At 46.6% G+C, this 70,320-nt stretch overlaps 4 protein-coding genes across 13 annotated transcripts in view; 2 read left to right on the plus strand and 2 right to left on the minus strand.

The window, feature by feature from the left end:
- Positions 1-5,716: 5,716 nt before the first annotated feature.
- INO80E (INO80 complex subunit E) lies at positions 5,717-18,071 on the minus strand. Its single transcript, XM_077447357.1, has 8 exons — positions 17,875-18,071; positions 17,524-17,623; positions 16,958-17,028; positions 15,549-15,601; positions 15,370-15,445; positions 15,197-15,290; positions 7,351-7,479; positions 5,717-7,177 (listed from the first exon to the last, which is right to left on the minus strand). The coding sequence occupies exons 1-8, from the start codon at positions 18,054-18,056 to the stop codon at positions 6,956-6,958; spliced, it is 927 nt and encodes a 308-aa protein (XP_077303483.1). The 5' UTR covers positions 18,057-18,071; the 3' UTR covers positions 5,717-6,955.
- A 47-nt stretch (positions 18,072-18,118) lies between these two features.
- Positions 18,119-38,187, plus strand: HIRIP3 (HIRA interacting protein 3). 2 transcript variants are annotated; one of them, XM_077447355.1, is made up of 7 exons: positions 18,119-18,281; positions 19,955-20,075; positions 21,309-21,432; positions 25,773-27,496; positions 29,099-29,258; positions 32,424-32,522; positions 35,011-38,187. In XM_077447355.1, exons 1-7 carry the CDS (start codon positions 18,211-18,213, stop codon positions 35,199-35,201), a joined length of 2,490 nt encoding a protein of 829 aa, XP_077303481.1. In that variant the 5' UTR covers positions 18,119-18,210; the 3' UTR covers positions 35,202-38,187. The 2 variants fall into 2 exon arrangements, with proteins under 2 accessions (XP_077303481.1, XP_077303482.1); XM_077447356.1 differs by lacking the exon at positions 18,119-18,281 and adding an exon at positions 18,403-18,645.
- A 104-nt stretch (positions 38,188-38,291) lies between these two features.
- DUSP14 (dual specificity phosphatase 14) lies at positions 38,292-57,144 on the minus strand. Of its 7 annotated transcripts, none has more exons than XM_077447361.1 (3): positions 57,124-57,142; positions 52,257-52,338; positions 38,292-41,699 (listed from the first exon to the last, which is right to left on the minus strand). In XM_077447361.1, the coding sequence occupies exon 3, from the start codon at positions 41,612-41,614 to the stop codon at positions 40,955-40,957; it is 660 nt and encodes a 219-aa protein (XP_077303487.1). In that variant the 5' UTR covers positions 41,615-41,699; positions 52,257-52,338; positions 57,124-57,142; the 3' UTR covers positions 38,292-40,954. The 7 variants fall into 7 exon arrangements, with proteins under 7 accessions (XP_077303487.1, XP_077303486.1, XP_077303484.1 ...); XM_077447360.1 differs by lacking the exon at positions 57,124-57,142 and adding an exon at positions 56,965-56,983; XM_077447358.1 differs by lacking the exon at positions 57,124-57,142 and adding an exon at positions 54,793-56,948.
- A 6,049-nt stretch (positions 57,145-63,193) lies between these two features.
- LOC143925385 (uncharacterized) overlaps positions 63,194-70,320 on the plus strand; it is an 18,185-nt gene continuing 11,058 nt past the window's right edge. For all 3 annotated transcript variants that reach the window (XR_013261955.1, XR_013261956.1, XM_077449953.1), the window contains exons 1-4: positions 63,194-63,214; positions 66,186-66,328; positions 66,412-66,471; positions 67,952-68,012. Coding sequence is in view for 1 of the 3 variants with exons in the window: in XM_077449953.1 (XP_077306079.1) it covers positions 66,203-66,328; positions 66,412-66,471; positions 67,952-68,012 (247 nt within the window). In the remaining 2 variants the exon portion in view is untranslated. The remainder of the gene's footprint in view (positions 63,215-66,185; positions 66,329-66,411; positions 66,472-67,951; positions 68,013-70,320) is intronic.

Consider the following 70,320-nt stretch of genomic DNA (forward strand, 5'->3'; position numbering starts at 1 on the left):
GGAACCCCTCATAATGGTAACATGAGTTGTGCAGACCCAGGAGACCTCACAAAGAGTCTTTAAAATATATAAAGTCAATGTACTAGATTATAGAAACCAATGCTGAATGAAATATGGGATTTCCACTTTTTTTAAGCCCTTCTGAAAAAGCCAAATGACTAAATAAGTAACCTGGCTCTGGCATGAGAAAGCAAAGCCCCGCTTTTCTACCAACATGGCTGCTTCCATTCAGATATTGTGCATAACAAGACAAGGTAAGTTAGTAATAGGTAAAGGATCAGCTGCAGGGGGGGCTCCTGGGTGTATCATATGCATGGCCTGACCCTGGATGCTGGGGAACCATAGTGCACACAGGAAGACCCGACACAACCAGACGTGTATTGGATGCTCATCTCTTCAATTCTTGTCTATGCAAACAGAACTTTTTATTTATTATTTAATAGCAACAAGGTTGCTTTAAATATTGAGTACATGTTTATTATGTATTCCTATCAATTAGGACAATCACCGGCTCGGTCACGAAGAAACTTGATGGATACAATCATAAAAAGACATGGCAGACATTACATTTGCAAATTCAATTTATTCAGCATGCAGTACAAACAAACTTCCATAAGATGGTGCTACATATATAAAAACAAAACATAACAGCACACACATATTACCTTCATGCTAGACACTGGCTCATATTATATATATATATATATATTTTTTTTACACTGATGCAGAGGTGCAAGGCATGGCTCCGCTGGAAACCAATTAGGTTTTAGCGATCAAATTTTATTGCAAATTAAAGATTGAAAACAATAAAATAAAAACCCTCAGATGCCCACTGCCCTCACTTTGATCAATGTGCACCATTTACTATGCCGTCCGTGACTGTCTACAGACAATAGAGCGGAGCAGACATACACAGGAAATGTAATCAGACTCAGACAACACAATTCAAATAAATAGATTAGAAGTGAGTCATGGTTGCAGGGAAGTATAAAAAAAAAAAACCCTGACAGGTTATTTTATTTGCTGTCTGTGTACCAATGGGGGATATTTCCCCTTACTTCCTGTCCTAGAGACACAAGTGGAAGTGAGAGGAGTTCCACACTTAGCTGCCCCCCCCCCCCCCCCCCGGGAACATTCGCCTTGATTTTTTTTGTTCTGGGGACAACGCTAAAAGTTTGGATTGACCTTCTCCGTCTTTCTTGGTGACCAGAATGGCCACCAGAACAAACAAAGAGGTCAATCTGCCCAATGCATATAGACAGTATTAAAAATAAAAAATAAAATGAAATAAAAGGGGATTGACAGAGTGTCCAACCTCTCCCACCTCAGGCAGGGGAAAAAAAAAAGAAAAAGCTCATCTCTAGGTAAGACCCTCAACTTAAATCTTATTGACTTCTGTTAAAAAAAGTATGCAGGTCCTGCTGGGAACTGGCTTCAAAGTCACGCTACTTTGAAGCCGCAGCTGAATGTCAGAGGGCTTGCGGCTGCCGGAGCGTAGGGTATAAGAGGCTGTAGGGATCGGCCTAGCAGCGGGGGGCGGGGTGGAGGCTCCTAGTCGCCTAGACCTAAACGAACATATAACCTTTGCTATACAGGAGTTCCCCTCTGCAAAAGGAGGATATTCACTTTGCCTGGAGTTCAGCTCTGAAAGGGGATTGTAAAGGCTCGATTTTTTTTTTCCCTAAACAAACATGTTATATTTACCTGCTCTGTGTAAGGGTTTTGCACAGAGCAGCCCGAATCCCACTCTTCTGGGGTCTCCCAGCAGTGCTCCTCTCCTTCAATCGCATGCCCCCACAGAGAGACGCTTTCCCTGGGGGGCACCCGTGCAGGTGTGCTCCCAAGTCCCGCTACTGCGTCCATTGACAGGCAGTGGGACTCAGCCCCGCCCCCTGGATTTGATTGACAGCAGTGGGAGCCAATGGCTCCCTCTGCCATCAGTCTATCCCAGTGTTTCTCAACTCCAATCCTCAAGGCGCCCCAACAGGTCATGTTTTCCATTATTGTGCACAGGTGATTTGATCAGTTTCACTGCCTGAGTAATTACCACAGCTGAGGGAAATCCTGAAAACATGACCTGTTGGGGCGCCTTGAGGACTGGAGTTGAGAAACCCTGGTCTATCCAATGAGGATGGAGACAGCGGCTAGTGCACATCGCTGGAACGGATGGGCTTAGGTAAGAAAAAAATGGGGGGGGGCTCTGGGGGCAGCTGCAGCACAGATGGTTTTTCACCTTAAGGCTGGGTTCACACTGCTGCGGGGGGAGATCCGGATGTGATTCGCACCGCAAATCACATCTGATCTCCGTAGCGATGCGAGTTCAGCCATACAGATAGTATGGCTGAATTCGCATCGCTCCCGCAGCAAACTCGCACGGGACCCTTTTTTTGGTCCGCAACAGAATCGGATCGCATGGGGGTTCACACCATGCGATCCGATTCCTGTGCGAGTCGGCAGATCGCACTGCGATATGCGGACGGATCTGGGGGTGTCATTAACATTTCATTGACACTCCCAGCCGTCCGCATAGGGCAGTGTGAACTGCCGGCGGGAGTAATGCGATGCGGGAAAACGCCGCGGATTCGCGGCGTTCCCGCATCGCAGCGGTGTGAACACGGCCTAAAGGGGTTTGTAAACCCTCATGTTTTTTCACTTTAATCCCTCCTATGCATTAAGGTGAAAAAACAGCTGTCAGTCACCAGTCCGCCCCTATTTAACTTACCTGAGTCCCCTTCATCTCGTCGGCGGGGACGTGCTGTCCCTCTCTCCACGGGGTCCCGGCTCTTGATTGGATAGATTGATAGCAGTGCAGCCATTGGCTCCCGCTGCTGTCAATCAAATTCAATGATGGGGGGCGGGGCAGAGGCCGGCATACATGTCTGTGGATGCAAATGCTGGACTCCGGAGCACGCCCACAAGGTAACCCCCTCAGGAGAGTGCTTCTCCTAGGGGGGTTATCTGGGAGGAGTCACCAGGGGACCGCAGAAGAGCACGATCGGGGCCATTCTATGCAAAATAAGCTGCACAGTGGAGGTAATTGTATATATATATATATATATATATATATTTATTTTTTTAAATAAAAAACATAACGATCCTTTACAATCACTTTAAGGCTGGGTTCACACTAGTGCGAATGGGAATACGGGTTTCACACAGCAGGAGATTGTGACCGGCTCTCTATGGAGCCGGTTCACATATTTCCGTAGCAGCTACGGTGCGATTTGCACAGGCACCCTGGGAGTCTTTTGGTCCATTTCAGGTCCGAAAAATGATGCCGATATCAGACCTGAAAACAGGGGACTGAGGACGCACTGGACTCCTGCTGTGAGCCGCCACCGCCTGCTCATATGTGAACCCAGCTTCATGCATAGAATGTACCAAGTTGAAAAACATGGAGATTTTACAATCCCTTTACCCAAGTTCCTTCCAACCAGCAGGGATGTATGAAGTGTACGGCGCCCTGAACTTTCACTACAGTCCCTCTAAATCAACCCTGTCCTCAGGGCCCACTAACAGGGCAGGTTTGCAAGATAACCGAAATACATCACAGGTGAGATCATTTGCTGCTCAGAGATTGCAGTATTCTAGTCTGCATCTCCCCTAAGGTAATACATAAAACCTGGCCATTGGCTCCTGCTACTGTCAATCAAATCCAGTGATGGCAGCTCCGGGGGGGCAGGGCTGAGTCCTGCATTTGGCCTCTATGTAGCCGAATGCTGGACTCGGGAGAGTGCCCCCGCAAGGTAACCCCCTTTGGGGCAGCACTTCTCCAAGGGGGTTATCAGATGTGGGGAGGAGCTGCGAGGGACCCCAGAAGAGCAGGTTCGGGGCCACTCTGTGCAAAACTAGCTGCACAGTGGAGGCAAATATATGTTGTTATTTTACCTTTATAATTACTTTACTATGCAGGTGCCTGGTGTTCCCCCAACCAGATTAACTATTTCCTTAACATAACTTTGTGGCCTCTGTGTCCCCTGTAATAGCGTAAGCTACATACAGTACACCGTGCTGTGTTTTGGCTAAATACAGTCAACCTGAATGCATTTCCGTCGTCCAGGAGAAGCCTTGTATTTAAAATCAATTCATACAGGCTTCCCCTGATTGGACGAGGTAGAAACGACTTCATACGCCCACCTCCCAGCCTAAGCCACTCGGACAGAGCCTCATATTTATAAAAAAAAATAAAATACAAAGCTTCTTCTGAATGGTGGTGAGGCCGTCCAGCCAACTATCTACTTCCGGCAGCTGTGTGGGTGACTTATCAAAGAACACAGTGCCGCTTACTGTATGTAGCCAATGCTACAATAGTATAATACAGCACATACACTGGCTGCATAGTTATGTAAAGTATATAGTTTGTTTGGGTCAGCTAACTATTTAAAGTAATAGTAAAGCTGGAATTCTGCTTTTAGTGGCAAAGTCTTGCTGAAAACTTCCCCAATCTGTTACCACAAGGGCGGAGGAGTAAAAATATCGGTGTATCCTGTATTATTAAAGCTCAACTCCATGTTTAATGTCTCTTAACCACTTAAGGACCGCCTCACGTCGATGTACGTCGGCAGAATGGCACGGCTGGGCACAAGCACGTACCTGTACGTTGCTTTTTAAGTGCCCAGTCGTGGGTCAGGAGCGCGCCGCCCTCCCGACCCAGTCCTGTGCTCTGTGACCGTGGGACCAGCGGACCCGATCGGGTCACAGAGCTGAAGAACGAGGAGAGGTCTGTGTAAACAAACCTCTCCCCGTGCTTCCCTGTGTGGCTGTCACCGATCGTCTCTTCCCTTTTATAGGGAAGAACGATCCGTGACGTCACATGCCAGGCCACGCCCCTCTACAATAGAAAAAAAAAAAAACATAACGTCATACATAACACCTACACTGCCCCCTAGTAGTTAACTCCTTCACTGCCAGTGTCATTTACACAGGAATCAGGGCATTTAAATAGCACTGATTGCTGTATAAATGACAATGGTTCCAAAAATGTGTCAAAAATGTCTGACGTGTCCGCCATTACTAGTAAAAAAAATAAAAAAAATAAAAAAAGTATTAATAAAAATGCTATAAAACTATCCCCTATTTTGTAAACACTATAACTTTTGCACAAACCAATCAATAATCGCTAATTGCGATTTTTTTTTTTTTACCAAAAATATGTAGAAGAATACGTATCGGCCTAAACTGAGGATAAAAATTTTTTTTATATATTTTTGGGGGATATTTATTATAGCAAAAAGTAAAAAATATTAAATTTTTTTCAAAATTATCGCTATATTTTTGTTTATAGTGCAATTGTCAGTTAAATCGTCGCAGTGCCGAATCGCAAAAAGGGGCCTGGTCCTTTGGCTGCAAATTGGTCCGGGGCTTGAGTGGTAAAAAAAATAAAAAAATTAAATAATGACTTTGTATTGGATGTGTGCAATAATAAAATTGACTTTTGCCTTCTATATACTCTACATGTGGTTCTGCCTTTAAAGTCCATGAAGGGTTTTCTTCTGCACATTGTGCATACCTTTATCCAATGTTCCTAGTTCTCTAGCTATGCTGGGAGCTCAGCCTGCTCTCCTCCAATGGTCAGACTTGTTCGGACATCGCCCCCTGCATAGGTATTCGCTGGGAAGATCAGTGTACTGCCGTTTCACCACCCCCAGCTCTTATGCAGCTGAGAACAGAGGGAATGTGATCACGTATAATAAAAAAATAAAAAATAAAAAGAAAGGAGGGAAAAAGATGTTTTTTTTTTTTTATCTTTACACAAATTTTTTGCCTTTCATTTCCATTTTAAACTGAATTGGTTGTTTTACAAGATGACGGTTTACAATCACTTTAAGTACATTTAGGTGCATGCCACCCACGGGACTTATCTCTATATATGCAACAGTTTTTTTGTACTCCAGCTGTGAGAGGAACAAAGCACACAGAGAAACTATACCCACCCCTCCCATCTGCTGCCAATTCACAGAAGCCTTTGTATTATGTAAACTCATTCACAAAATACAAAGGCTTGTGCAAATGGGCAGAAGGAAGGGAGCTGTGGGCATAGCAGATCCAGGGACTCTGCTCTTGATGGAACTGAGACCACAGCATGCAGCGCTGGTGCTCCAGAAGTTACCCGAAGTTCACCTGTCAAATGTGAGTAATAGGAGGCAAGTCTAGGAGGCGACAGGCACCTCGGTGGCAGGCCTGCAGTTTTTACAAAGTAGCTGAATTCCTGGAGTTCAGCTTTAATACAGCATGCCAAGCAAGCGCACCTGTTAGTGCAGAAAACAGTTTGTTTGGGTCAGCTTGGCCCAAAGTAACTTCTTAAAAAAAAAAAAAAAAAAAAAGGGGGACGTTAAGCCAAGCGCTACACACAAATGCGATTTGTCATGTGATTTGACAGTTCACATCACACCTTATTTTTGGCAATGGAACCGTCTCAAGCCACTGCGACTTTGAAAAATGTTCCTGCGCTACTTTTCTGCGATTTCATTGCAACTTGCATTGACTTCTGGTAAATGAAGTCACAGGTCGCAATGAAATCGGAGATCCAAATTGCACTGATCCGTGGCTTTGAAATCACGCTGAAGTAGTGCGATTTCAAAGTCGCACTGGTTTGAAGGGCTGGATGTGAAATTAAGTTTTTACCAGTGCTCCTCACTAGAAAAACTCCATCATTGGGAGGGGTGCCCACAATGTAGGTGTGACATTCAGGTGTCAAATCTTTAGCCATCCACATAGTGTAAATCTCCACCGAACGATCATTGAAAGGAAGTGGATTGTGCAGACTTCTGGATCTCCATCTTGTTTCCGTTTCCTTGAAGGAGTCAGAGATTGAAACGTTGACCTGGAAATTGAATGAGGAAATCTGCAGCAAAGTGTTTTTTTATGTAACCATAGAGATAAACGGGGTCCTTGTAAACGGTTACAAACCACGGGCAAGCCCAAAATGTGAATACATCCAGATGCCCCCCCCACTTTACTCAGGAATGTCTATGACCAAGTCGTCCTCCTCGTCTCCATCCAGGGGACCCTCGTCTCCGCTGCCCTCGCCGCCGTCGCTGAACATCTGCTGCGGGACGGTGCTGAGGATGGTGGGAGGCGGCGCGTGCTTGCTGGAAGACGAAAGGGACGAGAGACCTGAAGAGCGGGGGCTGAACGGAAGAACTCCGCCGCAGCTAGAGGAGGGACTCAGCGGAATCTGGAGAGTTTAATCGATAGGAGAGAGAGGAATCGGAGTGGACAGAAAAAAAAAAAAAAAAAAGGAAGAGGAAAAAAAAAAAAAATTCCATATTAAAGGGCAACATCCCCATTATAAGTGTTCACATGATCACGCACTCAAGTACTCACGCCACGACTCGCACACACAGGTACCTTGGGCTTCTTGGGGTTAACGCCGCGGTTCTTTCTGTCTCTCTTGGGTCGGTCGGTTTTGGGGGGCGTGGAGTTGGGGATGGGAGCCAGATATTCCGAGGGAAACGGGGTGTAGGGGGGTGAGCTCATCTGATGGAGGGGAGAGGTTGGGGGAGGGGGAGAGAACACAAGTCATGAGATGGGATGATGAAAGGCAGGAGGGAGAAAAAAAATATAAAAAAATTCAGGGGGGAAACAGGAGAAGAACAAAGGACCACCCTGAAGACAGGCTCACTAACATCAGATATATTTCCATACATTAAAGCTGAACTCCAGGCAAACCGCTAAACTCACAAATGCAATACATATATAGGAGGGGGTTTTACCTGTCAAAGGATTTATTTGTCCATTCAGCCTTGAGATTTATACAGCTCTGCTACACAGCACAGCCCTGTCTGGCAGGGGAGGAGATCTAATTTCTCTGCTGCAGCTCAGTCATATTACAGGTCTCCTCTCTCTCACAGCTTGTGACTGGACAGTGAATGGAGAAGCAGCAGATGCTCTATCCCAGGGATATGCAATTAGCGGACTTCCGGCTATTGCAGAACTACAAGTCCCATGAGGCAGAGCAAGACTGACAGCCGCAAGCATGACACCCAGAGGCAGCGCATGATGGGACTTGTAGTTTTGCAACAGCTGGAGGTCCACTAATTGCATGTCCCTGCTCTATCCTATCCGCTTGCTCTTTTATAAGCACATGAACCGATTGGCACCAATGTGCTGCTTCTCCCCTGAGCTCTGCTGTATGGGAGGGGGGCAAAAAATGGGCTATAGCAAATCAAAGTCAGGTACACACAATGCTTGTATTAAAAAGGATAAGTTTAACTTTCTGAACATGTTACATCAGTATTTAGGGTATAACATGTAGCATGTTCTGCATGTACCCCCTCGCCTCCAGATTTCCCCCCCCCCCCACCCTGCGACAGTGGGCTGGGGATCCTCTCCCCACACCTGCTGTTACAATTTCAAATCAGTGTAGCCATGTCATTTAATTTACAGTTTCCTGTGCACGAACAGACCACAAGCACTGTCAGCCATTGTGGCTGATGGCTTTGTAGCCCTCAATGATATGTGAGGGTGCTGAAGAGCGCTCTCCTAGTTCATTGATCTTTCTGCTCGCAAACAACTGCCAGCCTGTATCGGAGATTTGGTCAAACCGCTACTAGTCTGCAAGAGCCTGGAGTTGCACCTGCGATCTGCTGATCATGGGCGCAAGAATTGCCGGCAAAATAAAACTAATAAATAAGGGGAAACAAAACGGCCTGAGGTCTGGTATGAAGAAAGAAAGACAGAAAGAAAGACAGAAAGAAAGAAAGACAGAAAGAAAGAAAGATCCTTATTTGACCATGCAGCCCTGCAGGTCAGGAAAGGGAGGGGACAAGCAAGTAAGCTCCCCCTCCTGAACCATACTAGCCCACATACCCTCGACAAAAACGCAAAATGCATGAAAACTGCATGCAAAAACACAGTTTAAAAAACGCAAATCGTGCCTGAAAAACGCATAGATGTGAACCTGGACTCAACAATGAATACAGAGCTGCACTGATTTGCGCCTTACGTGCCTGGAGTTCAGCTTTAAGTGGACCTGCTTTATGTAAAAAAATTATCACACTTCGAGAAAGCACAAAAATCTACAAGACAAAAACATCCAATACTTACCGGTCACAACCCCTCCAGAAATGGGTAAAGTGAAGCTAAAGCTCAATTACTTGGTGGCCATTTTAGATCTCTTGGGGGATGATGAGTAACGCTAACACCCCCCCACCCCTAAGCACCGACATCTATACCTACTCACCTCGATACGGTCTCAGTACTCTCATTGCAATCACTTTAAATGAAATAATGGGGCTGATTTATTTAAAACTGGAGAGTGCAAAATCCGGTGCAGCTCTGCATAGAAACCAATCAGCTTCCGGGTTTTATTGTCAAAGCTTTACTGAACAAATTGAAGCTAGAAGCCGATTGGATACCATGTAGAGCTGCATCAGACTATGGGCACTCTAGTTTTTGTAAACCAACCCCAATGAATCCGGAGGGACGGCGTTGCCTTTTGTCGAGTCATTATCTACTTCCTGGACTGAAGGGAGGACACCATCATGTAAGCCTAGGTTCCCATCTATGCGGGTGTAGGGATGTAAATAATCCGCATTCCCGCACCTGGCTGCACACAGAACCTGGTGCTTTAATGAAAATGATCAGGGGTGTCATTCACTCTTCACAGCAGCCTCACGCACTTAAAGCGCTGCAGTTTCCCACACGTGCAAAAAGCACCAAATGTGATTTCCATGTGGCTGCGTTTTTTTTTTTTTTCCTAAAAAAAGGACCTTTTCCCCAACAGGAATCGCAGGTATTGCAACCCATGAAAATAAACGGGCTACCCATGAAAAAACGCAGCACACAGAGCTACATAGATGTGAACTGGGCCTAAATCCTGGTGCCTGTGCGGTTCTTGGTTATCCACTTCCACCTGGCAGCACTGGGATTGTCGGTTCGAATCCCAACCACGGCACTACCTGCCTGGACTTTGCATGTTCTCCCTATGCCTGCGTGGGTTTCCTCTGGTTACCTCACACACGGCAAAGACATGCTGGTAGTAGTGGTGCACCAAAATGAAAATTCCGGTGCCAAAACAGAATATTCAGGATTAACAATTTTTATTTTGTTTTTTTTTTAAATGTTTAATTTAATTAGCAGCTGGCGTATTTGCATTGAAGCCAATGGAACGCAATGTTGCATTGAAGTCACTTTTTTTTTTTTTTTTTTAAATTGGCAAAGCACCAATAACCCTATTTTCAGCCAATAATTTTCAGCAGCCGATATAGAAGTGCATCCCTAGCTGGTGGGTTAAGCGTCTCCTGTTTAAATTGGCCCTAGTATGTATATGTATGGATGTGAGAGTTAGGGACTTAAAGTGGTTGTAAACCCTTACAAACCACTCTGACCTACAGGCAAGCCTAGATTAAGGCTTACCTGTAGGTCCAAGAAATATCTCCTAAACCTACACGGTTTAGGAGATATTTGCAAAAAGACAGGCACCGCTATCTACGGCGTATGTGCCTAAGACAGCGGCGCGCAGACGCACTGTGCATGCCGCTGCTAACCGAGAAATGCCGTTAGAGGCGGCTCCCGTGTGCATGAGTGACATCATTGCGGCTCCGGCCAATCACAGCGCCGGAGCCACAATACCCGGAAAGAAGAGAGACACTCCGTGGAAGAGGGGACAGCGGTGAAATCGGTGGCTCCTGTGTCAGGTAAGTGACACATAATGGGCTACTATGTGATACATACTAGCCCATTATGCTTTACCTTTGCAGGGAAACAAAGAGGAAGTAAACCCATCAGGGTTTACTTCCTCTTTAAGACCCCCATACACACTATTAGATTTTCTGCAGATTTTGGTCTTCAGATTTACAAAAAAAAACAAAAAAACAAAAACAAAAAAAAAAAAAAAAAAAAAAACACATGTAGTGCAAGGGCCTGCCTGATTGTATAGAAACTGAAACTCTTATATTATATGGTTTTGGTAGATTTGAAAACAAAAATCTGAAGAAAATCTAATAGTGTGTATAAGGCTTTAGAGCACAAGCTCTTTGACATGATCGTACAATGCACGGTGCATCCAGAAAGTATTCACAGCACTTCACTTTTTCCACATCTTGTTACGTTACAGCCTTATTCCAAAATGGATTAAATTCATTATTTTTATCAAAATTCTACAAACAATTCCCCATAATGAAGGCAAAGAAGTTTGTTTGCAATCTTTGCGACCTTATTTAAAAAAAAAAAAAAAAAAAAAAAAAAAATCCCATGTACACAAGTATTCCCAGCCTTTGCTGAATACTTTGGTGAAGCCCCTTTGGCACCAATTACAGCCTCAAGTCTTTTTTGAGTATGAGGCTACAAGCTCAGCACACCTATTTTTGGGCAGTTTCTCCCATTCTTCTTTGTAGGACCTCTCAAGATCCTTCAGGTTCACAGAAATTTTCAGATCTCTCCAGAGATGTTCATTCAGGTTCAGGTCTGGGCACTCCTTTGTTATCTTGGCTGTGAGCTTAGGGTCGTTGTCCTGTTGGAAGATGAAACTTCCCCTCAGTCTGAGGTCCAGAGCGTTCTGGAGCAGGTTTTCATCAAGGATATCGCTGTACATTGCTGCATTCATCTTTCCCTTGATCCTGACTAGTCTCTCAGTTCCTGCCACTGACATATCACCACAGCATGATGCTGCCACCACCACCATGCTTCACTGTAGGGATGGTATTGGCCAGGTGTTGAGCGGTGCCTGGTTTCCTCCAGACATTACACTTGCCATTCGGGCCAAAGAGTTCAATCTTTGTTTCATCAGACCAGAGAATTTTGTTTCTCATGGTCTGAGAGTCCTTCAGGTGTCTTTTGGCAAACTCCAGGCGGGCTGTCATGTGCCTTTTACTGAGAAGTGGCTTCTGTCTGACCACTCTACCATACAGGCCTGATTGGTGGAGTGCTGCAGAGATGGTTGTTCTTCTGGAAGGTTCTCCTCTCTCCACAGAGAAACACTGGAGCTCTGTCAGACTGACCATCGGGTTCTTGGTCACCTCCCTGACTAAGGCCCTTCTCCCCCTATCACTCAGTTTGTCCGGGCGGCCCGCTCTAGGAAGAGTCCTGGTGGTTAGACACTTCTTCCATTTACAAATGATAGAGGCCACTGTGCTCACTGGGACCTTCAATGCTGCAGACATTTTTCTGTACCCTTCCGCAGATCTCTACCTCCATACAATCCTGCCTTGGGGGTCTACCGACAGTTCCTTGGACTTCATGGCTTGGTTTGTGCTCTGACATGCACTATTAACTGTGGGACCTTATATAGACAGGTGTGCGCCTTTCCAAATCATGTCCAATCAACTGAATGTACCACAGGTGGACTCCAATCAAGTTGTAGAAACATATCAAGGATGACCAGTGGAAACAGGATGGATACACAGTCACGGCAAAGGCTGTGAATACTTATGTAGATGGGATTCAACCCCCCCATTATGGGGTATCGTTTGTAGAATTTTTAAAGAAAAACAATTAATTTATCCCATTTTGGAATAAGGCTGTAACGTAGCAAAATGTGGAAAAAGTGAGGTGCTGTGAATACTTCCCGGATGCACTGTATATATGTAAAGTGCTGCTGAAATGAATAAAGCACCTGTAATAAATAATAATAATAATCTGACACAGATCAGTGCCTGCAGCAACCTTTTCACCTTGTGATTTGTTACAATGTACAGTCTGATCATTGGGGGATGCTTCCTCCCGCTTGCGGTAGAGCAGTGGTTCTCAACTCCAGTCCTCAGGACCCACTAAGGCCCCATACACACTATTACATTTTCTGCAGATTTTAAAGAATCAGCTCGGGCGAGGAGAACGCTGGATTCCCTGGACACAGGTAAGCGTCCTTATATTAATACAAGTCTGCAGGTACAGAATTTGTAGCTGCTGGCTTTTAGTTATTTTCTGGGGAAGACTGGAGCTCCTCTTTAAAGATAAACCAGACTGGCCCTTTACAACCTCCATCTGGTGATTGATTACTTAAATTGTGAAAGTCCCAGGGGCGACGCTCCGATTCCACCTTCACTACAAAGTTTGCCCTGCCAACCCTCTCTCCCTACTTATACAAGTATGCTGGACTGCAAGCACTTCAGACTTCACAGGCCGCATGCTTGTTCCAGGTTAGTAACTCACTAGGTCGTGAAGCCAAAACGAGGACTACAGATCCCAAGCTTACAGTAGCAACAATATTTATGATCAACAAGTTCACTTTAAAATAAATCTGATTTACCCATCCGGGTAAAAGCACCAGGTTTACTTTAAAATGTCCACCATAAAGTTATAGGCTAGAGTGGTGAAATCATAACTTTTCCATAATATGGACTTCCTGTGTGAAAACACTGATTGGTCCAGAACTTCCACATACACCTCCAGCCTTTGCCTCCTGAAGCTGAAGGAAGCAGCAGGGGGTTGGGGAAGGGGTAGGTAGATGCTGCTTGGGATGGAGGGGACTGAAGTAAGCAGGTTTGCCTTAAAGATGTCCAAGTTTCCTGTCACCAAGCTGGTCCAAATTAACTAACTATTTGTTTCACTAAGTGCTGCAGTGTCTCAAAGCGCTATATGTACTGCATGTAACTTCTGCTCCATATAGTACACACTGCTGGGATCTGGATGCGAGAGAGACTTCCCATCTCACACCAGGGGAAAAAAAAAAAAAAAAACAGTCTGGCTGAGAGACACTCAGCCATTCATAGGCAGCTTTGCATTTTGTATAAGAATACAAAGGCTTGCTCGGATTGGCCAAGTCCGAGAGCATGACATCATCAGCCCACCCCTCCCACTCAGCCAATCAGAGGAATCTTGATACTCCTTCATAGAATACAAAGCTTGAAAATAAGAAGAAAAGACCTCACATCCTGAGGTTCCAATTGCCCTTATTGAGCCACCATGACAACAGACACCAGCAACGTAGAAGTGTTTCAAAAATACATCTTGTGTTTAAAGCGGTGTTCCACCCACAAATTGAACTTCCGCCGATCAGATTCCTCCCCCCACTCCGGTGTCACATTTGCTACCTTGGGGAGGGGGGGGGGGGGGGGTAGCAGATACCTGTCTAATCCAGGTATTTACTTCCAATGCCAGGCATAGAATGCTGCAAGCTCCACGGTAGATAAGCCATGTCCAGCCCCTCCATACCCCCCCCCCCCCCCCCCAACCGTCTTCTGGGAGACACACAGGTCCCAGAAGACAGCAGGGACCTGAGGACTCGCACATGCTTAGTAGGAAACCAGGCTGTGATGCCGCGAGGCTTCACTTCCTGACTCCCTTACTGAAGATGGCGGTGCCTCCACCCAACGGACAGATTGGCTTCGGGTGAGGACATCGCAGGTGCCCTGAACAGGTAAGTGTCCATATTTTAAAAGTCAGCAGTTGCAGTATTTGTAGGTACTGACTTTATAAAAAAAAAAAAAAACATTTTAATCATCTTCTGCTTAATCATCACAGAATACAAAGCTGCCTATGAATGGCTGAGCGGTGCTTAGCTAGACTCGGTTTTGTTCCAGGTGTGTCACAGCCAGAAACAAGCACTGTGTACTGTATGTAGCTGAAGTTACATGCAGTACATACAGCACTTAAAAAGGGGTTGTAAACCCTCAAGGTTTTTCACCTTAATGCATTCTGTGCTTTTAGGTGAAAAACCTCCAGTGATGCAGCAGAGCCCCCCTTTTTACTTACCCTAACCCGGTTTTTCCAGCAACAGGGACGGGCACACCAGCTAAAGCAGGTGTCTCTGGGTCCTGATTGGATAGACTGATAGCAGCGCAGCCATTGGCTCCAGCTGCTGGCAAACAGATCCATTGGACACACAAGCAGGACATGGGAGTGCCCCGAGGGAGAGCAGCTCTCCAACAGGGCACTTGAGAAAAGGGAGGAGCCAGGAGTTCCGCTGAGGGACCATAGAAGAGGAGGATCGGGGCCACTATGTGCAAAAACAACTGCATAGAGGAGGTAAGTATGACATGTTTGTTTTATTTTATTTTTATTGAACCTTTACATATCTTTTAAAGACACTGCAGCACTGAGTGAAGAAAATAGTTTTCTTGGACCAGCTTGGTCCAAACAAACTAAAGTGACAGCAAACTTGGACATCAGCTTTAAACCTTGGAGCAGAAATTCTATTGGACGAAGCAGAGACAGGTTCTGCAAACGAATAGCTGCTCAGCTGAACATCAGCAAGCAGGAGGCAAGGACATGAGAGGATTAGAGGCTAGCTATGATAGGAGAGGGTGACACTTACTGCACTCAGGTAAGAGCCTCCAGCGGCATGCAAGGATAAGGCCGACGATGAGGAGGGCGGTGGGGAGGCAGGACCAGCCGAGGGACTTCGCTTCCTGTAGAAGGTATAAGAAGAGATTACAGAGGACTTCTGCTCACACTGCTAACCGCACACAGAAGATGAGCTGACCGTACCTCCTAGCCGTGGGCGTGCTGGTGTCCCGGCCTCCCTCGGTGTCGCTGTTGTCAGATGAAGCCGTCATATCGGAATCTGAGCAAAAATAAATAAAAAAAACACAGGCAGGAGGGTGTTACTTTAAATTACCCACAATTCTCCCTACTAGCCCACCCAGGTTCTTGCATCATCATCGTACCTGAGGAGTCGTCCTCCACGTTCTCATACTGCAGGATTCTGTCCAATAGGAAGCTGAGAAGATGGAGCACAGCAGTCAGTAGGTGACCCTCTGCTTTCTGATTACACAGCAATAACAGGAATCTGTACTACAGCCAACACCTTTTCTTTTAGGCTTCATTCACATGTGCGGCTGGAAAAAAACTGGTGATTGAGCCTTGGTTTTATCGCCCCCAAACCACCTGTCTGGGCACCAACATGGCTGTACACAAAACATGAAACGGCATGTGGTTTTCAGCAGGCAACGCCGCCGGCGAAATTGACTAATGCAAAACAGAGGATTTTCCTGTGAAATTTCTTGAAATGAAGGGTTATCACCATAGCAGACTCTATCCAAAACAAAATCCAACCATTCAGGGCAGAATTCATGACTTAAAGTGTATGTAAACCCCAACAATCAACTTCTCTTATTTGTTCCCTTTTGGATACATGTTGATCCTGCCAAAAATCTTGTGAGCAGTAAGCTTCCTGAAGATGAGGATGAGGAGGGGAAGGGGGTTATGAAGATGAAGATGAGGAGGGGAAGGGGGTTATGAGGAGGTTAGGAGGAGGAGGTTAGGATGATGAGGAGGTTAGGAGAGGGAGGAGGAGGAGGTTAGGAGAGGGAGGAGGAGGAGGTTAGGAGAGGGAGGAGGAGGAGGTTAGGAGAGGGAGGAGGAGGAGGTTAGGAGAGGGAGGAGGAGGAGGTTAGGAGAGGGAGGAGGAGGAGGTTAGGAAAGGGAGGAGGAGGAGGAGGAGGTTAGGAAAGGGAGGAGGAGGAGGAGGAGGTTAGGAGAGGGAGGAGGAGGAGGAGGAGGTTAGGAGAGGGAGGAGGAGGAGGAGGAGGTTAGGAGAGGGAGGAGGAGGAGGAGGAGAGGGAGGAGGAGAGGGAGGAGGGGGAGGAGGGGGAGGAGGAGGTTAGGAGGAGGAGGTTAGGAGGAGGAGGTTAGGAGGAGGTGGAGGAGGATATGAAGAGGAGGAGGATATGAAGAGGAGGAGGATATGAAGAGGAGGAGGAAGGGTTATGAAGATGAGGAGGAAGGGTTATGAAGATGAGGAGGAAGGGTTATGAAGATGAGGAGGAAGGGTTATGAAGATGAGGAGGAAGGGTTATGAAGATGAGGAGGAAGGGTTATGGGGTCTGAGTTTTTTCTAACACATCAGAAATTAAGTAAGCAGGGCTGACACCACATGCCTAGGAATTAATAGAGGAAGGAACAAATTCTATTTCTGGCACATTCAAGGTTCTCTTTTCCTGTACTGGTAAATGTATACTGTAGAGATGTACTAAGTATGCTTTTATTTTGCCTTGTGAAGAGCTTTGAATGCAGACCTGTACCTGGGGACATGGTTATATGAATAGCTCCCGGTGCTACCAAATTCCCGATTTACCTTTTGTCCCGGGAGACTTTCAGCAGCTTCCTCTGAGCTCTTCTCAGCTCTTCCTGGAAACATTCCTGCTCCTGGGGGGAGAGAGAGAGGTGGGAAATGAGGAGGGGGAGGAAAGGAAGGAGACAGTAGAAAAAAAATAAGAGGGGGAGGAAAAAAAGAAATCGAGGGGGGGGGGGGGAAGGAGGAAGAGAAAAAGAGAAAGGGGGGGGGAGAGAGAAGAAGTAGAATGGTGTCAGAAGTGAGAAGGACAACGTTTCAGGTTTGGATGGGCTCTGGTCGGATTGGACTGATCCTGGAGATCTCAGTGAGTGTCGGCTCGGATTCTACCCTCTGAGTGGGGGATGGGAGGAGTTGTCGGTGGAATTGGCCCGGGTCATGTTAGAGAAATCCCCTTTTCTGAGAAGGGTGGGGGATGGAAAGGTGGATGAAGTCAGGTGATCACCGGCCACAGCAGGCATGGTATATGTCAGGTGATTGGTTGCGGCTGTATAAGACCCCCACCCCCGGCACCCCTTGCAGGCTGTCTGTGATTTGGACTCGTGCTCTGAGCCGGGTCGGTGACTTACATAGATGAGAAACTTCAGTTTGCGTTTGAGATTCTTGTACTTCCTCTTGTAGTCCACCTCACCGTCCGCCTGTCCGTTCATCCTTGGCTCACACCGCTCCCTGTGGAGGAAAGGGACAGAGGTAGGTGGATGGATGGATGGTCACTCTGGAGTAGAGAGCAGCCCACCAGAGACAGAGATGGCTGCAGTGTCTCTGGAGATGTTTGGGAATACTGAGCTCATGCAGAGCAGAGCAGTGACTGTTCAGGCCCCTCCCCCACACATCACCATGACAGGCAGAAGGCTCTGCAGGCCCAGCATGTCCTCAGGTCGGGGTCTCCAATGACCATATTAATACATTGGGCCTCTCACCTCACATCCAGCTCTCTTCTCCCCCAGGAAGATGAGTCTACTCGGTTCCTGAGGTTACATGACCTCACTTCCGGTCCTAACCCCGTCCTCCAGCGGGAGGAGAGTGTCGGCCATGTTTCTGTAGACCTGCAGCTTTTACATAAGAAAAGACGATACCAAGATGGCGCCGGGGGCGGGGACATCTCGCAGAGCGCTGAGGGCGGAGCCTCCGTTGAACAGGAGGGGAGCTAGGCGGAGCCTTTACCTGATGGAGAAAGCATTGGGCGTGTACTAGCGCGCCTCGCCAATACACGCAGGGGGGGCGGAGCGCGGGACCCCGGGTCTGAAGGTTTAAACATGGCGGGAGTGATCGGGCGGGAGATGCGGCTCTTCGTCCGCAAGCTCTTCCAAAGCAGTCCGGATCTCAGGTGCGACACCGAGCGGACACGTGACTGGGCGGACCGGGGCCTGCGGGGAGGTGACGTCAGGGATTAGGGGACCCCTGAATGACGGATAATATTAAGCTTGATGACGTCAGGGTGATGCATTGCGGGGAGAAGGGAACCTGCTGCCTGATCATCAATTATGCTGAGTTACCATAGCTCGGTGTACAGGACTGGGGAGGTCATGTGACAGGAGAGTTACCATAGCAACTGCCCACCCTCCTTGTTTCATTGGTTGTTTTTAGGTCCCCAATGAATACAAGGGGGGTGATGACATCAGTGCAGGCTGTCAGGGTGGGCGCTGATGTAGGCTGTTGGTGTGGGCGATGACATCAGAGTGGGCGGTGATGTGAGTGGACTGTTGGGGTGGGCAATGATGGGAGAGTTGGCTGTCGGGGTGGGCGGTGTCATCAGAGCGGGCTGTCGTGTGGTTGATGACATCAGAGCGGGCTGTCAGGGTGGGCGGTGATGGGAGAGTTGGCTGTTGGGTTGCGTGATGACATCAGAGTGGGCTTTTGGGGTGGGCGGTGACATCAGAGCGGGCTGTCGGGGTTGGGGAGCGGTGACATGGGAGCGGGCTGTCGGGGTGGGCGGTGACAGAGCAGGCTGTTGGGTTGAGCGGTGACACCAGAGCAGGCAGTCGTGTGGGCGGTAACAGAGAGTGGTGGTGACATCATAGTAGGCTGTCACGGTGGGAGTAGACTGTCGGGGTGGTCGGTGACATCAGAGCAGGGTGGGCAGTGACTGAGTTGACTGTCGGGGTGGGCAGTGATGTGGGAGTGGGCTGTCGGGGGTGGGAGATTGAAATCAGATCAAGGTGGGCGGTGACCTGGGAGCAGGCTATCGGGTGGGAGTTGGCTGTCGGGGTCTGCAGTGACGTGGGAGTTGGCTGCCGGGGTGGGTGATGACACCAGGGTGGGAGGTGGGCGGTGACGGGAGAGGTGGCTGTCGGGGGTGGGCGGTGACGGGAGAGGTGGCTGTCGGGGGTGGGCGGTGACGGGAGAGGTGGCTGTCGGGGGTGGGCGGAGACGTGGGAGGGGGCTGTCGGGGGTGGGCGGTGACTTGGAAGGGGGCTGTCGGGGGTGGGCGGTGACTTGGAAGGGGGTGGGCGGTGACGTGGGAGCGGGCTGTCGGGTGGGCGGTGCCATCAGAGCGGGAGGGAAGGGACTGAGTTGGCTGTAGGGGTGGGCGATGACATCAGATCGGGGTGGGAGCGGGCTGTCGGCGTGGGCGGTGACCTGGGAGTGGACTGTTGGGGTGGGCGGTGATGGGAGGGGTGGCTGTTGGGGTGGGTGTTGACATCAGAGAGAACTGTCGGGGTGGGCAGTGATGTGGAGCGGGCTGTCGGGGTGGGCGATGACATCAAAGTGGGAGTGGACTGTCGGGGTGGGCAGTGACGTGGGAGTTGTCTGTTGGGTTGAGCGGTGACATCAGAGTGGGCTAGGGGTAGAGAACTCAGTACAGGAGCAGGGGGTCGGGATCCAATGTACTTGCCTCAGGATGGGTGGAGAAGTAGGAGAGATGAGTATACGGGGATCCGGGTGGGTATTAGAGGCCCTCAATGGGCAAGGCAATGATGCCTTTTTTTTCTTGTTTTTCTGAACTATTAACGACTGTTGATGGTTGGTAAGGAGTATTCTCTTCTCCCCCCTCTGCAGTGTCCTGTCCCAGTCCCTGGTGCGCTCCAAGTTCCTGGATCATTGTAAGCGATCGTCTCTGACTGCAGAGGAGCGCCAGACACTCAAGAAGATTGTGGAGGAAGAGCTGCTGAGGATGCAGGTACCGAACCCTTCCCCCTCCCCGCTTCTTATGAGAAGGATTTTACATTTGCTCTTCTTTTTTTTATTTTATTCCCCCCCCCCCCCCCCGACTCCGTAGTAACGCCTGGCTCTGCTGATGTTCCCCCCCCCCCCCCCCCCGGCTCAGTAGTAACGCCCAGTTCTGCTGATCCTTTGCCACTCAGCCCTCTCTCTGCTCCCCACTCGCCTCCTATAGGGTTCCCACGTTGCACGCCACATGTGCCATTTTATATTCTTCTATTGTGAATGGACTGATTTGTTTTGCAAACACAGGCAATGTTTACATTTGTGCTCGCTGTGATTGGTTCACAAAGTACAGCTTCACCCTGATTGGCTCCTTCCAATTTAGCCTGTTATCAGCATCATCTAATGAAGGCACGATCACAGGCATTGTCTGTATAAAAGCTCGCTGTTTGTAAATGGCTCTTCAGAGAAGACGCCACCTACGGTGGTACTAAGGTGGTGGGAGAGCCCAGATTTGCTTTAAGTGGTGTTCCGACCTTTTCCTCCTTCTTCGTCCTTCCCTCCCCCTTTTTATTTTTTTGTATGAATGAGTTGTAGAGCCGAGATAAACGCCAGTCATGGGAATCTCCCCGGGCACAGTTGGCTTGGTTACATCTCTCTATCTTTTTTTTGATCGCCGTCTACTTAGATGATTGTTTCTATAAATAAACTTCAGGAGGGCACATAGCCAGAGGTGGCACGCTCGCCCGTCCTCTTCGCATAGTCAGCATTCATCAGACTCTCCCGCTGCCCCTGAGCATGGAACTTGTCAATTCTCTATTATATTCTCTCTTGAGTTGCCCTTCTGCACGGCTCGCTCGCTGAACTCTGCCTAGTACTGCCCGGATAACACCCGGCATGTACCCGCACAAGACAGTGTGTGTGTGTTAAACAAGCAGGACAAAACTCTGGATAGCCGCACACTGGAAAAATACTTGAAATCCCATCTTTTGCTGTGGATTTTTTGTTTTGATGTGACCCACGTTGTTTCAATTAAAGATGGGATTTCAAGTCTTTCTCCCCCACCCCATTCCTGTGATCCTGGACATCGTGGATTCAGGATTATGTTTATCATAAGAGTTGCTTTGAACTGACTGCATGTGAGGCATTAGAAGTGCGAAATGTGGTCCTGAATACACCCCCGGCGCACTGTAGGCCTTGTTGCATCCTATGATGACATTCTGCCTCTGCTTTTTACATCCCCCCACAGGACGAGGATGCCAGCGATGAGGAGCCTTTGATTAAATTGCAGAAGAGGGCACGGCATGAGAGCGGAGATGACATAAAGGAGAGCGCCGAGCCACCTGGGAAAAGGAGGAAACCGCTAGTAGATGGTAAGTGTAATCAGCTTCTGTCATAGGGACAGGTGGTAGAGTAAGACCCACCTTAAAAGCTGTCCTTCAGTGCTGTGCTCTAGTCCTTTTGGCTAAGGTGGTGCCATCGGTCTACTGCAAGCAAGAGGCAGCATTGCCTCAGTCTCCTCTCCCCCAGTGATCAGACTGTACATTGTTAATTTTACCAATTCCTATCTGATGCTAGGTTGACTTTAATGGGACATGGCATGCCTCTAGATATAAGCCTCCCTGCTATGACTGTAGACTCTCTGCAAAAATCAAAAAGGCATCACTCCGCCTCTTGCAGAGAACTTTTTGATCTCTCGTGTGCGTAAACATTAAAGATTGGCTGCCTTAAAGCTGAGCTCCGGGATCAACAAATAATATTGAAAGTGGAGTTCCAGGCTTTTTATGTTTATTAAAAGTCAACAGCTATAAAAAGTGTAGTTGCTGACTTTTAATAAACACACTTACCTGTTCCACGGTCCAGTGATGCGGCCGAACGGTGCGCCCCTCCACTCTGCCGGCGCCTTGATTGCCACTTTGGGCACCCGGCCATGACAGCTTTTGGCTTCATGGTCTGGACACCCACGGCGCATGCGTGGGTCGCGTTGCTCTCCCGGAGTGGACAGGCGATTTCCCGGGACCTGTCACTTGTCCCAGGAGATGGCCTAGAGGGAGGCGAAGAGAGGTGAGGAGTGCTTAAAGCGGAAGTTCCATTTTTGGGTGGAACTCCGCTTTTGATAAATTTAATCATGTGTATTCTTGGATCTTGGTGTTTATTTCTTCCAGATCTGTGCAATAATGCAGTGTGAGACTTCCTGAAATAAAGACCGCTCACTGCTGCTCTCTCTGCTTCTGCTGAGTGACTGGTCTTGACTCCGTCCCCTTCTGTAGTTTCCCGCAGGCAGATTGTAGCACATTGGGCCCTGCTGAGTCTCTCCCACCGCTCTGCTCTTTGCATAGGCTGTGCATAGTGGTCATGCCCCTCCTACTTTGCATGGTAATATCTGGGTTTACAAAGGCTATTAAAGTGGAGTTCCACCCTATTTTACAGCTTGTTTTTAAAGGCGTGACCAGCCCTCCACCACTCATTTTTGTATAATTTTTTTTATTTGCCTTATGTGAAGTACTGAGTGTACTGCCGCGGCCCATGGTGTCATTTCCTCGTTCACCCTGCTGCCTTCTGGGACGTGTGTGTGTGTGTGTGTGTGTGTGTGTGTGTGTTTGTGTGTATCCACGCGCGCCCCAGAAGACGATGGGCCGTTCAGAAAGTGACACACGTCATGGACAGTAGGAAACCGGCGGTGAAGCCTGTAGGCTCCACTGCCAGTTTCCCTTCGTTACAAAGGCGGGGCCTGCACCCAAGCCACGGGGGGCCAACATCGTGTGCTTCTTGTACAGCTAAGTGTCCTTTTATTAAGTCGGCAGCTTACAGTGTTTGTAGCTGCTGACTTTAAAAAAAAAATTGCAGCTGGAACACCGCTTTTAAATACTTAACTTTTTTGCGACCTGGAGTTTAGCTTTAACCACTTAAGGACCAGGCTTATTTTCAAACTTGTTTACAAGTTTAACTCCTCTTTCCAGCAAAAAAATAAAATTACTTAGAACCCCCAAATATATATATTTAATTTTATAATATAATTTTTTTTTTTTTTTTTTTTTCAGACACCCTAGAGAATAAAATGGCAGTCGTTGCAATCCTTTGTCTCACCGTATTTGCACAGTGAAGTTGGCCCAATAATTTATTTTTATTTTTTTATATATCCTGAAAGATGATTTCTACAGGTTACCAGTTTTGAGTTACAGAAGAGGTCTTTTGCTAGAATTATTGCTCTCGCTCTAACAGTCACGACGATACCTCACATGCGTGGTTTGAACACAGCTTACGTATGAGTTTTCTTCTGAGGGATGGGGCGCTTTAAAAAATGTTTTGTTTTTGTTTTGTTTTTTCCTATTGCAAGGAAATGTGAGATCTGGGGTCAAAACAAAATCTCAGATCTCACATTTTACACTTAAACGCGTTAAGATTAGAAAAAAAGGCCCTTTTTAAGGCAGTTGTGCAGAAGTGACGTTTTGTTGGCGCTTCCTTCATCTAGCGTCCTTGAGTTGAGTGGGGCCCATCATTCCCTCACTCGAAACACGCAGCCTCTGAGGGGAAAGGATCGGATAGTCTCTGCCGCTACCGATGGCTCCTGTAAGCAGCAAGAAGGAGGGGGGGGTGGGCACCTCTCCCACCACCGATTTTTAAAAAGGGGATCTTGTGGCGAATCTGCTGTGGAGACCACTTTTATCTGAAAGCGGACTGGCTGTTGTTTCAGAAAATACCTGAGGTTTTGGCAGCTATCTGTTGTCATAACAATGGTATTCAACGTCAAAGTGCCACCGTATAATGACAGCGGGTTAAAGTGATTTGTGAAGGGTTTTAACAACATGTTATACAGTACTTGCCACCTCTGTGCAAGGGTTATGCACAGAGCAGCCCTGATTCTCCCCCCCCCCCCCTCCCTTCTGGGGTCCCCCCACGGTGCTCCACTTCTTGAGTGCTCCCTTGGAGAGCCGCTTTACAAGGGGGCACTCATGTGGGCACGTTTCCGAGTCTTACTGCTGTGTCCATTGACAGATTGCAGGACTTGCCCCCGACTCCCGTGTCACAGGATTTGATTGGCAGCTGTGGGAGCCAATGGTTCCTGCTGCTATCAATTTATCTATTGAGGATTCGAGACAGTGGCTGGAGCTGCAGTGCTAATCGCCGTCGCTAGAACGATCGGCTCAGGTAAGAAAAAGGGTGGGGGGTGAAGAAGGTTTTTCACCTTTTTAATGCATGGAATGCATTAAGGTAAAAAACAAGATGAAGCTTCACTAAGAATACGTGATAAAACACAAACCAGTGAAATTAGGCCAATGCGTTTATCAATAGCAAACGGTAAAGGCAACTTTGTAATAAGGAGGCAAAAATACCCCAACATTGATGCCGTGTGAATATGAACACACAAGTGACTTAAAACACAAACCAGTGAAATTAGGCCAATGCCTTGTGTGATTATCATGTATTCTTAGCGCAGCTTCATCTTGGTTTTTATTTCTGTTTGGCGTTGTATAACGTCTTGAGTTGCAGCTTGGTCCTTTAGAAAATAGCGCAGTTTTTCTTTTAACAATTAAAGTATAGTTAAAGTTACAACCCCTCTAACAGTGCTTTATTATTCTATATTACAGATGCAATGAAAATTTTTATTTTCGGCATTTTGCCAATTAAAGAAAAGGGTGCTGATAATGGTACCGAAAACGCACGCAATTTTACTGTGCTTTATGGTGTGTTTTTCATAGGTCATGTGACTTAAAAATGTAAAACGGGTTTGTTCTTGCTGTGTTTTCAATTCATTTCAACGGGGAGGTGCATTTTTTTTTATTTTTTTTCCTGGCCAAACATTCAGCAAGCAATACTTCTAACACAAAGGACCAGTGTGAAGACATGGAATTTTAAAGAAATAGTTTTTTTCTTGTGCTAAAGGTGCAGAGAATGGCCGACAATATATTTTTATTCATTTAAATTTCATGATATTAATTAAAAAGTCGCATATGGTACTATTTTCGGTTTGCCAAGTGTAATTTTCGGAACCAAAAACTATTTGGAGATATATATATATATATATATATATATATCTTTATCTCTCTTTGAAAACACGTCAGATTTCAATGGGGGGAAAAAAAATCTCATGCTGTATATTTATACTGATATGGACTGGGTAATGTGTCAGGAATGAAAGGATGCATTATCTGCCTACAAAGGGGTTGAATTCAAAGGCACCTCAGAAAATCGAAGTGAAAAAATGATGCAGCAGGCTAGTCCATTTTGCTGAAATTTCATTGGTTGGCCCTCAGTAGTTTGTATGGCCCCCACATGCTTGTATGCATGCCTGACAACGTTGGGGCATGCTCCTAATGAGACAATGGATGGTGTTAACGTGACTAGAGGCTATACTCTGATTAATAAGTGATACTTTAATTTTTTTGGTGTGTGTGTGTATAATATTATTTAAATATATTTAAAAAAATCTATATACATGTGTTCTTATAAAAAAAAAAAAAAAAGTTAAAATATTCATAGCAATATAATCATATCTTTATCAGGCTATGGTTTACAGCAGGTATAGGTGTTTTGTTTTTGTTTTTTACCTCTATCATAGTATGTATATTTATTTTTTCTCAAATATTTCACTCCCTGGCTTAGAAGATGCCAAGCTACACCTCCACCCTTGTCTGCTCTTTTACTATTAAGACACTAGCTTGACCCACTATGAATGATTTTATTTTTTGCTCCCTTTTTTATTTTTTTATAGGCATAGAGTCAGGAGAGGACTCTGGGATTGAGCAAAGAGATGTTAAGAGAATGTCCAGCAGCTCCCCAGAAGCTCCAACTTCCAAAAAGGGGAACGTGACCCCACAGAAACTGGAACAAGGCGTAGAGAGTGACAGTGATGTCAAAGAGGTCCTGTCTGAGGAAGACTCAGACGACAAGAGTAAGAAAAAGCAGGGAAAAGGACCACAAAAGCCATCGGCAAGAAAGAGCACGGTAATGGATGAGAATTCAGAATTGAGCAGTGACGACGAGGATGTTGCACCCAAAAAAAAGCTGAATGAGGAATCCGATGGGGAGGATGAAGAGCCCCCTGAAAACAAAAAGAATTTGGACTCTGACAGCGAAGACAGCGATGGAGCAAAAAATAAAAAGAGCGCGCAGAGTGAGGATTCCGACAGCGAGGAAGAAATGACACTTTCCAAACTGAAAACCTTGGAGGCAACAAGGAAGGAGAAGTCCACAGACAGCAAGGATAAGCCGAAGAACAAGGTCCATGCCAAACAGAAGCCCAAACAAGCTGCTGCCAAGCCAGGGAAGAGACCACAGAAGAAAGAGATGGATTCCGAAAGCGAGGCAAGCAGTGAAAGCGACGATGAAGTGGAGCGTGTCATCGGGAAGAAGAGTAAGAAAGACAACGATGAAGAGGAAAGAAAGAAGGGACAGAAAAAAGAGAGTGACGAGGAGGAGAGTCCAACCAAAAGAAGAATGAAGACGACTATGCTAAGAAAAGTGAGCGCACTGAAAGCAAGTAACAAGGGGGAGAGTGCGGCCAAGAGACAGCCAAAGAAAGAGAGCGACAGCGAGGAGGAGGAGTACACACCCAAGAGGAAAGTGAAGACTGTATCAAAAAAGCAGAGCGATGGCGAGGAGGATTATACGCCCAAGAGGAGAATAAAGAAGACTCCTTCCAAGAAACGTACTGACAGCAGGGAGGCAGACAGTCCAGCTAAGAGAGCACCAAGGAAGGCCACATCAAAGCAACATAGTGACAGCGAGGAGGACAAGAGTCCGGCCAAGAGGACACCAAAGAAGACCACATCAAAGCAACATAGTGACAGTGAAGAGGAAGAGCGTCCGGCTAAGAGGACAGCAAAAAAGACATCAAAGCAACATAGTGACAGTGAAGAGGAAGAGAGTCCAACCAAGAGAACGGCAAAGAAGACCACATCAAAGCAACATAGTGACAGTGAAGAGGAAGAGAGTCCAGCCAAGGACCAGTCTCTTAAAGACAGTGACAGTGAGGAGGAGGAAAAGAGAGTGGTCAAGCCTGCATCGTCAAAGGACAGCGACAGTGAGGAGGAAAAAAAGAGCCCAGCAAAACCATCTAAAGAGAGTGATAGTGATACGGATGAGGATGACAAAAGTTCAGTGAAAAAAGGATCAAATAAAGAGACTGACAGTGAGGGAGAAGAGCCTTCTGCAGGGAAAAAGAGAGGGAGCAGCAGCGAGGAGGGCCACAGAAGAAAGGAAAAATTTACTAAGCAAACCGGCAAACAGACAGGGACCAAAAAAACCGCCAATGACAATGAAGAGAAACGCGGCAAAGGTGGAAAGGGTAAGAAGGCGGCGCAGGACAGCGACTCCCATGATAGCGATGAGTCGAGCAAGGATAAAGGAAAGAAAGGCAAAGATGACAAAGACGCCGATTTGTCTGACATGTCCGAAGATGGCAATAAAGACAAAGATGCTAAGAAGCAGAGCAAGGTGAGCTGTGCAATGCACTAATCTTACTCGTACCTTTTTAAAATTTGCAAGCTGGCTGTATCTCTGGGGGACTCCAGTGGGGAGTTCCCAGCTGTGGTTTGTCTCTGCCTCGGCCCACAAAGCTCCAATGGTACGTTCCCAACTGTACTTGTGTCTTTGCCTGTCCCAGAAGACACCAAAAGCAAGTTCCCCTCTGTAGTTTGTGTCTCTGGCCCCTCCCACAAGATGTCGATGGAGAGATCCTGAACATAGTTTGTGTCTCTGCCCCTCCTAAAGGGCTCCAATGGCCAGTTCCTGGCTGTAGAATGGCCCCTCGCTCACTGCTCCAATAGAGTGTTGGTATTTCTTCCCCCTTCTGCAAGACACTAGTGAGGAGTTCCCATGTTTAGTTGGTGTCTCTGCCCCTCCCCCAAATTTCCAGTGAAGACAGATTCCAGTACAGATGTAGTTTTGTGTCTGCCCCTCCTACAAGGCTCCAATGGAGGGTTCCCAACTGTACTATATTTTTCTGCCCCTCTCACCAGACTGCAATGGTGAGTTCCCATCTGATTGTGTCTCTCCCTCAAAACCCCAATGGAGAGTTCCCAGCTGCAGTTGAGGCTCTGCTCCTCACAGGACTCCAATGGAGTGTTGGGCAGGGCCATACACAGAGCAAATTTTTTTTTCCTGCAACAGTGTTACATAGTAAGGTTGAATAAAGACACCAGTCCCTCCAGTTCAACCTGAGTGTCTACAATTGTCCTTATCCCTGTATATTGCACACTCACATTCGGTCCTTACCCTCAAGGAGCCCACAATTCAAGGTCCCCATTCATATACTAGGGGCAATTTTGGACAGAAGCCAATTAACCTACCTGCATGTCTTTGGAGTGTGGGAGGAAACCGGAGTACCCGGAGGAAACCCACGCAGGCACAGGGAGAACTTGCAAACTCCAGGCAGGTAGTGTCGTGATTCGAACCAGCGACCCTTCTTACTTCTAGGCGAGAGTGCCAACCACTACACCACTCTACCGCCCTAAAAAAAGTTATGCATTGATGCGGGAATCCCTGCTCCCGGGCCATTGTCTTCTCCTCCAAGAGGAGGGTGGGGTAAGCGCCCCACTGCCCCACCCCCCTTACCCGCTGGCAGAACACAGTTCTATAGCCGCTAACAATCGCAAGAGAAGCTGGTAGGCTGGTTGTACCCAAGTTGATTGATCAACTTGGTGTATTAAGAATCTCGACTCTATTTGAACCGTTTATGGTCAGTCTTGCTTCCTGTTCGTGTCTCTGCTCCTCCTACAAAGCGACGGGAGTGAGTTCCCAGCTGTAGTTTTGTGTCTCTGCTCCTCCCACAAAGCTGAAATGCATTGCTGTTAGATTCTCCAGTTATTCATTTGTCTCCTTATTGTGGAGATGCCATTGCGGGAGGGAGAGGTCAGGATTTGGCTCTGTAATGTTCAAGGCCATTATGCATAACTGAGAATTCCACATTGGATCCCTCTCTAATGGCGCCCCCCCCAAGAGATACAAGAAACCAGCATGTAACGCACAAGACCAAATCATGAATTGTAGTACAAGCCTCTATATTCTGTAAGCTTACTCCTTTCCTGCTGTCCTTAGAGCACCTCCAGGGAAGACCACCCGTCCATCGCCCGGCTGAAGAAATACATCCTGACCTGCGGGACTCGGAGGAACTACAAGAAGCTGTTTCAGAACTGCCGCTCGGTGAAATCCATGGTGGAGGTGCTGAAGAAGGAGCTGGAGGACCTGGGGGTGAAAGGTGAGCCGTTTGTATCGCTTGTCAGGCCTGATTTTAATGAACAGAATTAGGGCTGCAACTAACAATTTTTTTCATAATCGATTAGTTGGCCAATTTATTATATTGATTAATCGGATAATATGGAAACGTGTCCCATAGGAAATCATGTTAAATGAACTGTAGTGCATTTCTGAAAAAAAAACGCATAGTTGTGAACCAGGCCTAAGATCTTTAGTAGCCGCAGCATGCTTTTATTTATTTTTTTATATCTCCTGTCATAATGGGGTTAAAATAAAGAATTGGTCCTTTTGTAGCACAAAAAGAACAGATAATCACTGCTATAAGAGGTTCATTTTTATACTGTGAAAGAGATATAGAATATATATATATATATATATATATATATATATATATATATATATATATATATATATATATATATAATATATATAATCTCTCCAGAAGGTAGGATATATGGGCATTTTAACAAGGGGTCAGACATGAAGGGAGATATAAAAGATTTATATTAAAGCAGTACTAAAAGCTGAGGTGTTTTTTTTTTTTTTTTTTTTTTTTTTCATGGATATGATCGTTTTTATATATGAGGCACAATACTGGTAAAAGTTTACTTTAAATATAATTGTAATGCCTTCTATTACCTCCAGTCTATCGGCCTCCACCTTCTCTGGGTTCAGATGCTGATCTTCCCTGCACAGAGTCTTTAATAAATAAAAAAAAAAATTTATATATATTTTTTTTTTTTTTTAAACAACAAACATGTTATACTTGCCTGCTCTGTGTAATGGTTTGCACATAGCAGCCTTGATTCTCCTTTGTGGGGTCCTTCTCCTGCCTTTAGAGTGCCCCAATAGCAAGGTAAAAAAAAAAAAAAAAAACTTCTGCCTTTTTAGAACCACTTGCTTCCTGCCTGGGACTACATGTCCCATGAGGCATTGCTCCTCCTCACATTCACAAGTTCCCTGGCACTTACTGACATGTATGGACAGTGTACTGAGCTGTATGTGTGCTGCACTGTATTTCCTGATGTGTAAACAAATAATGCATTCTGTATGCAGGCCAACTAATCGTCTGGCCGATTTAATCGATTATGAAAGTAGTTGACCATTTTCATAATCGATTAGTTGTCTCGGCCCTAAACAGAGTAGAGAATGCCTGGGGCTTTTTGGGGGGAACATGGTATTTCTTCCAAGGATGCAGTGTGTGTTCAGGCCTAGTGGCAAGTCCTCAGGCTCCAACATGGAGTCATAAGAGGGAGACTTCAACCCTGTGTAAGCTGCAACGTGAATCTTACACATGAGTATTAGGGGGTTGGGCTTTAAAATGGCTTTCTGACCGGTGATATCTTGATCATCTCTTGGGGTTTTTTATTTTATTTTTTTTTGTTTTTTGCATCGACGATTGAAGCATGATTCTTCAGGTGGTGGAAGGGAGTGTCCCCCCCCCCACCACTGCTCAGGCTCTCCCTTCCCATCAGGGAGCCCAGTACTGACACAACTGGTCACATTGGATTCCCTAAACAGTGAGGGGAACTTCTGTTATCGGCTCGTAAAGTATCTGATCAAACCAATCTCAGTTCGATCAGATGCTTTGGAGGCCAGAGGAGAGATCTGGCATCTAAAAGAGCCCAGATTTCTCCATAAAGAGGACCTGGTGCTGCCCATGTTATCACAAGTGTGGGGGGGGGGGGGGAATTCAATAAGGGGGGTGGGGATCAAAGTTACAGTGGGGGGAAAAAACACCCCCCCCCCCCCCCCCCCCTCCCGTGCTCACATGCAAATGCGCACCTAGATCCTGCTGCCTGTATTTTGTAAACCGTGATCACACCACACATGAGGTATTGTTGTGAACATCTGAGCAAGAGCGATAATTCTAGCGCCAGGCCTCCTGTGTAACTCTAAACTGGTAGCCTGTAAAAGTTTTTTAAGTGTAACTTAGGAGATTTTTAGGTTCTGTAGTTTGGCGCCGTTCCACGGGCGTATGCAATTTTAAAGTGAGACGTGTTTGCTATCTATTAACGGTGTATCAGCCTTTTTTTTTTTTTTTTTTTTTTCCCCCTTTACAAACATTTTTTCTTTTTATTGTGTTTGCATGAACTATTATTCATTAAAATGTGCAAACACCCACCATTTTAATTCTCTAGGGCCTGTTATATATTATATGTATGTGTATGTTGAGTATGAACCTCCATTTAAAGTCTTGCTTTTTAACACTCCAGCTGTCAATGACTGCTCTCGGTCTCTAGTCTTGATTTGTGGCCTGGTGGGATGGGCTGCCAATCATGTGACCACTTTGACAGCAGTCATGTGATCGGGGGGAGCTTTTATTACATAGAATATTTTCCATTTTATGCCCATGGTTCTTCTATAAGAGTACTAATCAGAAGGTGAGAGAGCACATCAAGCACTATCTGCATGATTTCAATACTGGTTCACTTTAAAGCAGGAGTCTCAAACTGGTGGCCCTCCAGCTGTTGTGAAAACTACAAGTCCCATGAGGCATTGCAAGGCTGACAGTTGCAAGCATAACTCCCACAGGTAGAGGCATGATGGGACTTGTAGTTTCACAACAGCTGGAGGGCCCCGGATTTAAAGGTTCACCTTTTATTAAAAAAAGGCTCGTATGTAGATGACAAACTGCAGCTTTGAGCAAAAGTGGATTATGCCCTTGTTAAAGGTGTAAGCCATTTACATTCTGCCTGAAGCCTTACTCAAAAACTTCCTGAGGTGTCATTGCTTGTGCCTTGTTGCTAGGATCTTGCTAAGACACTCCCAGCCAATTCAAACACCTTTTGCATGTGTTCTCTCCTCTGTCACAGTAGATCTGAGCTCAGTGATGCAGGGAGGGAAGGTATAGTGGACTAACTGGGGGGTGGGCATTTGAGAGCTCACTGCTGTGATGTAGGGGTGAGCAGTAACAGCGGGTAGTGTCTTGGCAACGTCCTAGCAACAAGGCAGGGCAGGATGATGCCATCTCTGGGAGTGTTTCATTCAGGCTTCGGGAGGTACGTAAATGGCCTACACCTATAGCAAGGGCATTATTTAACATTAGTTAAATATGCACAGTTTTGTTAAAGGTGAACTTTGCCTTTAAGGCCCATGCACACAAGTATATGATTTTTAGGTAGCATCATGCATTACTGAGTAAAGACTCTTTGCTTTAATGCAGGAAATCCGAGTCTGGAAAAGTGCCGCGTTGTGCGACTGAAGAGGGAGGAGGCAGCTGAGCTGGCTGAACTGGACACCAGTAATATCATCGCTGTGGCCGGTGAGATTCACTATCCTTCTACCACATGTTGTTGTTTGTGTAAAGAGTACTAACCCGGATCAGCCAATCAAATCTTACTCTGCTATAGGCAGGTCAATGAGAAATTAATTCTGATTGGTTGCTGTGGGTTTCTTCACTTTGCACAATGCTTCTTGTTCATTAAAACCACCTGCCATGGAACACCCCCCCTCCCAGGCCTGACGGCCACCCTAATGGAGCGGCGCTCCCCCCTCCCAGGCCTGACGGCCACCCTAATGGAGCGGCGCTCCCCCCTCCCAGGCCTGATGGCCACCCCCACGTAGAGACGCTCATAGGGTTTTTAGGAAGCGATGTAAAGATCACTGCCTTCCCCTCCCACCAGCTATGATCTGCCTGCATTGCACAGAGAGCCAGTGATGTTACTGGGTTTACAACGAGGTTTATAATGAAAACAAAGGTTTTAGTTGAAAATTGCATTATGATGGGAGGGGGGTCAGGGAAGGTAACCAGCTCCCTATCATTTTAATAGGAGACGACGTGCAGAAAAACACAATCTCTCCACTTTTCTCATTTATTTTTGAAGAGATTAAGCCGGCCTTTTGTCGCTTCTCATGGCTGAACGAGCTTTCAAAGCTGTAATCTGAGTGAGCACGGCCGGAGGGATACAAAGCGGGATTGTTCTAGGTATAAATCATATATGAAAGGACGTTGTGAGCTCAGGACTCCCGCCAGGACTTTTCCTTTATTTAGAGCAGAGAGGGGTTAGAACAGGTTGGGATCTGATTGATGTCCGTGCCCCCTATATGTAGACTCCTGTCCGGGTGTCGCATTACTAGTAAACATGGAGGTTGCTGGTTTTATAATTCTGCAAATGCTTGTTGCCTGGCTGTCATCTGGCTTAAATACTATGACTCTCAGACATGAACCTAGTATGCTGGGGCAGAAGAAATCCAAGGGATGAACCCAACAGCCAGGCAACTAGCATCTTCCAACAGGTTAGCAATGGCATCTCCACATATTTCATTTTAGGAAAGGTCTTTTTGTATGGAGTCTCTAAACGGGAACAAGCATATAGCCAGATAAGTGTGGGAGCCCCGATATTGTGTACTGTGCAGTGAAGTGGCTCACCAAGCAACACTGACTGCCCCGGGCCATACACCTCCAAAACAAAAAAACGGCAGTGACCCCATTTTCCACCTGATGGGTTCCTTTTGCTCCTTGCCCTGACCTAAATGATCCCACTCTCCTCCCCCCTCCACAGATGTATGCCTACCGCAATCCGTCAGCCGTGGTTGTTTATAAACACTGGTGATCGGCTCCCTCTGCTGGCCAGACCTGCACATGGGACTTTTCATCCTTCATCTCCCGGCCAGAAGATGGCTACATCGATTTCCACAGGGCTGTGTGGGACAGGTGCAGCCAGGAGAGGGAGCCATTTACCGCTGGGTGTAAACAAACAATGAAGGTTGCAAGCTGGAGTGAAACTGTTTAGGTCAGGGCAAAATACTTTTTTGCTAGCAATCCTTGAAGAGAAAAAATATGGCGTCCCTCTTTCAGAATAGTCAAGGTTTTGGGTGGTGTAATGAAGAGGTGGCTAGAACATGAGGTTCAGGGGCATTGGGTAGTGCTTCCTTCAGACATTGAGTGACAGCAGGGATGGTGATGGTGCAGGAATGTTGTTGAGATTGGGGAAAGTTTTTATACAGTGGCATAGCTGAGGAAGGTTAAATGATAGAGCGCGTAACCTGTGCAGGTGTGGGCAGAGGACGGCTGCGTGAGCAAAGGGGCAGCAGGCGTGCCAGTGAGGGCAAAAGGGGGCTGGTGTGGCAGCAAGGGCAGAGGGCCACAGCGATGTAGAGGGCGACAGGCATGGTTAAAAGGGGGGGGGGGGGGGGGTTGTGGGCATAGGGCGGCAGGCGCATCAGGACAGAGGGTGGCGGTGCGGGCAGAGGGCGGCTGACGCTTCAGTGAGGACAGAGGGTGGCTGTGAGGGCGGCAGTTGCGTCAGTGAGGGCGGCAGTTGCGTCAGTGAGGGCGGCAGTTGCGTCAGTGAGGGCGGCAGTTGCGTCAGTGAGGGCGGCAGTTGCGTCAGTGAGGGCGGCAGTTGCGTCAGTGAGGGCGGCAGTTGCGTCAGTGAGGACAGAGGGCGGCAGTCACGTCGGTGAGGACAGAGGGTGGCGGTGCGGGCAGAGGGCGGCAAATGCGTCAGAACAGAGGGTGGCAGGCACGGCGGTGAGGACAGAGGGTGGCGGTGCAGGCAGAGGGCGACAGGCGTGTCAGTGAGGACAGGGTGGCGGTATGGGTAAAGGGCGGGCAAAGTTGGAAAGGGGAGGCCGGAAGTTGTGGTTGGAATAAGTGCACAGGGAGGGGCCATATTCACACACAATGATGGGAGTGGAGGGAATGCAAAGTATTCTAGAGTTTCTTGGCAACGTGTTAAAGGAAGAGAGAAAAAAAAAAAACGTTATTTGCTGACAAAAGATTTGACACATAATTTGTCCTCCCCCAGGACGCCCCCGGCGCCGTAACACCTGGAACCCCTATAAGGCTTCCTCATCTCTTGACACTTCTCCTCCTCCCACCTACCGCAAGGAGCTGTCCTCTGACTCAGAGGGGGAGGAAGGACCCCCCCGCAAGAAGAAGCCCATGGATTGGTCCAGTTTAAAGGGTATCATCAGTGACGATGGAGACAGCGAATAATCTACGCTTCTTGCCTTTTTTGGGAAATCTGAGAACATGTGACTCTCCTTTTGCAAACAAATCTGTATTCCTTCTAGCGCCCCTTAGCGATCGGCAGCACCGCAAGCTCAAAAGTAAGGTCACAGTAATTTATCACATTGTGCCAAAATTATTAACTTGGATCTGTTACCTGCAAGAACCACTTAGTCATATTTTTTTTTTTTTTTCTGGAGGTTGGAACAGAACTGAGCCTGTGAATTGTACCTTGTTTGAGGCACAGATTCCCTCATGTCTCATCCATGTGATGAGTCCCTGGCAGGGATATAGACTTGTGTTCTTAGTGCTGCTTCAATGAACTGTTGGCGGCAAATGGAGGCTCTTGAACAAGTAAAGGGAATCTTAGTTGTGGAGAGGAAAAGATGTCTTTTCTTTGGACACTTTGAACAAATGGGTTCCTTTTTTAAAGGGTTAATGTAGGCGCCATCTTGGATTTTTGTTGCTTTTTCTTCATTCACTATAATCTGAATGGGTGCAAACTCACTGTAAATAGCAACTTCTCAAACATCTTAGTTCTTGAGGTTGGTCCGCAAAAGATAAAGGTCATGGTGGGTTGTCAGTTTCATTAAAGTGCACTGTAAAGTACATGCAGCTTTCTTTTTGCAAAACCCCAACCCAATATATACCTATACCTCGATTTGATGGCCACGTCCTTCAGCGCTCATTTACGTCCAGTGTGGCAAGACTTCAGTGTACCAGCTGTGGCTGCACATTGCAGAAGCAAAGACTTCTATGAGGCTGAGTTCCAAAGCCAGAGACTATTGCAAACAGTCCCATGGAAGTCTATGGGGCCGTAACATGCAGGTGCAGGACACTAAAGGCTTGAAACGCCGGATGTGAACAAACCATGGAACTATAACCATCAGATTAAGGCGAGTATGCATCTGTGGAGGGGGAGGTTGGGTTGGGTAGGGTCAAGCTTTAAAGTGCCCTTATTAAAGTGGAAGTAAACCCATCGATTTAAACAGTTAAAAAAAAAAAAAAAAGGCATGCCGGGAATGCTAACTGCACATTGGCTGTGCTCTCAGCCAAACTATCAAACCATCCAATGGCTGGTGTCATAACGAATCACATGTGCATCACCATAGCAGTTGAAGATTAAACAGAGGCAAAGATGGCAGCTTCCTTGGCTGAAAATGATAGGAGCGTTTACTTCCACTTTAAGGCTGCATTCGCACCCGAGCGTTTTGTAGTTTTGAAGCTCGAAGACTCTCAACAAGCAAAATCCCATTCATTTCAATGGCCTGTGTTGATGCTTAGATGTGAAATGAATGGGATTTTACTTGTTGAGAGACTTTGAGCTACAAATCACTCAGGTGTGACTGCAGCCTTAATAAGGGCACTTTAAAGCTTGACCCTACCAACCCTTTAACAACTTCACTGGGTACTTTCACCCCTCTTCCTATGACCTTGTCCCAGAGAGAGCCACCCTGCCTACAGTTCTATTTTAACCAACTCCTGCCTGCCGTATTGACAAATGACGACGGGCAGGAGATGGTTAAAGTAGAAATATAGGCATTTTTTTTTTTTCCTTTTTAAATTTGAATAAAGTACCGGAGGGTTATAACCCCTGTCGGGTTGTTTTTCTGGCATCTGTGTCCCATTATTGAGATTTCCCTTCATGTTCTGTCCTATAGCCAAACAGGAAGAGTAAATCCCTGCAAAATACGGGCATTCCTTGGGGGACCCCAGATCACCAGAACTAGTGTCCCCGTTGGAAGAGGAAGACTTTCAATGATGGTAAACGGGACAAATGGAGAGGGTTAATCTCCCCAACAGGGGCACAGCCAGCAATAAAAACTGACAGGGGTTCTAATACCTCTCCACTCTATCCAAAACTAAAAATTTAAAGTTTGCCTGTTAGATTTCAAAATATAACTATCTAAAGCAGGGGTGGGAAACCTGTGGCCCTCTAGCTGTTGTGGAGCTACAAGTCCCCATGAGGCATTACAAAACTGACAGCCGCAAGCATGAACTCCCAGAGGCATGATAGGACTTGTAGTTCCACAATAGCTGGAGGAACAGTTTGCCCAATCCTGATCTAAAGGTTGTGTTTTTTTTTTTTTTGTATTATTTAAGGATTGAATATAATGTAGGATTAGAACTTCTAAATAATAATTTTATTGACGTCGCTGTCCTTTTTGTGGGGGCGGGAAGAATCCCTCTTTATTTGCCCTGGGGGACCTTTTGTTACCATGGTGGGAAATCCAAAATGTCACCAGAACAGAAGTAGAGGGGCAGTCTTTCAATTGGGTTAAGGGTGAATTCCCTCTCACTTCCTGTTGTGTCTCCTGCACAGGAAGTGAAATCTTTCCACCAGGACAAAAAAAAAAACACCCCTTACAGAAGTTCTAATCATTCTAATTCAATCAAAAACTCAAATAGTGTTTTACATATTCTTTAGGATCCTTTTTTTTATTTTTTTCGATTGAAGCAGACCTTTCATGACATATGGAAAATGTTTTTTTTTGCAAGTCTCCTGCCCACCTGAATGTAAATGGCTTTATAAAGCTGTTGGTAAACTATTTGCCTTATAATAGAAAGAAATAAAAAATCGCCATGGCCTCCCAACACTTTCGGGAGGCAAAAGGTTAAGTCACTGTGGCTTTCGGCAAAGCTGGGAGCTTAAATTTCCATAAGAATGCATTCCAGCCCATTGCAAGAGATTTCCCGCTCCTAGCTACCACCAGAGTGCCGTCGGCTTTGCCTGGAAGTTGGGCCAAGATAACTTTGTTAAATGACTTTTTAAAACCATTTGCATTGGGTGGGGGGCAAAACAGAACCATCAATTTGCCCTGGAAGGTCTGCTTTCCCATCCTCCATTCCAATGTGTTCTTGTTCTTTCCCATTCATCTGTCTTGGTTCTAGTCTGTTTATTTTTGTTGTTGTTTGTATACATTTTTATGTAAAATTTTAAGGCTTTATTAAAAAAAATAAAAAATTAAAAGTTGTTTTTGTCAAATGTTCTATTTTTATTTAGAAATATACATATATATCGCACCCACATCAGGAGAAAAATAAGTATCCTATTCTGAGCTATGTGGCACTCTGATATTGTTTTTTTTTTTTCTATATAATATAATTTTTTTTATATATATATTTTTTTTTAAGTAAATTTCACAATCTAAAATGTTTTACACTAAAAAATAAAGAAAAGCAAAAGGGCGTAGTCACAGGAAAGCCACCCACACGCCATTATTCCCTGACAGAATGGTGCCGGAGCGCCCTCGTCACAAGTTTACACCAGTGAGAAGTAACTTATCTAGCGGTTATTGTTGTTGAATGGTTGTTGATCTGCTACTGGGGGGGGGGGGGGGGAGGTGTAATTATTGGTCCATACAGCTATCCATTGGGTCTATCCAGTATCCAGTGGTCAGAGAGAAGAGGAAAGTGTCGAGTGTCCTTTAAAGAAAAGCTGTCATGAGATAAAAAATAAGGGTCTTCTCTTGCTGGGCTACGCATGAAAATGCTAGTTGCCTGGTTTTGCTGGTGATTTCCCCCTCCTTTCAATAAGTTGAATCGGTGACCTAAAACAAGCCTGGGGATTATACACTGTTCTGCTGTTTGCTGCCTGGTTTGTACTGAATCTGGCATCCCTTGCTGCCTGGTTTGTTCTGAATCTGGCATCCCTTGCTGCCTGGTTTGTTCTGAGTCTAACTTGAATGGTCTTGAAGATAGAGATGGTTTCTAGATCAGTCTCCAAACTGTGGCCTAGGGGGCAAATGTGGCCCTTTGAATGTTTTTTGTCTGGCCCTTGGGGCTCTGTTCCTCCCACTGACACCACCAATTGCCCATAATTGCTGACCCCCCCCCCAACAATATAAAGAACTATTCCTCCCACTGACACCAACAATGGCGCGTAATTATTGCCATGGTGTTCTCCCAAGAACACCAAAAATGGGCCATTAGTCCTCCCACTGACACCACTGATATAAAGAACTAGCAATTGGCCATAATACTGACTCCAACAATATAAACTATTCCTTCTACTGACAAACGATGGCACGTAATTACTGACGCCAATAAATGAAGCATTATTCCTCCCATTGGCACCAATGATGGGGCACGGTTCCTCCCACTGACACCAAGTGGCCAGAATTGCTGCAACCAACAATATAAAAACTATACCTCCCAATGATGGTTTGCTCCCACACTAGGACAATCTCTACTCCCACTGGCCACATTTTGCCGGGTTTATTTGCACCCACCCCAGAGCCTGAAGGACTGAAAACTGTCCCTTTTTGTTTAGAAAGTTTGCAGACCCCCTGTTGTAGACCAGTGTTTCTCAACCACTGTTCCGTGGTGCCCTTGAGACCCAGTTTGACCTGGATCAGAAATGCTTGAAGGGACTATAATCGGAGGGGGGGGGGGGGGGGGTTATTATGTATAGGAGGGACTGACGTGAGTGGTTGATTCTGATGGCCAAGGTGGTTGTGTGCATTGTCTTAGGCTAGGTTGGTAACATTATGCTTTTCACAATTTAGACTGGGGTGTCTTGAGATTCTGCATACTATTAAAGGGTACCATGACTAAAAAAAGTTAAGAAATTCTGCTCTAGACCAGTGATCTCTAAACTGTGGAGTTTGCTTGCCTTTACCAGGCCCTTAGGGAACGATCTCCCACTGACACCACCAACAGGGGCATTTTTTTTTTTTCCTGCTACTAACACCAATGGGACACCATTTCCCACACAGATGATGGGGCATTGTTTACTCCTCCTACCCCCTCTAAAGTCTTAAGTACAGTAAAGTGGCCCCTTGTTTAGAGACTCCTGCTCTAGACTATGAACACTCGGAAGCATGCCACCTAGAAGGGCGTAGTCAGAGGTCTACCTCCATAATTAAGCTAGTCGGAGCGAGGAGGGTCTAGCCAGGCCTTTTGTGGTCCCTGTTTATGCCAAAGTGTTATCAGTTTCTTCCATTGAAGCATTTTCAGAAGCCCACTTATTTCTTTCATGACAGGTCTCCATTAACAGAGAGGTCTCCACCTGCAATGTTAGCTTCAGTATTGGTAAGTGTGGCTGCTGCTTATACAGGGAAAGGAGCATTTAAGCCAGTATGGTTGTTGAGGATGCTGTTGCCTGATGCCCAGCCAACAAGTTGGCCTTTTTTCTGTGGATGTTCTAGTTGGGCTGGGTCCACAAACTGCTCTTTTTGCCTGCCAAGTGGCTCAACCGGTTGATCTCCGGCTCTCCCCTTCACAAAACTGGTAAGTGTGAGGAGCTGCCATATTATTGATGGTTAGTTAGCCTAGTTGGAGAACAGCAACATGCAGTTTATTTTAGTACCTGCTCTATCAACCAATGGCTATACTATGGTCATCAGGGAGAAGGGTCTTTGATGACCAGCCTGACCTGAGAACATACCGGCAGAGAGAGAGACACCTTGCGGCCAAGCCAATGGGACTCTCTCTGGAGATACAATGTCATTGGTGAAGGCAGGGGTAGGCAAAAAAGGCTTAGGTATGTCAGCAGGAGGGGAGCACAAAAACGGAAGAACCTGCAACCTATCCTGCTGAAGTAGTTCACAGCTCATATGTGGGGGGGTGTGCACTTTGACCTCTGCACCTTGGGTGTGAAGGGGCCTGCTCCCGTCATTAGGTGCAGGAGAGATTGTCTGCCTTATACCAATACTGAAACTAATGCTATAGATGGAGGACCTCTTTAGATAGTTATATGCACCAGCCAAAGTCTAGTCTTTGAGAAAAGAGGTCATCTTTTATCTGAAACCCCATACGGGGATGAGATTACGAGTTTCTCTCTCGTATATATCGGGTATAAGTCCTAGTGGTGATGGCACCAATCGTACAGTGTTCTTGCCAAACAACTTCTTCTCATACTGGATCAACTGCTGCCAAAATCCAGCGTTCGGCCGTACCACGGGCCGCCTGGTCTTGACCCATTGGTGGGCATCTAGAAGAGACAGGCGGTGATACTTCATCAGGTAGGCGATGCAGAGGGTGGCCGAACGGCTTACCCCTGCCACGCAGTGCACCAGAGTCCTGCCATTCCTCTTTCCATTTTGATGAATCCTGTCCGCCACAGAGTCAAAGTACAGCGCCAACGGAGCGTGTGGTAGATCGGGCACCGGCACTTTTATGTAGTCGACGTCTGGCCAGTTGGAGTTGGGGATCTCGAGGGTGGCGTTGACGATACAGGTGACATTGCGGGAGTAGACCAGCTGGCGACTGCCTGCGGCGTTACCGCTCGAGAGGTACAGGCAGGGGCTGATCTGGGCGATACTGCTCAAGCTGGACAGTCCGCTGCTAGAAGTCCCGCCCACTGGGGTGGGTTTGCTGGAGATCGCCGGGGGAGGCGGAGCAGAGCGGCGCAGTAGCCGGTGGCTGCGAAAATTCATGGTGGGCAGCTGTAGGGGCATATAGAGGGGATCTTTGTATGACTGAGAGCAAGCTGACGGTCCGACTTCTTTTCTTCCGTTTCGTTCAGCAGTCACTTTCTGCAACCTACAGGAGACAACAACAAACACTAATGTAATGACACAAGTAGTCAAAGACGTGAGCCACATAATGACCTTAACAGAACTACATTAAAAAGCACATTTAACATTTTTATACAGTAACCTGACAAAAGTCACGTCGACTTGCCCTGCCCTTCTCGATTGTGCATAGTATAAGAAATGTGTTACATTCTCAAAATTCTGACTACGTGTCCCTGCCCCGCCTTAATAACTTAAAGCGCATCTCCACCTGCCCAGCCTGGGCGTCAATTCTGAGATCGTGTTGCATCTGCACAATGACTGCTAATCCTTTGCTGATTGCACGAGGTGGAGCAGTGACATCACAACAACAGAAGTGCTATGTTGTATGGCCCAGCCTATGCTCAGAAGTACAGCATGCCGTGTGTGCGCTATGGTATACAGTTATTAAAGGGAAGTCGTGTTGCCCCATTTTATATTTTGTGTCCAGGCCTATAAGTGTTTTGGGATGGGATGCTGAGATTTATGGTTTCACAGAACCAGTTGTCTAGTCCAATGTTTTTCAACTCCAGTCCTCAAGGCAAACCAACAGGTCATGTTTTCAGGTTTTCCTTTATTTTGCACAGGTGATTTGATCAGTTTCACTGCCTTAGTAGTTACCACCGCTGTTTCATCTGAGGGAAATCCTGAAAACATGACCTGATGGGGCGCCTTGAGGGCTGGAGTTGAGAAACACTGGTCTAGTCTCTGGTTTGATGCAAGGATTTCTACAAGGGGGAAATAAGCTTGCTGTAGCCGTCCAGGGTCACTGGGTGTGTACGAGGCTAGCGGTCAGGAATGTGATGGATGGCTGGAGCCAGAAAGGCGAGACAACAGGACTATATTCATCTTGTGCCAGTATGTGAAGGATGACCGGCTGTGCTCTGTGAACCAGTCAACCATGTTTATTGACGTCTTCTCAGCAGGTGGTGGGACATGTCGTCATGGAAAAAGCTGAGGGGGATGATATTGTATCATCATAACCCAGTATGGTGACAATTCACAAAGGCCTTCGGAAATCAGACCATCTTGTACCACTTTCAATCTAAATCCCAATCCCCCATCCATAACCCTCCAAGCTCCCAGTATTCTTTCAACCTACCCTTATAACTACTTAAAACTTTAATCTAACAAAAATCAAGGGACTCTTGTTACATATAAAAATTATACAGAAACCATGGGAACATAGTACTTTGTCCATGGTACCTAGAAGTGCATGAGCTGGCACCATCGTTAGTAAAGGGGCCTGTCTGTTGGGGAAAAAATTCTGCAAGCAAAGAAACGGGTCATCGTCCAACGAGGGGCATGCCAACAGCTAAAGGTGTAATCAGCGAGGATACAGATTGCATTTTTTAAATCAAAAGTTTCAAGATTAGCCTTCTGTTAGGGCAGCTTTTACTCGTCAAGTCCGAGACCTTTATCCAGAGCTGCCATGGCTTGACTGCTGGTTGCCAAGTATGGGGTACCATCCAATACTGCCCCAAAACCAGCACTGGTTTCCAGACTCAGGACGAGATGGGTCTCACTCTTGGTTTGATCAACTTTCCTAGCAGACTCTAATTGTAAATTTTAAAATAAACCCCATTGACTTGTTTTTTTCCAACCTAAATTTAGAAGAGAACTAAAAGGAAAAATTATTTTATTATTTTTCCCCATTTTGGCTAGAGCAAGGGAGGGTTATAACCGTCAGATTTTTTTTTTTTCCCCCCGTCATCTGTGTTCCAGTGTGGAGATTTCTTCATCACTTCCTGTCCCACCGCCAAACAGGAAGTGAGCAGAAATGCCTACAAAGCAAGGGAATTCCAAGGAGATTGTCCCCACTGGAATATTTTCCCTCTATTACTTTTCTGGGGACAACCCAAAATTTAGGTTTTACTTTTGATAATGGTAAACTGGACAAATAGAGAGGCTGAATCTTCCTAACGGGTGCACAGACAGCAATGAAAACCTGACAATAGTTCTAATCCATCTCCACTCGATCCAAAACTAAAAAGTAGTTCTACCTTAAAGCGGGAGTCCGCTTTTAAAATAGTGACACTTACCTGTCCAGCGCGCCCGCGATGTCGGCACCCGAAGCCGATCTGTAGATCGTCTCTCGGGTGCTGCCACCGCCATCTTGGGTATGGGAATCAGGAAATGGAGCCGTTCGGCTTCATTTCCCGGTTCCCTACTGCGCATGCGCGAGTTGCGCTGCGCAATAAGGACGGTCCCCACTGCCTCTGGGATCTGTGTGTTTCCCAGCAGGCAGCGGGGCACTTGCGGAAAGGGGCGTAATCTACGCCCCTTTCCGCAGAGAGCTATCCCGGAAGTGGGTGCAGATACCTGTACTGTACAGGTACCTGCACCCCCCTCCCCCTGAAAGGTGCCAATTGTGGCGCCGGAGGGGGGGGGAGGGTTCCAATGAGCGGAAGGTCCACTTTAGGGTGGACCTCCGCTTTAACTGTGACTTGGCCTAAAAAGCCCCTAGGGTAGCACTGCTGGATGGCACCTGGTGCTGCCTACAGGAACCAGTGTTGGTTCTCAAATCAATCACTGTGCTACACCCCCTTGGGCCTTAGAAACTGGCCACACACAACAAGGCCTCAAGTTCACTCCAAGCTGAGATTAAAGCCCAACTGAAATTTAATCGAAATCAGCCAACTCCATTCCAGGTGTATCAAAACGGATGGCTTCCAAAGTCTAATGCCCCGTACACGCGATCAGAAATTCTGCCAGCAAAAGTCTGATGTGAGCTTGTGGTCGGAAATTCCGACTGTGTGTACGCTCCATCGGACTTTTGCTGGCGGAATTTCCACCAGCAAAAGATTGATAGCAGGTTCTCTATTTTTCAGATAGAAAAAGTTCTGATCGGCAATTACAATCGTCTGTAGCAATTCCGACGTGCAAAATTCCAACACATGCTCGGAAGCATTGAACTTAATTTTCTCGGCTTGTCGTAGTGTTGTACGTCACCACATTCTTGACAGTCGAAAGTTCAGAGAACTTTTGTGTGACCGTGTGTATGCAAGCCAAGCTTGAGCGGAATTCCTTTAGAAAAACCATCCAAGATTTTTCTGACGGAAAATCCGATCGTGTGTACGTGGCATTACAGTTTGTTCTCTTCAGAAAGCAGCCACAGCCTGCGTAGAAAAGCCTGTCCCTTTCCAGTACTCTTGCTCTCTGTGTGGAAGCAGTAGTCTCCATTCAGAGGTCCAATACACCCTCTACTGTAGTCTCTTGACTAGGGTTCCTGGGGGTCTCTTATACAAATAGCAAATTAATCTCCACCCTATACAATGATCGCCAATGTAAGGATGGTAAGTCTACACTGACCACTAATATTAGAGGTCTTCACAATTTTTACCACCTGTGTCATTACTGATTTCATTTTAAGATTATTAATGAAAATGTTTGTGTTGCATAGAGCAGGTGAGTGTAAAAACAATTCGCTTTGGTTGTCAAATATGATAGGTACGCTGCATTCTGTAATGTAAAACTCTTTACAACTTATGGATCATGCCTATATAGCAGTGATGGCGAACCTTGGCACCCCAGATGTTTTGGAACTACATTTCCCATGATGCTAATGCACTCTGCGGTGTAGTGGAGCATCATGGGAAATGTAGTTCCAAAACATCTGGGGTGCCAAGGTTCGCCAACTCATTTTTGGCAGGGGTTCCCGAGACCTGAAAATGTTTTCAAGGGTTTATTTAGGGGAAAAAAAAAAGTTTAAGAAAGGAGGCTGATCTGCTGGGTCAGACTTGGAGGTCTACAATCAGCAAAGCTCACGCTCCCTGCTGATTGCATAGCTGCAGCTTTGACTCGGCGGGGGGGGGGGGGGGGGGGGGGCGAGTCGGGGTTTTGCCATAATGTGCAAGTATAAGCAGCATATTTGTACATTATATCAGACTTACCTGCCAGTACCCCCTCTAGCTACGAAGGCGCGGCTCAGAGTACAAACAGAATAAACATTGCTCGCAGCTAAGGCGGACCCTTCTCCTCTGCAATAGAAGACTAGCCTAGCAATGTTTTTTTCCACTGTAATACTACAGCATGCAACAATTTACACAAGTGATCTCTTCCAACCTTGTTGTAACAGATTGGTGAAAGCCCATTTCTGTCCCAGTATGACTGTGCCCCTTTGTACAAAGCCAGCTCCAAAAAGACATGTGTTTGGTGTGGAGGACCACAAGTGGCCTCCAGAGCCACGACAGCAACCCTACTGAACATCTTTGGAATTAATTGGATCGCCGATTGTGTGCCAGGTCTTCACATTCAACATCAGTACTGGACCTCATAAATAGGCACAAATTCCTACAGATACCTTTGAGCCCTTGTACACACGATCGGACATTCTGACGACCAAATCCGTTGGATTTTGTTCGAAACTGTTGCATACACACGGTCGGACAAAGTTGTTGGAAAATCCGATTGTACATAACGTGATGACGTTATTTCGTTACGACGGGACTACATTCAGGCTAGTAGCCAATAGCTTTGGTCTAGGAATTTGATCTGAGCAGGCGTGGCACTTTGTCCGTCGGAGTAGGCTACACATGATCGGAGTATGTCCAATCGGAGCATTTTGGTGGCAAATTTTACCGGCAAGTTGGAAAAGTTGGTCAGTCGGATATTCCGACGGAAACAGTCCGATGGAAACCACACACAGTTGGAATATCCGACAAAACGGTCCGATAGGGCACATTCCGTCGGAATCTCCGACACGTGTGTACAAGGGCTTAGACTATTAAGCTCTTCCAAACCTTGTAGTAACAGCTTGGTGAAGGCCCAATTCTGTTCTGGCATGACTGCGCCCCGTGTATAAAGCCAGCTCTACAATTTGAGAAGTTTGGTGTGGAGCACCTCAAGAGCCCTGTTCTCAACCCTACTGAACACCTTTGGTATGAACTGACACAGTTTGTTGAGTTTAGTTTGGAGAACCACAAGTGGCCTCAAGAGCCATGAGTTTGGTATGGAGGACCTCAAGCGCACTGACACCATCCCTACTGAACAAATCTGGGATAGAATGGATTGTGAGCCTGGTCTTCTCATTCAACATCAGTACCCGACCTCCCCAATGGGCAGAAATTCCCACAGATACACTCCCAAAGATATATTTTAGACTACTGTGCTCTTCCACGCTTGTGGTAACAGTTTGGTGAAGGCCTTTTTTTGTCCTGGCATGACTGTACCCCTGTGTATAAAGCCAGCTCCATAGACATGGTTTGGGGAGTTTGGTGTGGAGGACCTCAAGGGCCCCAACCTCAACCCTACTGAACACCTTTGGGCCAAGTTGAATTGTGAGCCAGATCTTCTCATTCAACATCAGTACCCGACCTCACAAATGGGAACAAGTTTCCACAGACACACCCCAATATCTCGTAGAAAGCCTTCCCTGAAAAGTGGAGGCCGTTATAGCCACAAAGGGTGGGGGGCTCCACATTGAGGGTCATGGTTTTGGAATAAGATGCCCAACCAGCTCATGCAGTTGTGATGGTTGGCAGTCCACAGACTTCTGGGCATATAGTATAACAAAAGTAATAATAATGGTGCTGGTATGGAAGATTATATTACGGGGGGTTACCAGGAACATGGCATGACAGGTCTGTAACTATGGCTATGAATACGGCACCATGACGGTACTAAAAGTCCCCAGGGAGTTGGGAGGTCATGGGGCCACATCCTGAAGAGTGAGGGGTCAGCAGCTTTATTCGGAGATTGAATGGCGGTAAAGGCACACTTTGCATCGGTCAGTGAGGTACAATGTACAACTGACTCATCCGGTGAATAGCAGAGCGGCGGAGAGCCGATATGTGTGGGAGGGACGAGTGGGTGGCACCTCTTGTATCTGACTCACTGTCACTATACAGAGAGATGGCACCGGTCTCCGGAGCACGTGGATGACACTCCACATGTATACGGATTCTGGGTACGGTATAATATTTGTACTATAGCAAGTACTGCTACATCTTATCATGTGAATGGATCAGGAACGCACAAGTAACGCTGCCGCTCCGTTCTCTGATCCCACAAGTCAGAGAAAAATTACCTAAATCGGACCTTCAGCCTTTCCTTCAGTCTTGCACAGTTGTACCGGCTCCTTTCCTGGATTGAAATAGCTCACTCCGATTTCACTGCACACTGTGAGCTTCTCACAATGTGTATTAGAAGCTGCAGCAACTCAGATAGAGCCCCATTTCCTGGCTGGAGGACATCCAGCATCATCTAGCGCAGAAGTCTTCAAACTTTCTAAACAAAAAGGGACAGTTTACTGTCTTCCAGACTTTAGGGGGGCCGGACTGTGACCAGTGGGAGTAGAAAATGTCCCATCATTGGTTTTAGTGGAAGGAATATTACCCTATTGTTGATAACAGTGGGAGAAAAAACACCCCATCATTGGTGCCAACAGGAGGACCAGTGCCCCATCATTGGTGCCAACGGAAGGAACAGCACCCCAACATTGGTGCCAATGGGAGGAACAGCGCCCCATCATTGGTGCCAACGGGAGGAACAGTGCTCCATCATTGGTGCCAATGGGATTAACAGCGCTCCATCATTGGTGCCAATGGGATTAACAGCGCCCCATCATTGGTATCAGTGGGAGGCATAGCGCCCCATCATTGGTATCAGTGGGAGGCATAGCGCCCCATCATTGGTATCAGTGGGAGGCATAGCGCCCCATCATTGGTATCAGTGGGAGGCATAGCGCCCCATCATTGGTATCAGTGGGAGGCATAGCGCCCCATCATTGGTATCAGTGGGAGGCATAGCGCCCCATCATTGGTATCAGTGGGAGGCATAGCGCCCCATCATTGGTATCAGTGGGAGGCATAGCGCCCCATCATTGGTGTCAGTGGGAGGAATAGTGCCCCATCATTGGGAGGCATAGCGCTCCATCATTGGTGTCAGTGGGAGGAATAGTGCCCCATCATTGGTGTCAGTGGGAGGAATAGTGCCCCATCATTGGTGTCAGTGGGAGGAATAGTGCCCCATCATTGGTTTGCTTTTGCTGATGGAATAGTGGCGCAACCAAAAGGCCACATCCTGCCCCAGGGCCGTCGTTTGGGGACCACTGATCTGGCGCTTTCCTCCTCAGTCTGTCCCTGGCCCATCCCTTTTATTCATTGGATTTTAGGTATTTCAATCATGGAGGCCCAGCATCACATGTGGTCATTACCTATGTAAACGCAGCCTGCCTCGAAAACACCCCTTCTCCAGACTGACGCCCACCCATCAAGATATTTATATTTGCATAACTCCTCCAAAGTGCCAGCCCACTGCTTGCATCAGGGCTGAGGGTTCCTAAAAGGAGTACTGAGGATTCTCTGTACAGCACCCTGCTGGCCCCTCCCACCAGCTAAGATCTGCCTGCATTGCATAGAGAAGCACAGAGACCCAGTGATGAAAATCACTGGGACTAAAATAAGGGATGCTTTTACCTTGAAGTCTAAAAATAAAAAAAAAAACACATAATGCTAACAACCAATACACTGTGCTAGAGCAGTGTGTCCACATTTCCCACTGTAGCAAGAAATGTACCTTCACTCCTTCAGGCCCAACAGTACAATGCATAGAATGTACAATTGTGTTTTCCTGGAAATACCAGAGCCGGCCCATGGCAGGGTGCAGCAGCGTCTGTAAAGTAGTACAGCACCAAACTACCCAGAAATTCCTGATCTCGCCGTGGCCCCTGGCTGTCATCTGATCTCGCCGTGGCCCCTGGCTGTCATCTGATCTCGCCGGGCCTGTACAGAGCTGTATAGGACAGACAGGACTGCACATGAATCCCTGACACCGTGGAGCAGATTCAGCAGAAAATTGGGCGGTGTCATGCTGTATCAATAAAACAAGAAGCATTATTAGCTCTGCTTTATATAACACCACTGTATGCCATAGCGCAGTACAGTAGAGTATACAGTAAGCATACGTAGATCGGTGTATGGATGCTGCTGGTCCGAGTTTACAATCGAATCTAATAAATCAGAATAGTCCTTATCAAATTCTGTCCAATACCTAAAACAGACTGACATAGCACCTCCGTATGCCATGGCGTAGTCCTGTAGGATATACAGTAAAGTGTACACAGATGGGTGTGAGGGTGCTGCCAGCCCTAGCTCACAATCCGGTCTGATGAATTCTAATACTCCTTTTATCTCATGCAGTCCAATATTTATTACAGCCTAATATAGCACCACTGTATTCTATAGTGCAGTACAGTAGGGGTATACTGTAGGCACACATAGATGGGTGTAGCTGCCCCCCCAGCTTGCACACTAGTCAATGCATTTAGCACTCCTTATCGAATACGGATATCCTTATCTATTGTTCTCTACTTATCTAATACAGTCCAAACTCTACCAGCCTAATATAGCACCACCATATTCTATAGTGCAGTACAGTAGGGGTATACTGTAGGTGCACATTGATGAGTGTAAGGGTGCTGCCAGCCCCAGCTTACACACTAGTCTAATAAATTCTGATAATCCTTTTCTAATGCAATGCAATATCTGTTACAGACTGACATAGCACCACCATATACTATAGTGCAGTACCATAGGGTTAACACTAAGCGCACATACAGTAGATGGGTACAAGGGTGATGCCAGTCCCAGCTTACAATCTAATCTAATTAATTCTAATACTCTTTATCTAATGTAGTGCCATACCTATTACAGCATGATATAGCACCACTGTATTCCATAGAGCAGTACAGTAGGGTATACACTAAGCCCTACATAGCACCACTATTCCATAGCGCAGTATTGTAGGTGTAGGGTATACACTAAGCCCTACATAGCACCACCATATTCCATAGAGCAGTACAGTAGGTTATACTGTAGGTGCACTAAGATGGGTGTAAGGGAGTTGCTAGCCCCAGTTTACATACCAGTCAATGGATTCTAGCACTCCTTATATAATACAGCCCCATAACTCTTACAGCCTGGCATAGCACCACTGTTATCCATAGCGTAGTACAGTAGGGGTATACTGTAGGTGCAGATAGATGGGTGCAAGGGGGTTGCTAACCCCCCTGGCTTACATACCAGTCAATGCATTTAGCATTCCTTATCTAATACAGATATCCTTATCTCTTATCTATTGTTATCTCCTTATCTAATACAGTCCAAACTCTATACTAGCCTAATATAGCACCACCTTTCTCCATAGCACAGTACAGAGTAGGGTATACTGTAGGCGCACATATATGGGTGTAGCTGTCCCTGGCTTACACACCAGTCAATGCATTTAGAACTCCTTACCTAATACAGATATAACCTTTTCTCTCATCTCTCCTTATCTAATATAGATATCTATTGTTATCTTCTTATCTAATACAGTCTATGATATAGCACCACCTTACTCCATAGTGCAGTACAGTAGAGGTATAAAGCAGGCACACATTGATGGGTGTAAGAGTTGCTGTCTCCAGCTTACACAGCAGTCAATGCATTCTAACATTCCTGATCTAAATACAGTCTCGTACCTCTTTCAGCCTGATATAGCACCACCGTTATCCATAGCGTTGTACAGTAGGGGTATACTGTAGGCACACATAGATGGCTGTAAGGAAGTTGCTGTCTCCAGTTTACACAGCAATACATTTAGAACTCCTTATCCCATACAGATATCCTTCTCTGTTATTGAATACCTCTTACAGCCTGATAAAGCACAACCATAGTCCATAGCGCAGTACAGTAGGGGGTATACTGTAGGTGCACATAGATGGGTGTAACGGAGTTGCTGTCCCCCCAGCTTGCACACAAGTCAATGCATTTAGAATTTCTGATCTAGTACAGATATCTTTTTTCGCTTATCTATCCTCATCTCCTTATCAAATACCCATTGCATCCTTTTATAGCACCTCCTTAGTCCATAGCTCTGTACAGTAGTGGGTATACTGTAGGTGCACATAGATGGGTGTAACAGAGTTGCTGTCCCCCCGGCTTGCACACAAGTCAATGCATTTAGAACTTCTGATCTAGTACAGATATCTTCTTTTGCTTATCTATCCTCATCTCCTTATCCAATACCCATCGCATCCTGTTATAGCACCACCTTAGTCCATAGCGCAGTACAGTAGGATCTACTGAAAGTGTACACAGATCACTTTTAGGGTGCCGCCAGCCCCAGCCTACAATCACCTGTATTGTATTCTAGCGCTCCTTCTCCAACGCACCCTATCCTTGATCACAAGCGCGCCGGTTAATCCGCATTCCCCGCCGCTCAGGACCGTGCGCACGTGTCCGGCACCCCTGCCCCGCCGCACGCTCTCGGAAACCGGATCGGGGGGCGTCACCGCGAAATCACGGGAGCGTGGAACTTTTTTTTTTTTTTACGAGCACGCTGCATAAAGACCTTCCACGAAATCTGCCAACGAATATGACGAGCCGGGTAACTGAGAAGAAAGAGGTGACCACCCCCCACCCCACATCCCCTCCTGAGTGTTATAATAATTAAATCGATAGAGATCGCAGCGGGGTTGTACGCCGGCGTGCGGATCAGGGGGGAGAGAGCGGGCTCCAGCGTGCCTCGTACACCCTTGTACGGGAAGGAAAAGGCGGCTTACCTTTGTGGTAGCGTCTCATGTCGTGTGACAGTCCCCGGGTAGAGCGTGCGTGGCTCTGCTCCTCCAGCTTTATGTGACGGCTCTGCAGAGAAGATGATGCAGGGTGTGAGGGGGGCGTGTGATAGGCAGACACATACATACACACACTGCCCCCTCACTGCTATACATATTCATACCACAAGCTGCTCCTTCCGTTAACCCATCACTGGCCGCAGCCCCGCTACACCCACCCCCCCCCTCTTCCCGCAGAGCAATGCATGCAGGACAACACCGCTGCACCTTTTGTCTTAAAGCGTCTACCGCCCCCCATCTCCTGCAGAGCATCGCAGCCTGTGCTCAGAAAAGCCTCTTCACCTGATAACCCGACCAGACCGCCGCCATGCCATTACCTTTTATCAGACGCTTGTTCGTGGACAAGCGCAAAAGCAGCGACCACCTTCTAGTTAAAAGCTTATGAACTAATGCAGCGCCTCCTGCAATGTCTGCAGCGCTTGCTTTTGCTTCCCCCCCCCACCCCTCCTTCCTCCGCAAAACGTCTATAATCCTCCCCCCTGCAGAGCGTTACATCTGCCGGGCGGCGCTCTTCCGGCCGACGTCATGGGCCTCCGCGTCGCACGAGGGGTTAAGGTGTTAACGTCGATGACATCACTCGAGAGACGCCGCTCGTCCAATCGGCGGAGCCGGACGTCAGATTATTTGCGTTTCCATGGCAACTAAGCCCCCCCCGACGGGTCATTTTAGCCAAGATGAAAATGGAAATCAGCGTGAAGCAGTGGTGGTGGTGGGGGGGTGTAATCAGATAATGAGGCGCGATGTATCATCGTCTGTAATGGAATGGCGGGGAGGACGCCCCTCTGATAGAATTTTTTTTTTTTTTTTTTTTAGAGGGATCCTCATTCAGAATAAAGTAGAATTATGTCTTTTTTTTTTTTTTGGAAGTGAATGAATGGGGAAGGTGGAGGGTTTGAAATGGAGGTCCTCTGTGCCACAGCGGCAAATCAGATTGAAGCGGCACCTTTTTTGGCATTTTGCGATGTGGGAATTCGGCCGGTTGACCAGTTAGGGGTGCTGAGGCGTATAACAGACGCCATGTCGTGCGGCATTGTAAAACAAAAAGGGTCTCTCGATAAAAGTTTAGGAACCAATCACATTGCTGAAACATAAGAGAAGCCATTTTGTTCCTGGACAGATAAACAAAATGGTTTCCGGGTAAAATAACACAAAGCCAGTCTAGGAGGGTTGCTACCCGGCCAATAAAAAAAATGGGACTTCTTGCCAAGGTTGTTGATAAGAAAGACATCGGAAAAAGTGATAACTGTAGTCACCAATGATTCATCAACAAAATGGCTTCCCACTGGTGTAGTAGGAAGGACATCCCCAAAGATATCAATATTGAAGCATAAAAGAAGCCAATTTGGATTTCCAGTAAAAATGTTTCCAATCTGTCCACCCACAGGAGGCCACCATGGTAAAACCGTGGCTAGTCCATCAATTCATGAGAGACAGGAAACGATACTGAAGTGTGTAGATCTTTCCATCCACAGGAGGCCACCATGGTGAAGCCATGGCAAGCCCATTGATTCATGAAGGACAGGAGACATTACTGAGGTGTGTAGATCTTTCCACCCACAGGAGGCCACCATGGTGAAGCCATGGCAAGCCCATTGTTTCATGAAGGACAGGAGACAATACTGAGGTGTGTAGATCTTTCCACCCACAGGAGGCCACCATGGTGAAGCCATGACCAGCCCATTGATTCATGAGGGACAGGAGACATTACTGAGGTGTGTAGATCTTTCCTCTTTCCACCCACAGGAGGCCATCATGGTGAAGCCATGGCCAGCTCATTCATTCATGAGGGACAGGTGACATCACCGAGGTGTGAAAATCTGTCCACACACAGGAAATAACCATGGTAAAGACATGGCTAGCCCATCGATTCACGAGGGACTGGAGACACCACTGAGGTGTGTAAATCTGTCCACACATAACGGGCAACCATAGAGAAGCCATGGTCAGCCCATAGATTTTTGAAGAACAGAGGACACCACTGAGGCTTGTAGATCTGTCCACATGCAAGGGGCCACCACAGTGAAGCCATGGCCAGCCCATTGAGTAATGAGGGACAGGGGACATTATGTAGGCATGTAGATCTGTCCACAAGCAGGAGGCGACCATAGTGAAGCCATGGTCAGCCCACCAATTCATGAGGGAAAGGGGACATCAATGAGGTGTGTAGAGCTGTCCACATGCAGGTAGCAACCATGGTAAAGCCTTGGTCAGCCCATCGATTCATGAGGAACAGGGGACATCACTGAGGTATGTAGGTCTAGCCACTCACAAGAGGGCACCATGGTGAAGCCATGGCCAACCTATCAATTCTTGATTGGTTGCTGAATTCTACAGAGACCCCCCCCCCCCCCCCCCACCACACACACACACTGGTATAGAAGAGGTACATCTGAAAAATCCAATGGTCTGTATGGGATAAAGCAGTTGTCATCAAAGCTTGGCATCAAATTAAGTCTCCACTTACCTACACGGGTTGGCTCTACGCTCATGCCCGAAATGCCGAAATCCAGTTTAAAGTGGAACTCCAGCCAAAAGTGTTCTTTTGGTTTTGGATAGAGTGCTATCTGTGTCACTTCCTGTCAAGTATCAACAAGACAGAAAATGGAGGACAGCTGTCACCAGGTGTAACAGTCACAGGTGTACATAGCAGGCACCTATACCCACTGTTCTAGATGGTTACCTGCCCAGGTGTGACAGTCACAGGTATACATACCAGGCACCTATACCCACTGTTCTAGATGGTTACCTGCCCATGTGTGTACATACCAGGTATATACTTGCTGTTCTACAAAGGTTGCCTGGCCAGGTGTACATACCAGGCACCTACACCCCCTGTTCTAGATAGGATATCTGTCCAGGTGTAATGATCACAGGTGTACATAGCAGTTACCCAAGTAAACCCACTGTTCTATTTAGGTTATCTGCCCAAGTGTACCGATAACAGGTATACACACCAGGTACCTATACCCACTATTCTAGATAGGTCACCTCCACAAGAGTACTGATCACAGGTGTACATACCAGGTATATATATATCCCCCGTTTTAGATTGGTTACCTGCCCAGGTGTAACGGTCACAGGTGTACATAGCAGTCACCCAAGTAAACCCACTGTTCTAGAGAGATTATATGTCTATGTGTATTGATGACAGGTGTACACACCAGGTACCCACTATTCTTGCTAGGTCACCTCCTCAGGTGTACTGATCACAGGTTTAGATAAAAGACACCTGTGCCCACTTTTCTAGATAAGTTACCTGCCCATGTGTAATGATCACATGCATAATAGACACCTATACCCGCTGCTCTACATAGGTTACCTGTGCAGATGTACTGACCATATGTGAACATACCAGGCACCTATACCCCCTGTTCTAGGTAAGTCACCTGACCGGGTGTAATGGTCACAGGTATACATATATGTAGACCTATATGTACATAGGTCTACATAGGTTATCTGCCCAGGTGTACCCAGCAGGTACCTATACCCATTATTCTAGATAAGTCACCTCCCCAGGTGTACTGATCACAGGTGTGCATACCATACACATATACCCCCTGATTTAGATAGGTCATCTGCCCAGGTTTACATATCAGTTGCCCCAGTATACCCACTGTTCTAAAAAGGTTACCTGCCCAGATGCACATACCAGGCACTTATAACCACTGTTCTACTTAGGTTACCTGCCCAGGTGTACATATCAAACACCTATACTCACTGTTCTACACAGGTTACCTGCCCAGGTGTACACAGCAGGAACCTATACCCATTATTCCAGATAGGTCACCTCCCCAGGTGTACCGATCACAGGTGTACATACCAGGTGCCTATACCCCCTGATTTAGATAGGTCACCTGCCCAGGTGTAACAGTCACAGGTGTACATATCAGTTACCCCAATATACCCATGGTTCTAGCAAGGTTACCTGCTCAGGTGTACACATCAGGCACTTACACCCCCTTCTAGCATAGGTTACCTGCCCAGGTGTACTGATCATAGGTATACATATCAGACACCTACACTCCCTGTTCTACATAGGTTACCTGTCCAGGTGTACACAGCAGGTACATATGCCCATTATTCTAGATAGGTCACCTCCCCAGGTGTACTGATAAATGGTATACATACACCTATACCCCCTGTCCTCCCCAGGTGTACTGATCACAGGTGTACATACCAGGCGCCTATACCCCCTGATTTAGATAGGTCACCTGCCCAGGTGTAACAGTCACAGGTGTACATATCAGTTACCCCAATATACCCATGGTTCTAGCAAGGTTACCTGCCCAGGTGTACCAGTCACAGGTATACATAGCAGTTACCCCAATATACCCATGGTTGTAGAAAGGTTACCTGCTCAGGTGTACACATCAGGCACCGACACCCCCTGTTCTACTTAGGTTACCTGTCCAGATGTACTGATCACAGGTGTACATGCCAGCCACCTACACCCCCTGTTCTAGTATAGGTTACCTGCCCAGGTGTACACAGCAGGTACATATGCCTATTATTCTATATAGGTAACCTCCCCAAGTGATCTGATAAATGGTATACATACACCTATACCCCCTGTCCTCCCCAGGTGTACTGATCCCAGGTACACATCCCAGTCACCCCAACATTCTAGAGGTGTCACCTGTCCAGGTGTTCTGATCCCAGGTGTATCGTTGCCCTGCAGAGCCCCATCTGCCTCTGTACCCCGTACATGCCCCTCCCCCAGTCTCTCCCTCTATATTACCCCTTGGCAGGTGCAAAGCGAGTGTCAGCGGTATGACACGCCCCTCCTCTCTGTTACCTGCTGGGAGGGCGTCGGTCCCGCACACAAATGGTTAACCTCACGTGTCCGCTGCTCGGCCAATCACTGGCGGAGAGGCTGCACACACCCCCTCTGATCACCGCCCGCCCTGACGGCGTGATTACGTTGTCATATCGGTTGCCAGGGCAACGAGGTGTCAGTGTGTGCGAGGGAGAGACTTTCTCCTAGACATCATTAAATGTATAAATATAATCCAGTGTGTGTGTGCCCCCCACCCACTACACTGTACTGCTCTCTGAGGACTTTCGATATCATTGGGGTGACCATATGTGTGATTTATGATTAAAGCTCCCCATACATCATACAATCTGGTTGTACAATCTCTATACAATCTCCTTTAGATTGACCAAAACGATGACAGTACTATACACTCCATGCAATTAATGTCAAATCCGGCAGATAGCAACGCATTTCTGCATGGAAAGGCCGCGGTATGGGGGGTCTACACCTGCTGAATCGCAGCAAATATCCCCCTTCAGTACCACCGTTTGATGCAATCTATTGAAGTGAATGGGGCCCGTGCCAAAACCATAAAGGCACTAACTGTGTCCATCTAAAAAGCCCATTCACAGATATCCAGGATGCGATCGTGTCCCCTTGCTGCTCTGCGGAAAGAGATTCACTGCAGATCGCTTTTCACAGACAGCCGCAAATGTAAGCAAGCTCTAAGGGAGGCTTATCACCTCTGTGAGACCCCGTTTGATAGTAGGCCATTTGGAATTGCGAGCTGAAGCTCTGCGATTCTGCCCACAATTCCAAATCGCAGCAAAAGGTGCGACACGTGTTTGGGTGCCATTCAGGGGGCGGCCCATCCATTGTGGGCGAACGGGGGCCGCCTCCCCTATCCAACGACGCCACCCTCCCTCCCCTATCCAACACTGCCATCCCCTATCCACCACCGCCACCCTCCCCTATCCACTGCCACCGCCACCGCCACCCTCCCCTATCCACTGCCACCGCCACCCTCCCCTATCCAACACTGCCATCCCCTATCCACCACCGCCACCCTCCCCTATCCACTGCCACCGCCACCCTCCCCTATCCACTGCCACCGCCACCCTCCCCTATCCACTGCCACCGCCACCCTCCCCTAGCCAAAGCCACAGCTGCCCTTCCCTATCCAACGACGCCACCCTCCCCTATCCAACGAAGCCACCCTCCCCTATCCACCACCGCCGCCACCCTTCCCTATCCACCACCGCCGCCACCCTCCCCTATCCACCACCGCTGCCACCCTCCCCTATCCACCACTGCCGCCGCCCTCCACTATCCACCACCGCCACCCTCCCCTATCCACCACTGCCGCCGCCCTCCACTATCCACCACCGCCACCCTCCCCTATCCACTTCCACCACCCTCCCCTATCCAACGACGCCACCCTCCCCTATCCAACGACACCACCCTCCCCTATCCACAGCCACCGCCGCCCTCCTCTATCCACAGCCGCCGCTGCCCTCCCCTATCCACTGCCACCTCCACCCTCCCCTATTCACTGCCATCACCCTTCCCTATCCAACGACGCCACCCTCCCCTATGCCACCCTCCCCTATCCAACGACCCCACCCTCCCCTATCCACAGCCACCGCCGCCCTCCTCTATCCAAAGCCGCCGCTGCCCTCCCCTATCCACTGCCACCTCCACCCTCCCCTATTCACTGCCATCACCCTTCCCTATCCAACGACGCCACCCTCCCCTATGCCACCCTCCCCTATCCAACGACGCCACCCTCCCCTATCCACAGCCACCGCCGCCCTCCTCTATCCACAGCCGCCGCTGCCCTCCCCTATCCACCGCTGTCACCCTCCCCTATCCATAGCCGCCACCGCCGCCCTCCCCTATCCACTGCCGCCCCCCCCCCCCCCCCCCAACAAAAAAACACCCAAACAAAATTAGTTTAGTTTCGATTTGTTATTTACATAAATTAGTTTAGTTAAATTTGTTTCATTTGTTTAATTCGTTTTTGGGATTCGTTTTGTTTATTTGTTTTCTAATCGATTCGGAAAGTTTTAGCATCCATTTCGAATCGTTTTCTAATGCGAAAAGTTTTCTAATAGTTTTCGAATTCGAATCGTTTTCCAATTTCCAAAAAGAATAAAATAGAATAGAAAATAAAGGAATAGAATAGAAAAAAATATATATATTTTTTTCTATTCTAGTCCTTTATTTTCTATTCAATTTGTTTCTCTTTGGAAATTGGAAAACTATTTGAATTTCAGAAATTCAGTACTATTCTAATTACATCCGAATTTCCGAATAACGAAAATTCGTCCGAACTTTAATTTGGAACTAAACGAACCGCACATGTCTAGAGACAATCACCAGATCTAAAAAACGGTACCGAGATGATGCCTGCAGACGAATGATGTACCGGGTACATGACTGGCCAGTAAGTAATTATTCTTAATGACAGAATTGTGTGGCAGGCACTGCAAAATGCCCATCTATAAATAGCGCTAAGTCTGTCACCCAAAAAGGAGCAGGAGCTTACTTTGGGCTGACATTCATGCACAGGGCAGCCCATTGAAGTGAATACTATAGGCTCTCCTATGTGCAACACGCAGACTCACCTGTAAATCACACTTTTAATTGATTGCCGGTGGCAGAGCAGCTCCCCTGTGCAGAATCACATACCTGTATGTGATCCTGCACTTCTGAGTCTGGGGCGCGCACACATGCCGCTGGCGACCGCGCCCGCTGTGACTGGACACTGGCCAATCAGTGGGTCCGGCGGACTCGATATCTGCCAGGACTCGCTGATCGTTCCAGAGAGAAGCAGAACAGCAGTCCTCTTACGCAGGGCCATCTTTAATACAGGGCAAAAGGGGAAGCTGCCCTGGGCTCAGTCATTGTTGTGGGGCCCAAAGCAGCTTCCTCTTGAGCCTCCACTGCCTGTAAATAGTTGATAAGTGGATTCAGAAGGGCCCAAGAAAATGTTTGCCTGGGGTCCAATCATTATTAAAGACGGCCCTGTGCCTATGTAAACAAGGCAGATTGCCACTCTGTCACTAGGGAAGGTAGTGAACCTGTGCTTCTGCTAAGCAGGAACATGGATCTCTGTCTTCACATAGTACAAGCACCTGTCTCACAGTTAGAAAGCACTCCCTAGGAACACGTTTAACCCTTTGATCTCCCCTGATGTTAACCCCTTCCCTGCCAGTGTCATTAGTACAGTGACAGTGCATTTTTTGGCACTGATCACTGTATTAGTGTCACTGGTTCCCAAACAAGTGTCACTTAGTGTCCAATTTGTCCACCGCAATTTCGCAGACCCGCTATAAAATTTTCCATAGTTTGTGGACGCTATAACTTTTGCACAAACAAATCAATCTTATTGGGATTTCTTTTTTTTTACCAAAAACGTGTAGCAGAATACATATCAGCCTAAATTGATGAAGAAATTAGATTTTTTTACATTTTTTGTATTGGATGTTTTATAGCAGAAAGTAAAAAATATTTTTTCTTTTTTCTTTTCAAAATTGTCAGCCTTTTTTTGTTTATAGTCCAAAAAATCAAAACCGCAGAGGTGATAAAATACCACCAAAAGAAAGCTCTTTTTGTTGGGAAAAGACCACGCAATTGTCAGTTGAAGTACCGCAAAAAATGGCCTGGTCATAAAGGGGGGTAAAACCTTCCGGAGCTGAAGGGGTTACAATCACAAGATGGAAACTCGTATTCCCGCAATGCAATATCTAAGTCTCTCATTGGAGAGATTTCCCTTTGTTTTTTCTCCCATAGCCAAAACAGGAAGTGAGGGAATCCCTACCGTATTGGAGAATGACGTTTTCTGGGGACAACCCAAAATTTGGGATTTCCTTTTACTTTCACTTTCAATGATAATGGTAAAAAGGACAACTAGAGAGGGTTAATCTTCCTAACAGGGGCACAGATAGTAATAAAAGCTGGCAGGGGTTCTAATCCCTCTCCACTCTATCCAAACACTTATGTGAGTATATTGGTGCAGCTTAAAGAGGAACGGCAGTCTGCTCACACAATTTGTAATAAAAACATCTTTGCCATTCTGAAGCTTCCCCCCAACCACTTTGCATATTATTTTATATATACTGTGATTCTGTACTTGCCAAATATGCTGCAGAAATCTCCCTCCACTGAGTCTGGCTGCATCCATTTTAAAGAGGAAGTAAACCCTGATAAGTTTTCTTCCTCTTTCATTCCCTGCAAAGGTAAAGCATAATGGACTACTGTGCATCGCATAGTAGCCCATTATGTGTCACTTACCTGACACAGGAGCCAGCGTCACTGCTGTCCCCTGTAGTCCGGCGCATCCATCTTCTCGGTGGGTCTTGCAGCTCCGCCGCTGTCATTCGCATGCGCACAGGAGCCGAGACGCGCGGCATCTTCGTTATCGAGAATGGCACGCTCAGTGCGCCTGCGCACCTCTGTCTACGGCGCATGCGCCGTAGACAGCGGTGCCCGTCTTCGGGCAAATATCTCCTAAACCGTATAGGTTTGGGAGATATTTCTTGGACCTACAGGTAAGCCTTAATCTAGGCTTACCTGTAGGCAGGGCAGAACTTAGGGTGGTGGGGGCCCCTGGGCTTGAGTCACTTTCGAGCCCTACCTTCTATACATTATCGTATTTATCAGCTTATAACACGCACCCCATGTTTAGGGGGGACGTTTAAGGAAAAAAACTTACATTTAAATGCCCATCAATGCAGCCTTATCAGTGTCCATCTGCAGCCTTGTCCATCCATCTGCAGCCTTGTCCAGTGTCATTTGCAGCCTTGTCATTGCAGTCTTGAAGTTTAAAAATGGTGCCGCCGAGATACAGAGTCCTGCGTATCTCAGCGGCTCTTGGGTACTCTTGCAGTCCCAAGCGGAGCCCGAGAGTAGCCGAGTGTACTCGGCTCGGCTCACAGTCACGCCCAGTCCCTGTGTTATGTCCATCATAGAGCGGGGCTGGGCGTGACTGTGAGCGGAGCCGAGCCAAGTACACTCGGCTATGTATCTCGGTGGGGCCCATGGGCTTGAGCCCAGTCAAGCCCAATGGTAAGTCCAGCCCTGCCTGTAGGTCAAAGTGGTTTGTAAGGGTTTGTAAGGGTTTAACTGTGGGCAGCTGAAGCTGTTGTTTGTTCGCTTCCTGGATTTACACAGACACACAGAGGCACACCTCCAGCTCTGCAGCTCTCATTAGCCCTCTAATGACTCACCCCCCTCCCTTCCTGGCAAACTCTCACCAGAGTGAGAGAGAGAGAGCTGTGCATGATCTCTTAATAAGCCTAGACTAATGACCAGACAAGAAACAGGAAGTGGGCTGTAGAAGGGATTTACTGGCAGGACAAAAATGTTTTACTAAACAACAACAACAAGGGCAGAAGATTTAATAGATGGAAAGATGAAAAAAATGACAGAAGTTCCGCTTTAAATCTTAATAAATCTCCCCGGTGGAATGCATAATCACTGCTACTCACAAAGGAGGAAGAGTACTCTGCAAGATATAAAAGAACTTTAACTACTTTTTTTTAATGCAATTTTTGGACAAGCGCTGCAACATGTTTGGTGCGACCTTTTTCTTCATATCATCGCCCCCTGTCTGCGGATGGCAGCACTGAACCGGAAATATCACAGACAGGGCTCTTTTTTTATGGTGAAAACAGGCAACTGAGCTGTGGTTTTACCACCCACCGGAGTTTTTAACATTATAGTCTGATAAGGCTGTGTACACGTTGCAACGCTTTGCCAATGTAATTCGGCTGCAGAGTTGGACAGGCGGCAGCACCTGTCAAAATCAACTGCTGGGGGCATGAGGCTGCATTTGAGCATTTGGAATGCAATAAAAAAATTCATTTGGCAATAAAAAAAAAAAAAAAAAACTAAAGTAAACAAAAAAAAAACAGATGTCTGAATGCAGCAGTAGCACCTTCTGAACGCTCCTTTGAAAAACAATCCACCATTGTTCACTTTTCTTTCTTGCTGTCTGAAAGCGCCCAAAGGGGGTGACTTGGCTGGAGAGACATTTATTATAATTGGCTGTTACTAATTAGGTGAATATCTAAATGAGCCTCCTTTCTCCCCTCCCCCACACAGGCAGACATTTGTGTGCTACAGGGTGAGATGATGGGATGTAAAGAAATATACTGTATAGAGGGTTTAATGATCAAAAAAAATTGCAGTTCAAAATTTTGGAAAGATGTAGTCATTGGTGATGGGAGGATGTTGTGAATGGCTGAGCCGTTTTTTTTTTTGTTTGTTTTTTTTATTGGTGGAATGGTCATTTTTATATTCAATGTTTATTGCCAGCTGCTAATAGGAGCCCAAATGGAAATCTATCCAACAAGGAGGTTTGAGGGTTTTATTGTGGATTCTGTAACTGATTAGTCGGCTTATGAACCTGCGATTAGCGCTCTTCCCGGAGCTCTGGCATTTAACAGTTTAAAAGAATTTTGTTAGATCCCTTTTTTTTTTTTTTTTTTTTTTTTTTTTTTTTTTTGTGGAATGTTCATTAAATTTTCTAAACTCTTTCAGAATTTCCATATGAAAAAATGTCTGAATGGCCAGCTTTAGTTGATATCTGATCATTAAATATTATTATTATACAGGATTTATATAGTGTCAGCAGTTTGTGCAGCGCTTTACAACATGCAGGCAGTACAACTACAATACAAATGTGCCCGCTCTGTGTACACCACACAGAGCGGGCGCACATAATGCTTGTGATTATTATTATTATTATTATTATTAATAATAATAATAATAATAATAATAATAATAATAATAATAATAAAAAAATCATACTATATTTAAAATGCAAAAAATGGCAGCATGGTTTTTATTTTTTTTATTTTGCAACTCTGTGCTGCTGACCTCTTTCAGCAACTTCCTGTCTACATTCATCGGCTGCACATCATTGCTCTGGACTAGGGATGAGCTCAGGCGTGTTCACATGGTCCACATGCAGAGCCCGCCAGGAAGTGGGCGCTGCGCTAATCACCGGCAGTGAGACATTGCACGGCTGCAGAGATCGGGCAATGTCTTGCTGCCTGTGATTAGCGCAGCGCTGCGCCGACTTCATGGGGGCCTCTGCAAGTGGAGCATGCGAACACGCCTGAGCTCATCCTTACTCTGGATCGGCTTCCTAAAAGCACCAATAGTGGACCATGCACGAGAAATGTGTGCCCACAGTCCCATAGCCGCTTGTAGTGTTTTTACAATGGGTGCATGTGACCAGGTGCAGGTTTTTTCAGGGGGAATGCAGCAGGCACCTCCAGCACTGAATGTATGTAAAAGCAAGGTGTTGCTGGAGGGGGATCTATTTTTGTGGTTTTCAGAAGCTGATTTTAGAGCCATTTTAAGTGCCAAATGTGGTAACTTGTGTTTTAGCTGCGTTTTGTTTACAGGCGATTTTTCATTTTTGTCTATTTTGAGAATTTTTTTTTCTTTTGTTTTTATTTTTATTTTTTTATTTTTTTTTCCCAAACATGGCAAAACAGATGTTTTAAATGTTGGTTACTATCTGTCAAGTTAAATTATTCAAGAAAGGTTCTAGGAACGTACCGTGTACATGAAACCTTATTGTTGCTGGCTGTGGGGAGTTTGTTGTTGGTGGCTTGGATCTGTTGTCTAGTTTACTGCCCTTCTTGTTTCATTCCCAAACTCCATACAAAGTATTTAGTACCATAAAACGACACTTGGTTCTGTATGCTCTAAAAGGGGGGTGGAAACAAGGAATGGTACTCGGAGGTGGGTAGGGGGTAGAGTCAAGGAATGTTGCTCGGAAAGGGTAGAGTTCCTGCACCTATTCTCTGAGGGGGGGGGAAAAGCCCTGACAGGGTGACAACACAAAAGCACAGTTGAGAGATAGTTGTCACCCTATAAAAAAAAATCTGAATTAAAAGCTCTTGCATCTTAAGTGTACTGCCATTGTTTACTGTGCATTTTTTTTTTTTTTTTTTTTTTTTTCTAGTGCCTTAAAACTGAAGTTTAATCTGCTCACATTTTTACTTTCCCTGGTTCCTCATTTTGTCTTTCTCACCAACTTGATTGCAGTTTAAAATGCATTCTTTGCATTTTTATAACATACCTTATTTTAGACCCGGTGATGTCATCACTGGATCTCTGTACTTCTCTGTGCCATGCAGGGAGATCACGGCTGGTGGGGGGGAGCAGGGGGCTGTACATACGGTAGCGACTTGAAAACCTCACAGCACCCTGCCTCAGTACTCCTTCTTAGGAGCCCTCAGTCCTGATGATGGGCTGGCTCTGGAGAGGAGTTATGCAAATATCACAATGCCTTGACAGGAGGGTGTCAGTCCAGAGGAGTGGGTGATCCTAGGTAAGCTTAAAGCAGGAGTCCGCCGTTTTTTTTTTTTTTTTTGTTTATTTTTAAAGCCAGCAGCTACAAATACTGCAGCTGCTGACTTTTAAAATAATGACACTTACCCGCCCAGCGCGCCCGCGATGTCTGCACCCGAAGCCGATCTCTCGGGTGCTGCTGCCGCCATCTTGGGTATGGGAATCAGAAAGTGGAGCCTTTCGGCTTCATTTCCCGGTTCCCTACTGTGCATGTGCGAGTCGCGCTGCGCAGTAAGGGTGGTCCCCGCTGTCTCTGGGATCCGCGTGTTTCCCAGCAGGCAGCGGGGGACCTTCGGAAAGGGGCATAGATTCTGCGGAAAGGGGCGTACCTTCTGCAGAATCTGCGCCGGAAGTGGGTGCAGATACCTGTACTGTACAGGTACCTGCATCCCCCTCCCCCCTGAAAGGTGCCAATTGTGGCGCCAGAGGGGGGGAGGGTTCCAATGAGCGGAAGGTCCACTTTAGGGTGGACCTCTGCTTTAATTTGCATGCAGACCGCACTAGGTAACAACCACATGTGATGCTGAGCTTCCATGATTGAAAGAGGGAAAATCTAATGAATAAAAGGGGACGAGGGGCAACCAAGCTGGGGAGAAAAGGGCTAGAAAATGCTGGCCATCCTCGAGTTCAAGCTGCAGAGAGTTGTATCTTCCATTTAAAAACTCCTTGATATTTTGACCAACCTGTAGATAAGTGAATCTGCTGTGCAATGCTCTGTGTGTTTGCAGCCGTTACTAGGTCCGCCATGCCCCGACAGAGGAAACCGGGCCCTGAGCTGACTCTGGATCTAACCCCTTCCTCCCTACAATTGATGAAGAGAGCTCAGCTGCAACAATACTGCAAGAAGCTGGGCCTGGGAGGAGGTGGAAAGGTAAGTTGTCTTCTTGGTTTTGGGGAGGGGGGTTGTGTTGTATAAGTGGCCTAGAACAGAACATTGACTCTTTCTGTCTATAGAACACGGACCTCATCCAGAGGCTGAAGGATCACTTCAAACTGTCTGCAAACAGCAGCCAAGTAAGTAAAAACCCAAACGCACTCCCCCTATACAAGTCTGCTCCAGGCTGGGGCTGTTCGGCACTTTTTGTGGTTCAGCTGTCTGAAGCCTCGCCATTTGTAAGGAGGAACCTTCTTATTTTTTAAATATGGTCTCTCATATGTTCAACATTTGCATGGTTAGCCCTGGCTGCAAGTCAGTTTGCTTTCAGCGTGTCTTAGTGCTTTATTCTGGGACCCTATACGTTTCGGTGCGAGGTTTTGGGGCCCCAATCTATTGCTGTCTGTTGTCTCGGGAGCCCTCCATGTATGATGTGCCTTGCCCTGTGAGCCCTCAGTATAAATGAACACTCCAAGAAGCCGTGCCTGTTATGGAATCCTTGATGTGTCCCCATGAGCCTTGTTCTGGGACCCACCAACTTGTTGGTGTGTCTTGTTCTGGGTTCCTTTAAATGTTGGGGATATCAGTTTATAGGTTACAAAACAGACACTTGGAGGTTACCACGACACGTGGAGGATACCATAACACAAACACTCCAACACTTGTGGTGCACACTGACATTTGGGGAAGTCTCAGAAACACACAAACGCTTCTGAAAAACATACTCTGACACTTGGTGGGTCCCAGTATATATACTTTGCGTGAGGTGAATATGGTCATAGGAGTAAAATGTAATTGGGGGGGGGGGGGGGGGGGGGATTATAAAAGTTGAGTTTGTTGTATTTAGAGTGCATGGTTGTGGTCTTTGGAAGAAAAATTATTTATATGCATATTAGATTACCATATAGGCACGCATAATATGTTATATTTGATGTTGATAAAGTGTTTTGCCTTTCTTCCTCTTAAAACCAATAAAATATTAAATGGAAAGAAGTAAAATAATGTAGCTTTATTACAACTGTTGTGCATCTGAAACACAACAGCAAGAACACAGTCAAATCAACATTTAGAGGAACCAGATTAAGGCATACCAACGCTCTGAGACTTCCAGAACACTGACACGCCAAGTGCCCGTATGTCTGTTCTGGTAAGCCTTATTCAGGGTAAACTCTAAACGGGAACCTCCAAGTGTCGGCTTGTCTGTTATAGGCCCCTCCATATGTTGGCGTCTCTTCCAAGTATTCTGTCTTATTCTGGGACCTTTAAAGTGTTGGCATGTCCTCATCCTCCTAAGACTCTCCAAATCACAGCAACAATCCAAGTGGCCCTTATCCTTATCAAATGGGCAGCTTAGGGTTATGTCAACTACTTGGGTGAGCCTTTGATGCAGTGTTCTCTTTGTTGGTGCCACTTGGTCAGGTATGCTGTACTCCACCTTTTTTCCTGTATGGAAATTCCCCCAGGGGCCTTGGTTACCCCACCTTTCTAAGACCTGTGCAATGTATCGGTCACTTTGTGTTTGTGCCACAAAGTATTTATGCCCTCTACCTTAGTACCCTACTATCACCAGATCTACTCTTCTTGCGTGGTTTGTTTGTCATGACATGTTTTCTCTGACAGAAGCCTCTTCAGACCCCTCCTCCTCCTCCACCGCAGAATGAAAGCCACCTGGAGCTGCCAGGTAAGACACGTTTGAAACCCCCCTTTTGCCCTGTCCCTACATACAACAAATGAAACCCACCAGTAGAGGTGTTATTGCCCTGCTTGGTTTCTCAAAGGAGAAGTCTTCAATGCCAAGTTCTCCTTCCATACTTCCTTTTTTTTTTTTTTTTTTTTTTTGTTTTTTAAAAGTCAAAAGTGCTTCCTATTTATATATGTTTTTTTCCCTCATCTCCCACTTACATGGGCCTATAATCCCTATGGCTAGAATGTTGTGGCCCAGTGTATACTAGAACACCTGCTCTAGGTTGGCCTATTCACAGGCAGCCAAGTAGAAATTTGTCTCAGCTTTGACAACATCCATGTAAATAAATTGTCTAAACTTATTTTATTCCAAATTAGCACAGGACACAAGTTGTTGTTGTTGGTTTTTTTTTTTTTTTTTTTTCTCTATGCATTTTGTCATAGAGGAATTGCATCGGTGTCTTGTGCTAGTTTGGCATAAAATAGGTTTTTAGTGACCATAGTGTGCAATCTTCCCTTTTTTTACTTTGAATCTGTAAGCATCAGGTCCAGAAAGGACCCAAATATGAGGCATGCATCAAATATTGTCCTCGGGCTGTTTTTTCTGATGCTACAAGATAGTTGGTGTTCAATACCTGCTTCTCTGGTCAGAGTACAAAAAAAAAAACCTTGATGTCCTGGTATTTTGCGCTAATATATTGTATGTGCATTACATTAAAGCAGCCCATTAAACCGAACAGGTTGGCAATGCCCCAAAATGTCCAAAAAAGGATGTGCACCATTTTTTTGGCAACACAGTGCACCACCATATGTGTTACTATGTTGTGGTGCACTGCAGCATGTGCATTGGAGCAGTGTTGCCCTAGTGCAGTGGTCTCTAAACTGTGGCCCAGGGGGGCTGGATGTGGCTTGCCTTTATCTGGCCCTTGGGGCAGTGTTCCTCTCACTGATACAAGACTCTATTCCTCCTACTGACACCAGCGTCTGCCCCCATAAAACGTCTGAAGCCCCCTGCCCTAGGGCATCGAGGTGCTGTTTAAAGAGAATGGCAGCACAACACACACATTCCTAATATACAGTGCCTTGAAAAAGTACACCCCTTGAAATTTTCCACATTTTGTTATATTACAACCAAAACCGCAAATGTATTTTATTGGGATTTTATGTGATGGGACCAGCACAAAGTGGCACATAATTGTAAAGTGGAAGGAAAAATTATAAATGGTTCAATTTTTTTTACAAATATCTGAAAAGTGTGGTGTGCATCTGTATTAAGCCCCCTTTACTCTGATACCCCTGACTAAAATTTAGGGGAACCAATTGCTTTCAGAGATAAATAGTCCAACTGTGTGTAATTTTAATCTCTGTATGGATACAGCTGTTCTGTAAAGCCCTCAGAGGTTTGTTAGAGAGCCTTAGTGGACAAAAGGCATCCATGAAGGCCAAGGAACACACCAGACAGGTCAGGGATAAAGTTATGGAGAAGTTAAAAGCAGGGTTAGGTTTATATAAAAATGTCCCCAGCTTTGAACATCTCGCAGAGGTCTGTTCAATCCATCATCCGTAAATGGAAAGAGTATGGCACAACTGCAAACCTACCAAACCATGGCTGTCCACCTAAACCAGAGGTGCCCAAACTTTTGAGGAGCGAGGGTCACTTTATCAACTCGATAACCAGTCGTGGGCCACAATGAACGTAAAGGGGGATGGCAGGTCTGTGTCCGCTCGGCATATGTAGAACAGATGTGTATGCAACCCGCTCTACCCTAAGAGCCCTCCAATCCGCCCAGACGTAAGGGGATACTACTACTACTACTACTGCTTTCCAACAGGACAACAACCATAACCATACAACCAGAGCTACCAAGGAATGTAGAAGCAAAGTATATTCATGTTTTAGAATGACCCAGTCAAAGTCCGGACCTAAATCCAATCCAGACGCTCTCCATCCAATCTTACAGAGCTTGAACTATTTTTAAAAGACGAATGAGCAAAAATATCCCTCTCTAGATGTGCCAAGCTGGTAGAGACATCCCCAAAAAGACTTGCAGCTGTAATTGCAGAAAAAGGCGGTTCTACAAAGTATTGACTCGGGGCGCTGTACAAATGCACGCCACACATTTATTTGTAAAAAAAAAAAAAAAAAAAAAGTTTGATTTTTCCTTCCACTTCACAATTATGTGCCACTTTGTGTTGGTCTATCACATAAAATCCCAATAAAATACATTTACTTTTTTGGTTGTAACATGACAAAATGTGGAAAATTTGAAGCGGTAAGAATACTTTTTCAAGGCACTGTATGTTGT

Source organism: Lithobates pipiens, unplaced genomic scaffold, assembly GCF_037356315.1.
Source record: "Lithobates pipiens isolate NorthernLeopardFrog02 unplaced genomic scaffold, aLitPip1_a1.2 Scaffold_22, whole genome shotgun sequence".
Taxonomy (NCBI): domain Eukaryota; kingdom Metazoa; phylum Chordata; class Amphibia; order Anura; family Ranidae; genus Lithobates; species Lithobates pipiens.

Excerpts from the sequence above, each read along its gene's own strand:
- HIRIP3 (XM_077447355.1), top strand. The coding sequence starts at position 18,211 with ATGGCGGGAGTGATCGGGCGGGAGATGCGGCTCTTCGTCCGCAAGCTC. Across the intron at positions 27,497-29,098 it reads ATGCTAAGAAGCAGAGCAAG|AGCACCTCCAGGGAAGACCA; the intron begins GTGAGCTGTGCA and ends TGCTGTCCTTAG. Across the intron at positions 32,523-35,010 it reads TAATATCATCGCTGTGGCCG|GACGCCCCCGGCGCCGTAAC; the intron begins GTGAGATTCACT and ends GTCCTCCCCCAG.
- INO80E (XM_077447357.1), bottom strand. The coding sequence starts at position 18,056 with ATGTCCCCGCCCCCGGCGCCATCTTGGTATCGTCTTTTCTTATGTAAA. Across the intron at positions 15,446-15,548 it reads CGTGGAGGACGACTCCTCAG|ATTCCGATATGACGGCTTCA; the intron begins GTACGATGATGA and ends ATTTTTGCTCAG. Across the intron at positions 15,291-15,369 it reads AGCACGCCCACGGCTAGGAG|GAAGCGAAGTCCCTCGGCTG; the intron begins GTACGGTCAGCT and ends TACCTTCTACAG.
- DUSP14 (XM_077447358.1), bottom strand. The coding sequence starts at position 54,817 with ATGAGCGTAGAGCCAACCCGTGTAG. Across the intron at positions 52,339-54,792 it reads CGTAGAGCCAACCCGTGTAG|AGCCGTCACATAAAGCTGGA; the intron begins GTAAGTGGAGAC and ends TCTTCTCTGCAG. Across the intron at positions 41,700-52,256 it reads CATGAGACGCTACCACAAAG|GTTGCAGAAAGTGACTGCTG; the intron begins GTAAGCCGCCTT and ends TGTCTCCTGTAG.